Source organism: Adiantum capillus-veneris, chromosome 11 (assembly GCF_014529385.1).
Source record: "Adiantum capillus-veneris isolate H3 chromosome 11, ASM1452938v2, whole genome shotgun sequence".
Classification (NCBI taxonomy): Eukaryota; Viridiplantae; Streptophyta; class Polypodiopsida; order Polypodiales; family Pteridaceae; genus Adiantum; species Adiantum capillus-veneris.
The window spans coordinates 136,549,190-136,621,278 of record NC_140941.1 but is presented as its reverse complement, the minus strand read 5'-3'; the positions used below and the strand labels follow the sequence as shown (position 1 = coordinate 136,621,278).

At 39.4% G+C, this 72,089-nt stretch overlaps 2 pseudogenes; both read right to left on the bottom strand.

Annotated features, from left to right (window-relative positions):
• Positions 1-41,344: 41,344 nt before the first annotated feature.
• LOC147448078 (protein EMB-1 pseudogene) lies at positions 41,345-41,593 on the bottom strand (annotated as a pseudogene).
• A 241-nt stretch (positions 41,594-41,834) lies between these two features.
• On the bottom strand, positions 41,835-42,474 carry LOC147448077 (protein TIC 20-v, chloroplastic pseudogene; annotated as a pseudogene).
• Between the last annotated feature and the right edge of the window lie 29,615 nt (positions 42,475-72,089).

Genomic DNA, 72,089 nt, shown 5'->3' with positions numbered 1-72,089 from the left:
AACCCAAAAGTGCAAGATCAGGAAGATCAGTATTGGCAGACAAGGTAAATGAGCAGTTAGATGCACTTCTAAAAGCTTACGAAGCCAGACTAAAAAAGAACCAAACCCAAGAGCAAAGATGGATGACTTATCCATATGCTGAAATAGAAAAACAAAGGTGAAAATGTGTAGAAAGATGATTGAAACAGCTCAATCTTTGATAGAAAACCCGCTTGGTAAACCTGCAAATTGGCATGAAGTACCAGCTCCAACCACTATCAAACCAGCTTTGGAGGAACAAGTAGAAAGGAAGGAAAGACTCACGAATGCCTATGAGTCTAGGGGAGAGTCTATCATACTGCCAAATACAACAGATGAGGCAAGTGACGGGTTCCAGCCTAAAACATTGGTAGAAATGGGTAAGGATTGTAACGGTCTAGATGATCTGTGGAAGCAAATCCGTGAGGCCAGCGAAGCTAATAGGGTGATTTACCACAGGAAAAGCACGAGAAAAGAGAAAAATGAGATCTTACCTCCTATTGAAGAATTTGAGGCAAGATCACAAATGAACTTTGATATGCATTCACAAGGGGGAGACCAGGGATCAATTAGTTCGGGGCATAGCCAACCAGACTCGCTGAAAACTCTACCCTCTTACCTAGGAGAGTATGAAGCCAAGTCTGAGGTGAGAGAAATCCCATCTCAAAGACTTTCTTCTAACAAAGTGATGGATTCACAAGGGCTGATTGAGTTATTGTCCACCCCGGTGGCATAGACAATCACATTAGCCGAACTCCTAAGGTTACAATTAAACATGTGGACCACATTAGGAAAATGCCTAGAAAAATTTGGAGTAAAAGACCCCACCTCGAAGCTTCAGGAAGGGATCAGAGAATTGGATAGGCCTCAACTAAACACTAGGCGAGTACCTTTAAACAAAGTTGGAGAGTATTGCGAGGGAGAAGAATGAAACACCACTCTACCAGTCGAATTCCAAGGAGTAGTTTCCAAAGCTATTCTTGATAGTGGAGCAGAAGTTGCTATCGCCACAAAGGAAATCTGGGAAAAATGGGGAAAACCAGCTTTGAGAGCTACCAGAATGAAATTGCAATTAGCAGATGGGTTCATGGAGAAGCCTCTAGGACTCTTAGAAATAATGATTGTCACCTCATGCGGAATCAAGTATGAGCATACATTTGCAATAGTCGATTTCGATAAAAAGAACAATTACAAGATCATCTTGGAAATGGACAAGCTGAGGCCACAAATAAAACACTATGCACGGTTCTCACTAAAATTGTATCAAAGTCAAGAACAGATTGGATCAGCAGCTACACTCAACACTATGGGCATACAGGATAGCTTACAAAACATCTATAGGAACGACACCGTACAACATGGTGTTTGGCCTAAATGCTATATTACCCATAGAGTTTTTAATTCCAACTCTACGAGTAGCAAAATGCTTAGAATGGATAGGGCACGAGCTCTCTTCAAGAATAGATGATCTTGAAAAGCTAGACGAACTTCGCTTGAGAGCTGTAGCTTCCATCTATGCTAAAAAGAGAAGACAAAAAGAGTTTTTTGACAAGCATGTGCGTACAAAAGAGTTCAAAACAGGTGGTTATGTACTTGTTTATACCTTGAAGCAACATGCCAAGAAACTTAAAAAGCGAGGGATGGGACCCTTTGTGATTAGTGACCTATCACAAAGCGGAGCTGTCAAGCTTGATACATTAGGAGGTGAAGAAATGCCAAATTGGATTAGTGGGTGTCGATTAAAGAAATATCATTTACCACTAACACAGGATATGCTTCAACAAATCCATCAAGAAAAACAACAAATGAAAGAAAAACAAAGGGTACAAGAAGAAGCTCAAGCAGAAGCAAAAGAACGCATTGCAAAAAGAAGGCTTCTACGACGACAACAACAAGGTGGATCACCACTGCGAATAAATGCTATTTGACTAACGAATTTTGATGAAGACACAGTGGAGCCAATAATTGCAGTCAAAGTGGGTAGCAATCAAATTGAATCTACGGCATTGCTTGATTCTGGAGCTCAAGCAAATTTGATCTCTTACAGATTATACAAACAGCTCACGCACACAGGTCAATTTCATCCTACTCCACAAGTGCTGGAAAGTAGTACATCACATTCCCTGAAAACATTGGGCTTGGCTATATTGCATGTACAAGCACATCAATATATTTACCCACACAACTTTTATGTGGTTGAGGATGAAAGCACACAACACCCCATGTTGTTAGGACAACCTTGGCAAAAAGAGTATAATGTACAGATAGATCGGAATGCGAATGCAGTCAAGATTCAGCATGCACAAGAACACCAGGTGATATCCTTTGATCACCAACCCCGGGAGAATCAGCTACCAGCAATGCAATCTCACTGGATAAAGCGCCAAAAGGAAGGGTTCCACTAAAGAACAACACGATACCCATGGTAAACAAACAGGTACCTGCCAACATTGTTCACTACAGGTATAAATAGTCACCGACCGCAGTGAAGAGATCAGAGTTAGCAACATGAGAAAAACAAGTATGGGTGCGAAAGGATAGAAGTGACATGACAGACAAACCACAATACAACAGAAGAATTCAACAGAAATAGATAGTTCAACCAAAAACCAAGGGAATAAAACAGATATGGATACCAAAGAAAATGCTCAGCAACAACTCAAATGCGACTTGAATTTGGATACCGAAACCGAAGCAAAAGGAACTCCCTTGAATACAAGCAACATCGGAAGGTAGACAACTGCATATGACACCGGCAACACGATTTATGTGGGTGCCAATCAGCAACAAAACAATGGCAACCGAGGCAGTAGCAATAAACCTACAAAAACCGGCAGGGCAAAGCTACACATGGAAAGCAAAAGAGACAAGGTCTACGGCCAATTCCGCCACGAAAATTCTCTCCAAGGAGACGACTACGGCCATATAGACAATAGCGGCACAACAAGCGACTTTTGCAAGAAAGACAATCAAACAAAGAGCGGTAGAGTTACAACTTTTACTTGCAAAGAAACTCAGCCCACCAAATCAACAAAAAACAGGAAACCTCAACGGCGAATGCCAATAAGCATCTTGCTTATACCCTTCTCTTACACACCATTAATTTTTCCATGCATTGATCGAGTATGCATAAAATAGGACCACATTACACGGCCAAGCATTAGCACTATTTTTTCAAACCCGTGCACGGAACATACACCGAGGCGATACCTTGTCGTCCGGGAGGACTCCGGCTAGGAGGCGGAGGAGGCCTTCTCAAATGCCAATGGCAGAAAGAGCAAAAAAGGGTATGTTTTTCGACTATTTTTAAGGGTTGTTGTTTGATTGCAAAATTTTCTGGACTAGTCCAAGTACATATGTCCTTATACAGCATGAATCTACAAGTATGTGGGGCCAAACGCCAAATCAAGCCTCTAGGTGTGTGTATATAAGTAAAAATAGCCATTTTTCGGACAAAATATTGGTAAAACAGAGAAATCCGGCCATAAAAATTGCATGTGAGTGTATATAATGTTTTGTGGTGATGTTTTTGATTTATTATGATTTTTGGGGATTTTCTAGGTTTGATTTGCTAATTTTGCTAATTTTTGGCAGAAAAACTTCAAAATTACAAAAGGCAGGTGAAAAACCGTCGATCAGTGATCAGTGATGGGGATGATCAGTGACTATAGAACAACCTATGGTACATTGGGGGTGCAATTATGAGACTGGAGCGGAAAGCGTGTTTTGGCCAGATTTTGACCGAAACATCAAATTTCTTACAAATTGGGCAAATGGACTCCAAATCAAGAAATTTTTTAGGCTAAACCGCATTTCGCAAGAAGAAGTGATTCAGGGACCCCCATTATAAGAAATTTTCACTTCATTTTAAGCTCATTTCCACTATTGACCTATGAGAGAGAGCTCCTGCTACCTAGAGCAAACGGAACTTCCAGCAGCTTCCACGACGTGCACGACTATCCGACGGGCTTCAGACATGAGAGGTACGCTCACCACCTTGAGCTTGTCGTGCATGTTTGTCATTTTGTCGCGAAAACTAGCGTAGGGTTCACACAGAAAGCGGGCAGTAGAGACCTACAAGTAGAAGTGGCCACCTAACGGCTAACCCAAAAGCAACGAGACTTCATCGGCAGCTTACCCTAGCATAGGAGACCAGTCTTGGATGCCCAAAGGCGGTAGCAAACCATCGGGAAAAACCCTAATTCCTAGAGCCCCGCAAGAGGCCACCAAATGGAAAATCGGAGGAAAGGCGCCCAAATGCTACCAAAATTCATGGGTAGGAGCATCTCGACATGCTTGACAAGTCTATGTAGCCCACATGACCAAAAGGTGACCCAAAGCGACACTAAACTTCAGAAACGGCATCAGACACACAAAGCGCCAAATAGCTTTCGCGGCCAAACCGCATGTCCGTTTGCCACCAAACTTCACGAGCGGCTTTTCTAGACCATCGACAACCAAGTCCTATGGTGGTAGACCACCACAAGTCATCGAAGACATATAAACGCAACCACAGGTGCTTCTAGAGAGACAAATTGCCAAACAGAGCTCCGGTGAAGCCAAAGTCAACAAAAACCATACGGCAAGGATCCCCAAGGGATCGGGAAGCTATGTAGACCAACATCAAGAAATTTCATCACCAAAAAACACTCCAAAAGTTAGAAAACGACTCGGAGGCTCTGAAATACACACAGGGAGTTACTTTCTATCTATTTGACTTTTTTGTTGAAATAAGGCTTAAAAGGGACTCAATGGGACTAAGGGCAAGCACCAGCAGCACCTTCAGTAAAAATTTCATCAGGAGACATCCTACGTGTAGGATGTCTCAAGGCCATTTCTGGGCACAAAACCCAACATTTCTCATCACACACATTTTGTGAATAGCCTTTACATGCTAGCCACCAAGTTTCATCACATTTGGACCAAAATTGACCTCATATGCACCAAAAAACGCAAAGTTAGGGCATAGAGGCAATAATGGGCCATAGACCTATCAAAACTTGTCCAAATCACATGAAACTTGCACAATACAGACATAAGCACATTGCTAACCAATCTATGTGGTCACCAACAAAAAATGATGAAGTAGACATCCTACGGGTAGGATGTCTAAATGAAAATTTTGGCCCATAGATGATGTTTTTCCCTTCCAGATCTATTCATATCACCTTCAAGAGCTCATATATCAGTTTGAAGCCATTCTAATCATTTTTACCCCAACACCTCCAAGGTACATTTTTTTGAGCCCAAAAACACTACACATGGTCTTACCAACATCAATTCTTGTCCAAATCAAAATCCAAGAGCATAGCCATGTTCCACAGGCTAAGAACTACCCACATAACAAATCACAAGCTATTTTGATGAAATAGACATCCTACGTGTAGGATGTCTCTAGCATAATTTTGACCTTCTGTGCAAAAATTGACCTTATGGGAGCCATTACCATGGTGCAAGGAGCCCATATATCAATATTCAACCCATTTGGATATCATTTGCCACCTGTTGTGGACATCCTACCCAATTTGTGAGCCTAAAGCCTGAATCTGCCCAAAAATGCACTTTTTGATGCCCAAACCCAATTCCAATCACATAACCATGTTGCACAGGCCAAGGACCACCATCATGTCAAGTATCACCAAAAACTGATGAAAAAGACATCCTACGCGTAGGATGTCTAAATGATAAATTTTTGCCAGAATGAGACTGTGAGCACATGTAGAGTTTCCCAGGTTCCTTATTAGTTTTATTTCCAATTTTCAAGTCATTTGGATAATTAAAACTCAGTTTCTCAACTGCGATATGGAAAAAACGCTAACTTCGGACTACTGAGTGCAACAGGATCTATGGCAGCCGCAAAATCACCGGCAAAGAAGAGAGGATGAACATAAAAGACTATTTGAAAGAAGTGGAGCCATTTGTCATCCCAGAAGGAACTCTAAATCCAACTAGCACGTGGATTCATGAGGACTTGCTAGAGTCAAATGATCTGAAGATCTACCAAGGCGTGTTCAAAGACACTGAAGGAAATGTAATAGAGCTACCCATGCTACCACGGAAGCTCAATGAGTTCATCAGAAGCAAGATGGCAGAGTACGTGGAGAAGATAGATCTCCACAATTATTTTGAAGCTGTGCTAGCTGGAATTGACATAAAAAGAGTATGGGAGTTTGTGACTTACAATCAAAGAAGATGGAGTGGCCAGAGTTACAGATCTGCAAGGCAAGCCAGACACTGTGATTGAAATCACAGAGAAAGTAGTGGCAGCTGCACTAGACCTCTCCAACAAAGGGGATAGTGTAACCAAAAGAAGAGATGAAGTCAAGGTGTACATAGAAAAGAAGAACAACTACACCTTTGAAGACATTGCAAACCCCAAAGTGGCCATCATGAGTCAGCTGTACAACCAGTATTTCCACATGTGTACAAAGCGGCCACAAAAGTACATAATGCCACCTGGAGCAATTGCCACAACCTTCACATGGGCAATGCAGAAGAGCAGGCAGAAGGTGATCAACTATGCTGCTTATATACATGACAATATGGTGAAGATGGGCAACAAGAACCCCACCTACATTGTGCTGGGTGAGCTGATCATGAAAGTGGTATATGGGGCATTGCACGCCATGGGAAGATGGCTTGACCCTTCATCACAGAATGACTGGCTAAGGCTCAAGGAAGATAAGGAAGAGGAACAACCCAAAGCACCAAGAGTTGGCACAAGGTTGAAACGCCGGTTGGAAAACCGTGCAAGAGGAGCAGCCAGAGTTGAAGAAAGGAAAGAAGGAATCTGTCCAAGTGCTAGTCAAAGAGACAAAATCACAGAAGACGGCATGGCTAGAGCGGCTAATGGAAAGTTTCAGAGCCGAAAGAGCCCTCAAGGGAGATTTGAGCGAGCTATGGAAGCCGTCACTAGAAGCAATGTCGAGATCATCCTGAAGGGTGCACAGAGACAGATTTGAAGATTATATTAAGAATTTTGAGATTCTGGATGCCACGGAAGAAAATATCCCAAATGTACCATTTACAGAAGCAGAAGTGGAGGAAGTCCGACGGCAATTGCTAGAAGAGCAAGAAGGCCAAGAGAGAGAGAGAGAAAGACAAAGGCGGACAGGGACTTCAAGAAAAAACCGGCAACTCCACCTTCCAGCCTGGAGTCCAGTCCACCGCCATCACCACCTCCTCGTAGCCCTCCACAAACTCAACAGAAGGAGGAGCTAGACAAATCTGAAGATCAAGAAGATTCAAGGCAAGAACAGAGCCAAGAGCAAGAGCAAAAAGAAGAAGCTAAGCCCAAAAGTGAGCAGCCAGAGACAAATGAAGTAAGGTATAACACATTTCTAGATCTACTAGCTGTTGGATATTCAAAAGAAGAGGCAGCCACAGTCGCATTTGACTTGGCAAGCACAGGGCCCAAAGAGCAGATGCAGAGCATGCGGTTGGTGGAGCTAAAAGAGATGGCCACTGATACAGTGGACCTGCAGCCACCCACCAATGATTGGGATGTGGTGATGACCAAGCTAACCGGGCTCAGGGCACAATCACTGGCCACGGAAAGTGAGATGGCTAATCTCAAAGCCACTGAAGTGCAAATCAAGTTTGAAGTCGACACTCTACAAAAACAAATCCAAAGGCATATAGAGAGAGAAGCAGAGCTACAAGCCAGTTTGGCAAAGGCATTGCAAAGATTCCAGGAGGTGGAAAGAGAAAATCAGGCACCAGCTCAAAGACTGCAAGGAGCCGAAGACGAATACAAAAAACTCAGCAAGTCATTGATAGATGCAGAGAGGGAAAGGGCAACCTAACCCTACAACTTGCTGAAGAGTCCAAGGAAGTGGAAGCCATGCGGAATGCCAAAGAGAAGGTAGAGATAGAGCAGCAGGCTAGCCAGGATGAGGTCATTGAGCTCAAGGACCAGATTAAAGTTAAAAATCAAACCATCCAACGGCTATGGCCATCTCCTGCCAGAGTCAGTGCTACTATCTCGACTCACACCACTTCAGAGAGTCAGCTTTATGAGGAGCAAATGAAAGAGCTCCAGAAGGAGTTAACCTTAGAGAAAAAGAAAAGGCTGATGATGGCCGAGGGGTCAGTTGTCATGCAAACCCACATGGAAGAAGAGCACAAGGCAATGCAGAATGAGCTGGAAACCATCAAGAGAAAGCTCGAGGAGGCGGAGAAGATAAATTCCGATTTGAACGACCTCCTTGTGAATATGGGAGAGCAAGCTGAGGCAGAAAAGTAGACATTCCAAAAGCAAATAGAAGAGCTGAGAGGCCAGCAGACAACAGAGCAGTTCAGCACAGGGCCAGCAGCCATGGAAGGAATAGATTTAGAGAATGTGGCAGATCCTGTGGACACACCCATGCAAGAGGAAATTTTTGGGTACAGGGCAGTGTTCAGAGGGTTTGTCTAAGTTGAAAAAGAGAAGAGTGGTGCAAAAGGCCCGCAAATTCACATTGATAGGTGAAGATCTCATGAACTATGGGCGTGAGGGAGTGCTTATAAGAGTGTTGTACAAAGAAGAGATAGGAATGGTACTGGAGCAATGCCACAAAGAGAGCAGACACCAGGGAAAAGACCAGGTTCTATTTCGAGTGCTTAGAGCAGGCTTTTGGTGGCCTTCCATTGCAAAGGACGTGCATTACTAGTGCAAGATGTGCCACGAGTGTCAAACTATAGGTGAAAGAAGACTGGTAGCGGAGTCACAGGGCGCCATCATCGCACAAAGTGCTTTTGAGAAGTGGGGTTTGGATGCCATAGGCCCTCTCCCAAAGTCTACTAGTGGTAAGAAGTACGTGGTGGTAGCCATTGACTACCTTACAAGGTGGATCGAGGCCAAAGCAGTGAGGGAAGTAAATGCTAATGTGGTGGCTTAGTTTGTGTTTGATAACATTTGTTGCCGTTTTGGTGTTCCATGGGTGTTAGTTTCTGATAGGGGTTAGGGGTTTAGAAGCAAGCTTATGAGTGCATTAGTGGATAAGTTAACGATTCAGCATCGATTTTCCTCGCCCTATCATCCTGAATGCAATGGTCTAGTCAAGAGCACCAATGGGAAAATCGTCAAGATGTTAACAAAGTATGTGTATAAGCAGGAAGCCGAGTGGGAAGAAAATCTAGAAAAGTGCCTGTGGGCGTATAGAATGTCCTATAAAGTGGGTACAAACTTCACTCCATTCGAACTAGTCTATGGTAAGGAGGCCGTGTGCTAGTACATGCAAAGCTAGGTGCTTTGAAGGGTATGTGGCATCTCAATGCCACTCAACAAGGGGTTCTACAAGATCAGATAGCCAGTTTGGCGGCTTTGCAGATGGACAGAGAGGCAGCGGCAGACTACTATGTGAAGCAGAGGGAGAAGTGGGTTGCCAAGTTCAATCAAAACCTACCGGACAAGAAGATAGAGGAAGCAGACCTTGTCATGAAGTACGAAAGCTACCTGGATTTCAAATTCCAGAAGAAGTGGACGGGTCCGTATAAGGTGTGGAAGGCCCTTCTGAACGGGACCTATTAGCTGGTAAGAGCAAATGGCAAGCTTCTTAGGAACAGGGTGAATGGTGTGCCGCTCAAACTATATTTTGAGAGGGATTTAGTGCCTGAGATGCAGCAAATTGTAGTCATGGGGGGTGGGCAACCCACCTAGAGCATGCGGTGTGCGAGAGAAAGGAGATGAAACTTTTATATATAGCCTATACACACAGTTATGGTTTTGCGAATGCTTTTAATCATCAGTTTCGTGTGCCAGTTTCAAAGTTTTGTACATAAGCTTTTGGTCGAACATAAATGTTCGACAAAGGGGTTGGGCAATGATGGTACAACCAAAGTTGGTCGAAGCTAGGAGGTGGTCTATGCCAGGAAAAGGGTGAGGCAAGTGCAGTGCAGAAGGCTAGGGCAAGTGCCAAGGCCCTAGGCAGCCAAAGGGTAGCGGGAATGTATGCTTAAAGTGGCTTTTTAGACCAAAAGTGCTACGGGATGGTCCAGGTAAGATGGAAGATGAAGGTGTCCGAAATGCCAAGTCAATATCCTAAAATGTAGTATTCAGTGTGCTCTAGAAGCCGGTCCAAACGGCTCGTCAAACGGAGCCCCGGTGCTCAAGATATTGCAGTTTAAAGTTAGAAGGTGTAGCAGATCCTTGACAGACAGGGCAGTTGGGGACTGGTGGCCCAAGCTGATGTCAGTATATACATGTGTAGTGCTTGAGTTGTGAAGCATGACGGTCTTCTCGGATTGCAAATTGGAGCTCTGGTTAGCAAGTTATGGTCATCAGAGGTTTTCAAGGAGCCCCGGTCTGAGCCCATTTGACCGCATTGCCATCTGGCAATTTTTTAGGCCTCGATAAGGCTCAAGCACGTGGAGTATGTCGAGCGGAGTCAACAAGAAGTCATGGCACGTGATTCCGAGCTTCAAGCATCATGTTACAACCTAGGGGAACCTAGGCCTGTTGAAGATAAAGTGTTTGTAGATGATTTTTCAAATTTTTGGTCACCTTGGATCGCGGACCCGGAATAGTCGAAATTCGACAAGCATGAGGGGGGTTAAAGTTGAAGATAGAGACTGCCGGATGGAAATTCTACTCCGATCACTGGGGTACTGAACAGGATAAAGCATGTACTCAGAAGATGGTGGAAAAAATGGTGTCAAGTGAATTTTTGGGCTAAAGTGGGGACCCATGGGGGTGCAGTAAAATGAGGGGCTGCCATGTGCCAGGGAAAAGTCCCACATGGGCATTCGATGGGCACGAAGGGATGGGATATGAGCTGGGCCGTGAGCCCTCTATTGAACAAAAAGGGTAAGAGAGAGGGGAGCTCTCCCTCCCATTGGCTATGGCGAGCCCTTGCAGGCGCTGCATCGGCGGCCTATGGGCGCGAGCAGGCGGCGGGTTTTGGCCGGGTGGGGTGGCGCAGTAGCACGCACTCGCGTTAGAGGAGACCGGATGCAACAGTGGCCAATGTGGAATAATGATGTGGCATGCGGCTAGTCCCGCGGTCCTTGGGGCCCCAATATTTTGAGATGGAGATGGAGGGCAATAGCGACCTCGCTATTGCCTCCACCTTGCATGAAAGAGGGCGGTCCCGCGGCAGTGAAGTGAACCAAACAGGAGGCCCGAATGCAGCCGGGAAATTGGGTGCAAAGGGAGGGTCCCATGGTGTGGACAATGAGCAAAGAAGTGAGAGAGGAAAAGCTTGAAGGCAGCCCGACATACAAGGCAAAGTGGCCCACTCCAAGGCATGGCCAAGCCAAGCCAAATGAAAAATCAAAGAGGAAGGCCAAGGCCAAAAGGGAGCCAAGGAGGAGAGAGGAGAGAGAAAAAAAAGAAATAAATGGCAGGAGGAGTCGGATAGAGAGAGAAAGAGTCAAAGTTAGACAATAGAGCAGTGCCCACAAAGGGGTAAAAAAATGAAAGGTAAAAATAAAAAATGAAAAAAGCTAAGGGGCAATAGCGACATCGCTAATGCCCCCTCCCCCCCAAGAGCAAATAGAGCAAGGCGGTTCCCCTTTCCCAAAAATGCCAATTCAAGGTGCCAGGTGGACCAATCAAAGTGTAAATCTCCAAATTAAAGGCCCCTCCAATAAAAGTCAAAATTGGATCAAATTAAGGGCTTTTTTCCTGCCTTTTTGGATGCCGTTTGAAACCTGCAAAGTGGAGTTCTCTAGCAAGCTAGCCCCTCTGTAACTTTTTCTTGAAAATGGCCATGGTGATGGCAGTGCAAGCCGGTGTACATGTTTTTTGAAGTGCAATCAAGCCACCATTGCCTCCTCTTGCTGTTGTTTCCCCTTCCCCCCTTCTCTTTCTCTTGCTTTCATGTTTCCCCCCGGTGCCGGCTGTGTGGATGTGTGTGCCCCCCTGTCCCGACGGTGTTTTGTGTGAGAGAGTGAGATTGAGTGGCTGTGTGTGTGTGTAAGGGTGAAGACAGGCCGTGGTTGTAGGTGTCCGCTGTGTGGTGGATTTGTGGAGTGTGTGAGCAATGAAAACTGGGCAGGCAGTGGTCTGCTAGTGCAAAGTGTTTCTTTGAAGGTATTTTTTGAGAGGACAGGGGTGCTGTGGATACCCTGAGCTATAGAGAGGCCCTTCTGTTTGTGTCGGGAGTTTTTCTCTATTCCCCCTCTCCAGCGTCCAAGCCAAATTTCATCAAATTTGGATCACTTTTGGGCTTCTAAAGACCAAAAGATGCATCTAGAAAAGTGAATTCTTGTATTGGCCACATAACTTGCACAAAAAGTGTCAAAATTCAATTTTGAAACTTGTTGTGAGTTGCTAGTGTAGTGAGGAACCTCTGGAGTAAAACTCACTTCATTCTGATCAGTTAGACATCATACGTGTATAATGTCTAAAGGGCACTTTTAGAGACTAAAATTGAAATTTGAGCTTACCAAGGTGTTAAGCACCACAAGACAAGCTCACATACCAAATTTTGTCCAATTCTGAGCAGATAGACTTTATACGCATATAAAGTCTCAAGGCCAGATTTGAAATTCAAACTTCACTTTTGACCACATGGGAGGGCTGGAAAGGATGTTTTAAGCCTGTTTGCAAAATTTCATGTCATTCTTAGCGAAAAGACTTTATACGCATATAATGTCTCATAGGCCAGATTTGGATCAAAACAGAAATTTGAGTATTCCTCAGTGTCCTAGAGCATAAAAGAAGTCCCTAGCCAAAATTTCATTGAATTTGGAGCTCATTTGGGCTTGCAAAGAGCAAAAGATAGAAAACAAGAGATTCAGGCTTGTATTGGTCTTAACTTGCTCAAAAAATGTCCAAATTGAATTATGAAACTTGCTGAGAGTTGCTTGAGTGATAAGGATCAATGGAACAAAAGTCACCTCATTCTGCCACAAAAGACATTATACGCGTATAATGTCTCAAGTGTCAAAATAACGGTTAAATTCATAAACTGAAACTTGCAATGGGTAGAGGACATCAAGGAGAGCTCACATGCCAAATTTTGTCAAAATCTGAGCACATAGACTTTATACTTGTTGTCAAATGGTTGGCGGTCTTGCCAGGAAGGCGCTGGGCCTCTAGCTGTGAGGGTTTGTGGGGAGACTGTGAAGGCTTTCACTTAAGCAAGCTTAGTGTTTGTAGCAAATACATTGTGTGTAGCCATTGGAATCTTACACGCAGACACACACATATGCACACATGAAATCCTCAAAACAAAACAAAGATGAAAACATCAAGGCTTTGATCGTATCTAATCAAAGGTAAGATGAAAGGGTTCACTAACGCATTTATAGCAGCAAGTTGTTGTGCTCCAAATAGACTGCGAATGGTTCTTTGAAACTGTAACTTAATGCTTACAAAGATGTAGATGTTTTGCTTAGTGATAGGAGTGAGCCGTGTGTACAAGTCTTCTTGGTTCATAGTAAAATTAAGAAAGCAAGACTCAACCCCTAGAGGAGAATAAATATGTGCACATTGAAATAATTAGAGTAGTCTAGTAGTGGCAAAATAAGAGGACGTGGAGAAAGAAGAATTTCTTGCAGTCTTTCCGGCCCAAAGAGTAACACAATTCTCTGTTGGAAGTGGATTTTATGGCTAATACAAATGTTAATCTTAATATTTTGCACAAAGTGAAAGGGTTGAAAGGTTACACCATTGGGATTATTCATCTAAGAATTTAGTTTAGAAAGCAGTCAAACAATGGAGAAAAGAGATAAGAGAGACAACCAACACAAAGACCCACACAAGCTGAAGCCAAAGAAGTGAAGCACACCTCACGACTGTGTGGTCTTGTAGCCAATTTGATGAAGTAGAAGATGATTAGTAGTACCCAACACCGTTTGTGAGCCACCAACAATGCGTCTTTATTGATGAAAGAAGGTTACATAGAGTGTATGAGAATTACAAGTGAGGAGATAGAAGGCTTGAGGCGTGAAATAGCAAGCTCAAGATGTGTTGGGCAGAAATTGAGAGAAAGTTTCACTCAAGGAGATGGCTAGGAGGTTGGGTGATGGCTTGATAGAGTGGCTTGATTATGGGGATTTCTTGAGTGCTTGATTGCTTGATGGTTTGCTTCATGCCCAAGTGAGGGGGAAGAGGCTCTATTTATAGGTGAATTTGCCCCTTGAAGAAGATATTTTCTTAGAAATATCCAAGGGATTTGTGTGACAAGTGTCTATCTTTTCAAAAATCTTGAAATTATCTTCAAAGTTTCTAGATCTTTCTCTTCAAGAAATATCTAGAGGTTCTTCTAGATCTTTCTCCAAATATCTTCTCCTTGCCACCACATGTCAAGGGTTAAGCCTCCAAGAGTTGTTGAGCTATGGTGGGAACATGTGCATAAAGTAGCTTTATAAAAAATTTGAGAGAGAGCTTGACATACATCATGGATGACATCAAACAAACTCGTAACCCTTTTTCTAAGGGATTTTTCTAGGTCCATAATTACTCCAAAGTGCACCTACTATGTGTAGAATGACACCTCATGGGGTATACTATGACTAAGGCCATTTTTTACCATGCTACACATGTCATATGCCACCTAGGATGCCTAGTAGATAGGAGGTATGTTTTATAGGCTCATTTCATCATGGCTCCAAGAAGAGGTTCACAAAGAAGCTCGGGATCATAGGACGAAGCCCATTCCCAACAAGAGTGACACATCAAACTTCGACTAGCTTTTTGCATGCTAAATAGAAAATGCATATACTTATACACACTTAAGGCATACACAAAAAATCCATAATATTGTAGGGCTTAGCTTCCGTTCCCACTATGCACGTGCCACGGCACGACAGCGTATGATGTCTCAAGTGCCAAATTAGAGGTCAAAAGTTACATTTGAGCTCACAGAAGTGTTTGCCAGCATAAAGTAAGCCTAGTGACCAAGTTTCAACAAATTTGGATCACATTTGGTCAAGATACAAGAAAATATTCTTGGTCCTGAAACTGTTTTGAGTGTTGTTTCAAGTGGACTTCACCAAAACTGCTCTAATTTTTGATAGACAACTCCAAATTGAGTCAGGTATAGCCAGGAGAAAAGCTTGCGGGCAATAGGACACACTTTTAGAGCTAAATTTTCCAAAGTTCCCTAAATCCAAACTTTTAGGGTACCTAAAACTAGTTTCCAGAGACCAAAAGAGTCACAAATTCTTGACTTTTGAGAGACCTGATCTAGGGCAAAAAGGGCCAAAGGTGCTTATTAAGGACTATCTTGAGAGTATTGAGTGGACCTTACAATAAGAAAGCTAAGATCATCAGGATGAAAAGCCAATCTACCAATCCTTTGGTAGATATGACTAGAGGTATGACAAGCCAAGCTAGAAGTGCTAAAATGCCAATCTATCTACATCTTGACAAAAGCCCAACTACATTGCCACCATGGATGTACCTAGATACAACCATATAACATGACTTTTATAGAGTTAGATATTTGGTCAATGAAGGACCACATATACCTCCACCAAGCACGAGAATTCCTATGAGAATTCCAAAAAGGGAGCCACCTGGATTACCTTCTAGAGTGATAACGAGAGATGAAATGATCACAGAGATGGAAGACATGCCTCCTTAAGTGAATCTGCCTAATGGACCATGGCTGTACCCAGATGCAACCATAAAACATGAATTTTATAGAGGTGGAACTACGGACACAACAGGGCTATATGTATCATCAACACCCCCTATAACTTACTCCTATCTAAATCAGAGCAAAACCTTGAGAAGACATGAGATTGAGAGTGAGAGTGACACATCTTCTCAGAGGCCCTGATTCCCAAGAATCCAACCCACATTAAAGCCAGAGATATCTAGTGAGAAAATGAATCTTATAGAAGGATTAGCTCAGAGACTTGCTCCTGTAGTCAAATCTGACCACCAAGAACCTCTATGGTGTGAAATTGAGAGAAAATGGACAAACCATATGAGAGAAGATTGTTACTATGGCACGGAATATGCTAGAGAGAGGTATGTACAACATGTTCCAGTAGCACCTACTCCACCTAGATATGCTATGGGGAATGAGCCAGGACTAGTAGGAGTTGCAAGGCCACAGCTTGTGTCTTAGGACAACAACCTCCACTACCAGGTGCTAGAATGCTTGTAGACATGAGATATACGCAGATGCTAGAACAATCGAATAAACAAGCACTAGTACCCACTACAATGTATTATAACAACCAAAGTGGGTACTGCCCTTCATGTAAGGTTTCCAGTTTCTGAAACCTTAAAGATTGTATAAAGCTTAATCAAACTGATATGATTATTGAAAAAGCAATGTAGAATTGTCCGACCATGGAAAATATTGGTATTTTTGGAATCTTAAGCACATCAAACCTCGGGGAAAAAATTTTCAGATTTAAATTCAGACAAAAACTGACTCCGCTAGTCCTTCCGGAAGATTCAATGTAAATTAAATTATTAAGAAAAATTGAAGGGTTGCAGTAATCATTTAAGCATAGAATTTAATAAAGGCCTCCCAGATATTTACAGGATATTTACCAATTAAGCAAAAATAGGTCAAATTATAGAAGAATTGACATTTTAAAAGCTGGCAGGTAATGGGAGGGTCATCACTGACCTGCCAGGGACTCATTTAGCAGCAGGGGGCGTTTTTTGACTTGCTAGGGACTGCTTGAGCTGCAAGCAACTGCCTTTTACAGCCTGTGAGAGCTTGTGAGTGCAAGAAAACTATAAATAGGTCCCCTTGCTTCACAAATTGGACAGACTCGGAGCCTTGATACTCTCTCTCTCTCTCTCATCTAGAGAGAACACTACGCAAAAATCATTAGAGATTAATCTATAGTTGATTAACCTAAACGATAATTAGTCTAATCCTTCTTAATTAGCAAGGTTAGATTAAGCTATTTTGTTAATAAATCAAAGATTAGGCCTATGTATACTCATAAACCCTCTCTTAATTAATTATTCTCTGTTGATTGTTGTAATTAAGCTTGGTAATGTTAAGCTAATTAATTATCCTATCATATTAGGACTGAAATTAGCCAAATTAACCATGAATTAGTGGGAAATATATTAATTAAGCTTAGATTAAGTTGAGGTAATTATCAGAGCTGAATTAGATAGTCATTAAGCTAAAAACGTTATCCTATAATTTTTTGAGTAATTTTCCTAATTAATTCGGCAGAATTACACTATTTTTTAGAGAAAATTAAAGGGAAAAATAATCAAATTGATCCCAAATGTTTTGAGTTATTTATGAGTGGCTAATTAGGTGTTAAGGAACCTGTGATCATTAGGAGAATCTTAGATAATTAATCTAGCTAGTTACTTTAGCAGAAATACTTTGTTTTTAGGACTAATTGAATAGGGGAAATTAGTAAACTGATTTCAAATGCTGTGAGTTATTTCAGTGGTTAATTAGGTGTTAAGAAACCCGTGATAATTAGGAGAAATTTAGATAATTAATTTAGCTAATTACTTTTGTAGAAATACTCTGTTTTTAGGACTAATTAAATAGGGGAAATTAGTAAACTGATTTCAAATGCTTTGAGTTATTTATCAAAGGTTAATTAGGTGTTAAAAAACTCATGATAATTAGGAGAAGCTCAGATAATTAATCTAGATAATTACCTTAGCAGAAATACTCTGTTTTTAGGACTAATTAAATAGGGGAAATTAGTAAACTGATTTCAAATGCTTTGAGTTATTTATTAGTGGTTAATTAGGTGTTAAGAAGCCAATGATAATTAGGAGAAGCTCAGATAATTAATTTAGATAATTACTTTAGCAGAAATACTCTATTTTTTGGACAATTTAAATAGGGAAAATTAGCAAATAGATTCAAATTGAATGGAGTTATTTATCAGAGGTCAATTAGATACTAGGAGACTTGTGATAATTAAGGAAAGCTCAAATAAGTAATCTAGGTAATTATTTTAGTAAAAATACTCTGTTTTCTTAACAATATAAATAGGGGAAATTAGCAAATAGATTCAAATTGAATTGAATTATTTATCAGAGATTAATTAGATATTAGGAAATCCGTGAAAATTAGGATAATCTTAAATGAGTAATCTAGCTAATTACTTTAGTAGAAATACTCTATTTTTGGACAATTTAAATAGGGAAAATTAGCAAATAGATTCAAATTGAACTCACTTAAACCCGTGATAATTAGGACAAGCTCAAAGGAGTAATCTACCTAATTAATTTAGCTGAATTACCATGTTTTTAAGACAAATTAAATAGGGAAAATTACCAAATAGATTCAAATTAAATTGAACTATTTATCAAAGGTTAGTTAGACTTTGGGGAAATCGTGATAATTATGTTACCATCAGAAAATTAGTTTAACTAAATATCCCAATAAGATTACATTAATTTTAGGAGAAAATAAAAGGGAAAATATAGTAAATTAACCCAAAAACCTTTGATATCAATATCAGAGGAAGAACACACCTTGAGGAATACATGATAAATATCCCAACCTTAGATAAATAGTTTAGGTATGTATCTTCAACAAAAATAACCAATGCTTGTATAAAATGGACAAGGGAAATTGGGAAATGAATTTATCTAATTGCCAAATAAATACCCGAGGTCTAAAACCATTATTGAAGAGTGGGAAAAATTACTTATAGCACAAATAAGTTATAGAAGGAATATCTCATCAAATCGACTATTAAAGATACCTATTTATTCCAAAAATCCTTATTTTTGGGTAAACAAGGAAAAAGAAGACTATTCAATTAAGCTTCTAATGGATTAAGTCTTTTTATAAGGATGCCGACATGGCTCCCAAGATAACCAGGGGAAATTCTCTTACTGAGGAAGAGGATGTTAGCAACAAGCGAAACAAAGCCACAAATGACCATGAGGCTGGGCCTAGCCATAGGCCAACAGAGGAGAGTCTACGGGCACCCGCCGCACAACACATGGACGAGCAATCCCAGGTGGGTTTCGCATTATTCAATTAAGTTTTTTTAGTTTAAGTTTATTTTTAAGTTAGCATTGCATACGTAAAGTTAGGAAGGATAAACTGGCTGAAAATGGAAGGTAACTTCCAACGTACATTTGTTTATAATGTAGGTCAGAATTGTTTGGGTTAAAACTGGTTGAAATAGGAAAGATATGATCAATCATCCTTAAGACAGCTTGTCTCAAGACACCTCCAACTCCTTAGTATAAATTGATGATAATGATTGGCTTTCTAGCCACAGATAAGTCGGTTATCCCCATGAACGATGAGTTTCTACTCCGTGTCATGTCTTGATGTTTCTACATAAGTTAGGATACCGTTTTTTATCCTAGGGGAGCTGCCCGGTTGTATGGGCAACTGGTTTGGTGTATGGGCACCCGGAACCTTGGGTGGGGGTTTATCCACTCCGGATTTGAATAAGGAATGGGTGCCATTTTTCACCCTTAGGTGGTCTTGAGACAAGAAGAGTACTGGTCATGGTTATTATGGACAATGTTTTGATTGACAGTACCCTGTCTTAAGTTTAAAGATGTCTTTTTTCTAAAAGACTGCTTTCAATGCTGTCTTCAAGGAATTACTGTGATGGAACGTTAAAAGAAACCATTATTTTAAATGTTAACACAATGTGATAATAAGATAAATGAATCTTGTGTGAGTGTGGGGTGGCAAGTGGGGATTGACTAAGGTTGTCAATCAAGGATTGGGGGGCCTGATTAGTCAGGTAACTATCCATCCCTGCGCACTAAAATGTTTAGAAAACTTCTTTACTTGGAAGAGGAGTCCACCAGCGGGGTTGTGCCCTCACATATGTTAGGGGGAAAAAAGCGTTGGTTGAGGATACCTTAGCCCAAATTGTGGCAGTTATAGGGCCGAAATAGTTTTTTGAACTTTTAATACATTGTCCCGTTTCCGCTGCGAGACAGGACTAGGTCTTCTTCTAAGGCTATAGACCCAAGCCATTGTCAATGGTAAAGGTCTATTCCTTGGATTTTTCTTGTTTAGAGACTCTGATTTTTATCAGACCTAGAGACCTGTCAAGGATCCCATCCTGATCTTGGTGTCGACGGGTTGGGGACCTTACACTTCAAAGCGACAGAAGATGAGAGAAACACATGGAGTGATGAGGCGTGCGTTTCGACCTGAAGAAACAAGATACAAGATGGATGAAAGGACATTGTGGTTCATTGCTAATAGAGGCTTAGCTAGATCGGATCCTGTTTACAGCCAAGAGGAATTGGATGAACAAGCTCCTCAACTAGAGGCAGATTGTCACAAAAGTCGTGACGACCACTTGGTCAAACAATGTCCTCAGACAGAGATCCCTCAAGTGAATGCCTATTGTCTTGAATGTGGGATCATTCACTTGCTCCCCAATTGTCCAAAGAATCCAAACCGAGTCATCAAGATGGCAACAAATGTCTTAGGATTGTTCAGCTACCAACTCAAGTAGTTACGAGAGAGCAAGCTCAAAAGGAAGTTGAGAACCTAGAGACAAATAAAACAAAAATTTACACGAGTCAAGATATGGGTGAGCCAAAGACCGATGCACCTAGTAAAAAAACCAAGAGCAAACGGAATAGCTGGAGAGCTAGAAAGGCTAGGATGAAAGCACAAAGGGAACGAGAGCAAAAATCCGTGGATGAGAAGCTTACTCAAGTTGAAGCGAAGATAAGACAACATGAAGAAATGGTTGCACCTTCTCTTACGCAAATGTCTCAACCTTCAGAAGAACCATCCACAACTGAGAAACCAAGAAGTGCTAGTTCAGGAGGATTGGTATTGGTAGAGAAGGTTAACGCGCATTTAGACGCCCTCCTAAAAGCCTATGAAACACGGCTTGAAAAAAACCAAACCCAAGAGTAGAGGTGGATGATATATCCATATGTAAAACTAGAAAAGGATAGGTTTGAAATGTGCAAGAAAATGATTCAAACATCCCAAGCTTTACTAGAACCACAAGTTAAACCTAAGGGTGTGATCATTGTCCCACCTACACCAGTAATCCAACCAAACCGGGAAATAAAAGAGCTAGATTCCAGTCCACGGGCACGAACAAAAGCTCAAGGACCCCGGATTAGAACCAAGGATAACGTTGAATACCACAAATAACTCTTCCGAGGGATTTTGCATAGCTATACCTAACAGCTGTAAAGAAATAGATGGTCTTGACGAATTGCGAAAACAAGTAAAAGAGGCCAGTGGAGCAAGTGAGATAAGCAGACGAGTAAACCAGACGACACTAGTAAATCTTTCTTCGCTCCCAAATTCAAGGTAGCCTAGCTTGGCCAAGCGATGGATCTTACTTCTCTCCGTGATTCAAAGAGGCAAAGATGTGATAGATGGTGGATCTTTGCTTCTATCCATGTTCCTAGATCAAGGGAGTCTAGATTGGCCAAGTGATGGATCTTGCTTCTCTCTGTGCTTCAAAGAAGCATAAATGGGATAGATGGTGGATATTTTCTTTTATACATGTTCCTATGGAGCTACCTTGGACACTCCTAGAACTTCAACAAAAACCCCTATGGACAACATATCATGCATTATGAAGGTGGTGACAAGAAAAGCATTCAAGATATAGGCTAATAGGTTGGACAAGTGGTGAGCCTTGCACCTAGATACTAGGATAGACAAGTAGTGAACCTTCAAAATTTACCCATTCCCATATTGGATAAGCTATTACCTTGTATCTTTAAGGCTGGGCACATTGTGGACTTCTAAACTAAATCGTCTACTATCTATGAAGTGTAGCTGGAACAACTAGTGGACCTTGAAACCAAAAACTAAATGTACAACATAGCATGGGTTATCCATGTTTTAATGAGCCTAGTTTGGAATTATGGTAAATCTTGCTTCTATCCTAGTCTCATTGACCATAGCTTGGCCAAGTATTGGAGCTTGTCTCTCTCCATGTTTCAAAGAACCATAGAGGGGCTAGACGATGGAGGTTTGCTTCTATTAGTGTTCCAACAGAGCTAGCTCAGACATGTGGTGGCCCTTCAAACAAAATCTATCATGGATATCATATCTTGGATTATCAAGGTAGTAAAAGAAAACTCATTCAAGGTGTAGTCTTATAGGTTAGACAAGTGATGAACCTTCTATTGTTTCCCCAAGCCCATATTAGACAAGCAATATACCTTTCATTTTTAAGGCTAGGCAAGTTGTGGACTACTAGACTAAACCAACCATTATCTATGAAGTGTAGCTTGGACAAGCGGTGGACCTTGAAAAAAAGAAACCCAATGTACAACATAGCATAGGTTTCCATGTTTTAGTAGATCCTAGTTTGGACATATGGTAAATCTTGTGCCCATCCCAATGTGAATGGATCCTAGCTTGGCCAAGTGGTAGAGCTTGCTTCTCTCGATGTCTTAAAGAAGCACAAGTGACAAATGGAATAGGAGGTGGAGCTTTGTTTATTTACTTGCTCCAATGAAGTTAGTTTGGAATATGGTGGACCTTTCAAGCGAAATCCCTCGTGGACAATATATCATGGGTTATCCAAGTGGTGAAAAAAGAATTATTCAACATATAGGCTTATAGGTTTGAAAATTTTTGGTGGACTTGCACATAGATAGAAGGATGGACAAGTGGTGGACTTTGCAAGATATAGCCTTACAAACTGGACAAGTAGGGCACCTTCCACATAGATGCAAGGATGAAAAAGTGGTGGAGCTCCTATTCTTTTTCCATGCCCATTTTAGACCAAAATTAAACCTTGCATCTCTAAGATTGGGCAAGTTGTGGGCTGTTAGAATAAATATTTTATTGTCTATAAGGTGTAGCTTGGACAAGAGATGGATCTCAAAAAAAGAAACTCAATGTACAACATAGCATTGGTTTTTTATGTTTTAGTGGAGCCTAGTTTGAGTGTATTGTAAAACTTGCTTCTCTTCCAGTTTCAATGGAGCCTAGCTTGGCCAAGTGGTTGACCTTGCTTCTCTTGATGCTTCAAAGAATCTTAGATGGGATAGATGGTGGGGCTTTGCTTCTATCCATGTTCCAATAGAGCTAGCTTGGACAAGTGGTGGACCTTCAAAAAAAATCCCTCATGGACAATATTTCATGGGAGGTGAAAAAGAAAAACCATTCAAGATATATCCTTGAAGGTTGGACCTTGCACCTACATACTAGGATGGACAAGTGGTGGACCTTCTATTACTATCCATGAACATCTTAAACAAGTGGTACACCTTGCATCTCTAAGACTAGGCATGGGTGGACTATTAGAATAAACCATCTACTATCTATGAACTGCTACTTGGACATGTGGTGGACCTTAAAATAAGAAACCCAATGTACAACAAAGCATGGGTTCTCATGTTTTATTGGATTTTGGTTTGGGAATATGGTAAAGCCTGCTTTTGTCTCAGTTTTAGTGGAGCCTAGCTTGGCCACGTGGTGGAGCTATGCTCAATCAAGCTCCAAAATATGCTACACATTTTCTATATGACTCTTGTCTCAAGTGAAGAAGTTCTAGACTAGAGGTGGACATTGCTTCAATTTCATGCACAAGTTGGTTCTAATCCTCAATGGGTCGTATCTTGGACAAGTGGTGGACCTTGGAAAAAAAATTTAGGTACTCACTTTGACCTTGGCGTGGACAAGTGTTTGGCCTTCAATCAAAGCTCTCCATGTTAAGCTAGATTGTAGGTAGGACAAATAGAGCATAGACAATGACAGGGATGCATTGTACGAGTCTTCAAATGGTGCAATTGGCTAAAACCATGGAATTTCATGTCCAATGTTGCTCTCAATGTGTACTAAGAATTGATGTTTTGGACAAGATCTCGTTACTACAAACATGACATATTAAAAGTTGTCCAACTTGGGAATTGAGATTTTCCCACTTTACCTAATATGGTCTTTTATTTGAAATTTCTTCAATAGACCCAATTGATATCTGTGATCAAACTAATATAAACACACACACACACACACACACACACACACACACACACACACATATATATATATATATATATATAGAGAGAGAGAGAGAGAGAGAGAGAGGATGTTAGAGAGAGAAACAATAAATAGAGAGAGAGAGAGTGAGAAAACAAATTGATAAATGAAATAAAATGTTTTTTTAAACGTCTTCAAAAGACCCAAATGACCTATGAGATCAAATTGATACAGTGCCTGGTTATAAAATAACTTGTGTGCAACCCGTTCTACGGATGGGTCTAAGAGTGAACTGAGGGGGGGGGGGGGGGGGGGGGGTGGGAAATTAGAGGGTTGGATGGTGTCATAGGTTAGTGATCATCCTTCCCCCTCCATTGACATAGGAATGCTCAAAACAAACCTAGGTAAACTTAGTGCTGTAAGATTTAAAATTCACCTCAAAGTTTTAAATTTGAAGGGGAGATAACCGTCCAAATTTCTATAGAAGCAATTCACCCTTGAAATTTTCCATGTCCATCGTACATGTTCCCTCTTATGCTCGACCATGGTCTCGTTGTACCAATATAATTTTGTGGCACCTCATTAACAATAAAATGCCAGATATCTTTGGATGTAAGCATGGCTTAGAGTCATTCTAGAGAAGCCCTCACTTTGCATTTTGTGAAAGAAACCTAGAGATCCTTTTCCATGCCCATGTTGTTGATGTATCCTACCATAAGTGCATCCATAAGATGGGCATCTAGGACATTGAGAGTTTCAACATGTTGTCCTCTTGAATATTGACCCTACAAGGATATGGTTTTAGAGAGAGGCCCTCACTTTGTATCCTTGCCCTTACAATCTCTTCATGAATTTCAGGGGGGATTCACTAGTAGTAATAGGGGGACGCCACCTGCGTGCAACAAAATTTCCTTTTTAACCCCTATATACGGGACCCTCCTATGTAAAATCTATTCATTTGGCCTTAGAAAACCCCCCTATTGTACACTCACCCGATACCATACAGTAACCCTTAGTGAATACCCCGTGCATGAATTTGTTAAGCATAGGTGATTGCAGATCAAGTACTTCTTGGACCCACTCTTGTTTGGGCATAACCTGAGAACATTTCATTCCAATTTAGAAAACATCCCCAATGAGCTCAACAAAATTTTCTTGTGATTTCAAAGCAATAGATTGACATTAAACATGTGGACCAAAGAGCTTGACTAATAATATTAACATGGATACGTGTACCCAAGATTCCAACATAAGAGAGGCTCCCTCACTCTATGTCAAGCTATAGATTCTTGCCCTTGCTCTTGTTGGTGGGACATGGCCTACAATAAGTGCAACCCAAGAAATACTTCCTAGACTCAAAGCTAACACGGACCGAAAGTAGCCAAGATACATGGACATTTTGACACTCTTAAAAAAAGTTGGGAGGATCGCAAAATTCATTTGATCTTCTTTAATCCCTCACCATTTTTGGCATCACTCACCATATTCTAGATGAATGATAAAACTCTATATACATTTACACTATGGTAGCCACACATCTTTTAATTTATGCAAAAAAGACCTTTGCCAATGTTGGCTCCAAAAAATAACTAAGACCCTATGTAGTGACAATTTTCTTCACCTTCACACCCTATCTATAATTCAATATCTATCTTTCTCTCTACCTCCCATGAGGGGATCAACTACTTCCCATGATGTAGTCAACTCTTTCTAACAAATCTAGCAGCACATGGATATGTAGATGTAAAGCATTCATTAGCTCTTGCATTATAAGTTTGTCCCCTTTTCCATGTATCATTCTCGCATGTACAAAACACACACACAGAAGACTACATCTTATATCCCTCATGAGTTCAATAATTAGGAAGAGAATGGGGTTTAGGAGGGCCTCTTTATTTGACATTTTAAGGAAGTCAAACCTTTAGTATTAAGAAAGTAATCAAAGGACATCTTTTGAATGAAAACAAGACAAACGGCTAGTTTATTTGACTTCAAAGTTTCCCCCCGAAATGGAATTCAAAATCTAGCGTTTAAAACCATATCATGTAGCATATCTATGGAAAGAGCTCGATGCATAAATTGCAGATCTATGGTCTCATCAAATTGGAGATCATATGTGGGACTTATGGGAGACCAAAAATAATAAAATTTTCCACCTTCTTTTTTGGGGGAAAAGTGCATCCTTTGACCACTCTTACACACCCACCATTCTTTCACACATGTGGCGTATACATATTTGTCAAAATTTTAATCACCTCCATAAGGTCATGGCAAATAAAGAGGCCCTCCTACACCCCATTCTCTTCCTAATGAAGTGCCGATTGTATGCCCCTCACATCATGACATGTCTACACACACACACACACCTTTACAAGCATGTGAAAGGCATACAAGGGGAACTACCTTTGGCATTTTAAAATCATTGAAGAACCCTTTGAGCATCCCAAAATCTATTGCTAGCAGCTTTGGGATCTCTAAAGTTCTTAAAGAAATCTAGCAATATCTATGGAGACAAGCTTCGTGTGCCATTCGTAAGAATTATAAAGGTTTGATTTTAGGCACGATATTTTATTTCCACAACTCATATTCTAAGGGTTACCTTATCTATTTATTAGAATTTTGTTGCATCCATTTGCATTTTATAGTATTGATCATGTTTTCTTTTCAATGCAGACACCCTGTTTGTAGCACTCGGAGCATGAAGGTGGTGATCCCCATAGTAGCAAGAGCCCGGCCCTAGCAGCCGGATCCCTCACAATAGCCACAACCATGCTAAGGTACCTCCCTTTCCCAAATCCTCTCTACCGCAAATACACACTTTGGTGCATGAGTTGTTTTGTGGTGCAGAGCGTCTTCATAGTCTTTCGTCCTGCCCAAAGTCTTGTTAGAATTAGGGTTGCAGAATGCTTAGAGAAGATGAAGGAAGCTCAAGGCACAAAATAGAGAGGGGATTACTTAGTGTGCAATGCAAAGATTAGTTAGCCTAGAGTGATGGGCGTATATACAATTGTTGGATGGATACGCTACGACGGACGTCAGCACAGCGAGAACTCACCTAACAAGATTTGTCAGCTAAGGACGAAGCTCGACCCGCAGGCGCATGGAAGCAAGCATAGGGTGTCAACCTACACTCAACCGACTCCTAACTAATTCCTACAGAGGTCTCTACCCAATGTCTAAGTCACACCCTTAAGGAGTGCATAAGAGGAAACTTCCTACAACGCTTTCTAGAGCCGAACACCCATCAAACAATCTCGAAACACCACAGAACTTGAAGAGACCCTAAATACCAAGTCATAACAAACCCCCCTCCCCACCTAAATACAATTTTCAGGATTCAAAACAAGACTACAATGTGTTCTCTATGCACATGAGATAGCACTCAATGAGAGACTCATAAGGTCCTCAAAAATTGGTGGAGACTTAGCTTGATCAAATTCTGTAGAATAACATTAATACAAGATTTAGAAATGGAGTATATTCTTTTTTAGGTTCTTTCTTAGGACATTCCTTCTTCATGTGACCCTTATGATGACAATTGAAACACCTATGTTCCTTGGAATATTAAGCAATTTCTTCCCTAGTCAAAAAGCCACCAGAAATGCCTTGGGTCGCCTTTTCATTGGGAGTCATCCGCAACCTTGGACTTTCCCTTAGCTTGTTGGTTATTTAACTTCCCTTCATTGGAAGATGAAGAGGGCTACAAAGACGTGTTCTTACATGAGTCTCACCTATGTGAATGCCCTTACCGACAAATGTGGAACTTCTAGCTTCAAAGTAATCTTAGGCTTTCCTTTGAGTTATTGCTTCTAATGTGGAAGGAGAGTCAACCTTAACATCATCCTTAATATACTCATCCAACCAAGGACAAATGCCTCAAGGTGATTGTCATCTGACGACTTACAAAGTTGAATACCAACCGAAAAAATCTGATTGGAAAAAAGACATATGTTGGCATTGTTTGCTTGCAGGTAATGATATAGACATGGTGCTATTAAATCTCACACACATTTTTTAGTTTTCTTTTTAGGCTATTTTCAAATTCTCAATGCTTGGTAATAAAAATAGTGTTGCTTTGTAGTAAAAATAGTGCTTGCATCAAAGGGCTTTGCCAATAGTAGCAACGTAGGGAGTCTCTCTCTCTCTCTCTCTCTCTCTCTCTCTCTCTCCTCTCTCTCTCTCTCTCTCTCTCTCTCTCTCTCTCTCTCTCTCTCTCGCAGATGTTTTTTTGACCTAGTAGACAACAACTCACTCTTTTGATCATAACTTCTTCATTCAGACTCTGATTTGGTGATCTATAGCCTCAATCAAAGAGCACGATGTCCTCTACACATTGTTGTAAAGAAAAAAAATTTCAGAGTTATGGAAGGCATTTATATAGTAGAATTCTGAAGTGAACAGGTTTAGAAAAGTTGACTCTCATCTATTAGTTTACACACAATGTCTTCTGGCGCTCGCAAGGGTTCTTCTTCTTCAAGTACAAGGTCTACAATCATTGTAGAAAATGATCCAAAATCTCCTAAGTGGGAGATATCAACACAACCACTTAACCAACACTATCAAAAACCATGATCATGGAATACTTGGTATCGTTGCAAGAGACCGTAAACAAACAAGGTGAAGACTTACGGGCACTTGCAATGGATAATGGAACGCTAAGGGTCCTTGTGGTTGAGAATGAGAATCTCAAGAGGACATTTGAGATGCAAAAAAAAATGTTTAATGCAACTTCAAGGAATGTAAATGCTCTCTTGTGGACTTGAATTCTTTGAAGGAGTGCATGGGCAATGTAGAGCATACCCATATATTGAAAGAGGAGAAATTTGACACCATGAGCCGTGCTGTATGCGACATGAAAAATGTATGCACAAACAAGTCTTGGGTTGATGTATGTGGTAGCAATGTGGTTCCTAATTCCTCTCTCATGCAAGGCTGAAACAAAGAATGTTGAGAATGTGAAGGAGTTGAAAGGAACAGGAGTGACGTTCCAAGAACATTGTTATTCGAGGAATTCTCGAAGAGAAGTTAGAGATGCCACCTTCTCTTGTCATTATTTTCAAAGATTTCTTTAAAACCCACTTTGGCATGTCCGGAGTTATGGTCTATGGAGCAGATAGAGTGAGTAAGCAAGGAGCTCCTCACTCGAGAGAACGGCCAATTGTATGCACCGTGTCAGATGAGACCAAACGAAGATTATCCTTGATAATAGTTGGATCTATTTGAGGGATACAATTCTTTTTTAATGTGAAGCTCACACTATTAAGAAACAAAATATGCGTTGCTAGGCATATGAGAAAAGGAATAAGAAAAACAAGGAGATCTCTCACAGGAAGAAAGTGTACCCAAGGAGGAGGCTAGTCCCTTGAGCAAATAGGAATGAGGGACCTATGAGGCCGAGTTACAATTGAAAATATGCTTTTAAAATTACAATGGATACCCATGGAATGCGGGGGCTGGCATTGATGAACTAACGAGAAAAGGAGATGTTGTACTTCTTGTTGAAACTTGGGAGCATGATACACAAAGGATTAATGGCTTGGAGGATTACAATGTACATTCATTGATGTGGTCAAAGAATCTCAAGCAACAAAGAGGGCAAGGAGGGATAGAATGTATGCTTAAGAAAGGGTTGTAAGATTTTGTATCAATTATGAAGATGACAAATACAAAAATTACGTATGACTGAAAATTATGACACCAAAACAAGCACCCATTTTTATAGCCGGTTGCTACATTCCTCATCATGATTCTCCCTTTTATGCTTGCATGGATAGAGATCATCCATTTTTTGATTTAGAAGAGGAAATTTCTTATTTCAAAGGCAAAGGTGATGTTATTGTCTTTGGGGATATGATCCTTGCACAAAAACATTGCAACATGATACTCAACAATTTTATATGCACCATACATTTCAAGAAATGAGTGCATTTAAACTAAAAGAGGTCCTTTGCAAATGATTTTGTACAGTCAATGGCAAAAGAAAAACTTGCATGGAAGTGGTGGAGAGAGTTACGTGATCTTACATCCCCTTGCAAGGAAAGTACTAGCGCAATGTGCAACAAACTCAAGATCGGAGAGAGAAACTGGAGTATGTGAAAGTATGTTCATAGAACTATCGAAACAAATTATTGGCAGATAGAGCAGAAAGATTAAGTGCCAACAAAAAGATATTGCATCACATCGAGAGTGCTGGCTAGGAGGAGGAAATGAAAGTCCGGGTGTATGATTGTCTCTTAACTTCATCCAACTATCCACTTTTATCTAAATATCCCTCATGGCATCTTGATCAGGGTGGTAAAATACTTCTTCTTGAAAATAGACTTTCTTACCTGCACTCCAAAAGTCTAATAACATGTCGAATAGAAAACCTAATGCATAAATGTTGTTTGTTTTTTAGTATGCATCTATGCAATGTGGATCATATGTTTTTGGAGCAATCCACGGCCGCTTTGGAGCTCTTGTTCCCCTACTTTGTTTGCCTCCAAAATTGCAAAGTCTTATTGAGCTACATGATTCAAAAATTTGTTTGATATGCACTTGGCTAGTGTTATGAAAATCATAGCCAATCAATAATATCAATGTAGGTTTTATTTGTGTGAGTAAATTATAGCATTATGTTGTAGGGATGTCAGTCGTTGTGCACTTTACCAACTGAGTGAGTAACCGCATTACCATCAAGAAGAGGGTGTAGATTGCTAGCATCTGCTCAATCACTTCTTTGACACATATAGTCTCTATCTTTTGTAAGTGCTAATTTTCTAGTGGCAATTCCTCGAACTATATTGTAGCATGTGCACGAAACGTCTGAACGCTCCTTGGAGAAATGGAAGGCGGCACATCATGTATCCTAGGTACCCCCATTTTAGTATGGGAAGATTGTGATCCAAGGGGCCTCAGTGGTAAAGCCACTGCATCTTACAAAAATGGAGGGGTGAAGTGTTTGCATTCCTTGCTCTATCTAAAAGCTATCAAACTTTGTCTCATTTTCTCCCTTGTAGCATTTTCCTAAATATGTAATGTGCTCTAGAAAGAAAAATATTCTTTTAATGGTGTATAATGTGCATACACCAAAAGAGCCTACTTTAATCCTTGCACCTTCCACCAGGGCTTCGTGCAGAATTCCAATCAGATGTGTGCACTTGGCATTCAATGTTGTGCGCATGATTGTGTCGATGATGTTGGCATGTGATCGACCACCTTCGGTCGCTTGCGCCTCTTGGGCCATCTTTAATTGCTTGGGTAAGAAGGCTTGGTCTTGAGCTTTCACCTGCTTCATCTTTACTTTTTGCTCCTCTTATTGTTTATCCCATACCTCTATTTTTTCCATATCGCAAGTGGGAGGGAGATCTTCTTTCAAGACACTTTCATATTGCCTAGCACTATCCTAATCTTGTGGTGGGGGTTGAATTCTCTTATCCTTGTACGAATCAACAACTCATACTGGCCTTCTGCTCGCAATCTGTACTCTGTGTTCTGCCAGATAGTGCTAGCAAGATCTTTAATGAAGATGTCATGCAACCATCTACACATGATGATATTGCCAATGTACAATCTTTTTGAATGTCACGCATAATAATTTCCTTTTTCTCTAACTTCATTTTACATTGGACAAAAGAAAAACATATCAAATACAGTCTTATGGGTACGCCGGTACGTCCACACTACTTAAGAAAACCATAACCGTGACTTGAAGACTTCAAAAAATTATGCAAGAACATATTAATACAGATTGATAACCAATTTCACTTTAAAATGCTATGTTTAATCGTGAAAATACATTAAAAACAAGTAACCCTTAAGAAAACCACAGAACAATATAAATTAAAATCCCAAAACATTTCAAAATATTGTGATAGACCATAAGACATGTGTTCATTTTCACGTTGCACTTCCACACTAGCAGACAAATCATAACCTTGACTTAAAGACTTCAAAAATTGTGCAAGATTGTATTCATACGTATTGATAACCATTTTCACTTTACAATGCTATGTTTAATTGTGCAAAATGCATTAAAAACAAGTAACTCTTAAAAAAACCATCCAAATCAAACGGTACAGATTAAAAATCTAAAATATTCAAAATATTGTGATATCACTTCAAAAACAAATGGTACAATAAAAGACACGTGCATCGTAATGTACATATTGCTAACTCATTTTACCTCATTTTAAAATATTGATAGTGTATAATTTTGTGAAAAAACATTGAAAATGTGGTGCAATTTTAGCAAACCACTCATAAATTGGATAAAATGTCTTGCACTTTAAAAAATATTAAATAGAATGTCTTACATTCAAAATGTGTGAATATACTTTTTTAAGTTGAAAGTATATTACTTATTTGTGGACATAGAGAAATAGCATAGTGTGAGTTTTAGTGAAACTATAGCATTGGGCTTTGTAAGGATGTTATTCATTAGTGTAGACATTGTTCAGGTTGTGTAAAAGTGATATCATATTATATGTTATAATATTTATGACTTCTATAAATGTAGCATTAAAAATAGCAACGGTGATTGATGAATACAACTTTCTTTTGAATATGATTATAAAGTATATATATTCACAAAAACACTTAAAAACAACAATTATAGATATTTGTATATGAAATACTCTTCATGATCGCATTGTCGACCAAGTATTTCATATAGTTAATACTAAAAATAAATGAGTTGCACATGCACATACAAAGTATATGGCGTTCATATGTCCGAGTTAATGACTTGAATGCCACATTTATGCAAAAACAAATGCTTCTAACAAACAACACTCTATATCCGCATTACCAATCGAACGTCATCCGAATCTAAAGATCAATAATGGTTTTCATACGAGCATCATATGGCCGAGTTAGCGACCGATGCCCATATTTTTATTTGGCAAGGGGAAGCGAAGTTGACTCACCAGAAGGATACTAATATCGTTGCGTTACCAATGTAGTATCCCAACAGTGATCCAATACTTACCACGAGAACACCATATTTCCCACATAACCAAAGTGATGCCCTCGTGGTAAGCACTGTTCCGTAGAACATCTTATGCACACACTCGCTTTGTGTGATAAGGTACCTTATGACTGTCGTGCAATGCGATAAAGGAACGCTACCACACAACGTGCGCGCACACACACACACCCGGGTCGTGTGGTTAGGTACTCTGTTGTTTCCACTCACACTGCGACATAGAGAATGCTCCCACATGGCTCCCTCTCTCCTCTTGACATACTTGCAAAGGAGGTCGTCTCTCTCTCTCTCTCTCTCTCTCTCTCTCTCTCAATGGCTCAAAAAATAACACCCAGTGGGCCCGATGGAGGCCTTGTATATATTTACTTGCGGCCCCATTTGGCTTTAGGGTCTCCCCGACAAACCCGTACGTAAAACATTAAACCCTTCCTAGCCCACATGGATAAGAGCCCGATGGGCTTTTTGCGGGTTTCTAGGTTGCTCTCAACCGGCTTATTTGTGATCATGTTAAGTGTGATGATGTAAATATGTTAATAAAACCTTGTGATCACACAAATTTTTATTTATTTACATAAATATTAAATCCTTGCTAGCTAAGGGAAAGGAACCCTAGCCAGGATGGAGGGTTGGCAGTCCCGTTTTCCCTCTCCACACTTAGCTAGGTGTACGGTGCCTCCCAAGCAAAAACTAAAAACTCTCGAAAAGAATCTCGTTTCCCCTTATGCAAAATTGTCTTAAAATTCTTATGCTAGATTTTTCTCACGATAGGCTTTCTTGATTATGCTCACACCATGTCCAGGTGTCTGCTAGGTTTTAAATGTGTAAATCAAAACGAGCTTGAAAGCGATTGAGCTAAGAATAACAAAGAAAGTACCTTCATGCGAAACTACTCTTCTTTTGAAAGCAATTGCACAAAACATGTAAATGCCTAATGATGAAAAAAACAATTCTTTTGTGCATGCAATTTCAATTGAAACTAAATGGGTCACCACATTAATGCCAAGTACTTTTGATCCTTGGCAATGAGCTTGTACACTCATTTCTGCACTACTTACATAGAAACACAATTTATATCTACTCTTTAATTGTCTCTTGAGGCCAATTTCGTGCCATAAAAAGATTTTGGTGCGTGCCTCCCCATGGTCCTTACATACTTACATGATAGACATATACATATAGCTCAAATCATGATTCACATCTCTTACATTTTTTTACATGCATTTTTTAACAAGCCAAGGTGTACTTGTCCGCTAGCCAATCTAGAAAATGATTTGTAAGATAGATGTGGGTTTTGCCTCTCTCTCTCTCTCTCTCTCTCTCTCTCTCTCTCTCTCACACACACACACACACACACAAAACACATAAACATATACAAACACCACACGATAGAAAATTGATAGGACAGACGCATACATCTTATGATAGAAAATTGACAAGGCATAGATACATACATCACCACAAGACAAAAAAAAATTTGTGTGTGTGTGTGTGTGTGTGTGTGAGAGAGAGAGAGAGAGAGAGAGAGAGAGAGTCTAGAGAGATGCCAAAAACAAGGCTTTTACATAATTTCACATGAAATCTGGATTAGAGCTTCGCTAAGCAAAGGTTGGAACTCTAAAGATACTCAAAAACTTGGCCTATTGCATGGGAAGAGGCTGCATTATGATCCAAATCTTACCTAAGCATGGCATCATTGTTGCATACAAATTTATTTTACGGTCATTCATCGAGTATGAGGAGAAATAGCTCCACAATTTCCTTAAAACTTATAGCATTAAAGTAGAACATCAAACGCAATGAGCATGTAGGATATAAATTAGGCACTGCTGGGACTGACATCGCTATCATACGTGAGGAACCACAAATTGATTGGTCCCATCTTCAATGCATGCGTATATACTAAATTTCTTACGTGCATCTAATTTCCGGAGGTGAGACTCTTAGAGATGCCAAAAACTTGACCCTCTGCATGCAAGGTGAGACTGCATTTTGATCCAAAGCTTGCTTAGGCACCATCTATTTGCTACATATAAAGTCGTTTTACGATCTTTTATGAGGAGAAATAGCTCCGCAATATCATTGAGACTTACAATGTTTAGTGTATAACTTTAACACGAGTTTGGTACCAAAAAGGACACTTAGTGTCCTTTTTTCACGAATTTAAATAAAATGGTACATGAAATCTAGAACACATCTCAAGAAATGGTTTTGCAGACTTTTAAAATGTTATTCAAAGTACTCATAGAAATTATAATCCCTCACTTTTGATCATAACCTCAATAGTAGCTACACTCATGAAAAGAACCTATGCAAAACAACATTCAATGTTTCATTAAGACTCGTACTCTAGCTCAAGAAAAAAAAGGAGTAGGGTGCATGCAATAATCCGCGGTAACTACTTATATATGTGTTTGATATTTTTGCGGCTGTCATGTGAGAAAAAAATCCTTTGTGACTAGAATTAAATATAAAAAGTTCTGTGGGTCAAATATGCAACGTTCACAAATTCAATTAGCGATCACAAAAAATATTTAGTTCATCTAAATTTTCAATTTCTTATGATGCATATATACTAGATCTATGAGTCCATTACATAAGGTGATAATTTTTAATGGTTATGCAAGTCATATTTGATGATTTATGGCATATCCAAAACATTGCACATGTTGTAATTATGATTTTTTATTTATCAAAGATAACCCTTAAAATAAAGTCCACTTTTGAATTTTTCTGTTCATCTCACTTATTTGTATACAAATGCCTCATATGGACACAATTGGGGAGATTTATATACACACTTTCATTAGTTTTTCATAGCAATGTTTTTTTTTGCAAGAAATTACACACTACAATTTTTTTAATGATGTTAAATTAGAGGATGCCTATGAGTTTGAACCCTTGAAAAATGCTTAGTTGATGGGTATTGACCCATAGATACATTATACACCTTAGGTTTTTTCCCATAACCTCATCATGTTAATGAAGAGACCTTGAAAGACCAAAATCTTCCTCCATGTCAGCATTTTCAAGATTTTGGTCTTTTGATTATAACAAAATCTAGTCCCATAACTAGGTATGAAGCTCAATTTCTTGCTAATAATAAGTCTTTTACTATCCATACACCTTGAAATCTATGCGAAATCTTATTTTGATGAGAAGTTATATTCAATTTCTGAAAATTGTTAAAAACTGCACTAATTTTCTATGATTTTCATCTTAAAACTTATCGTTTAATCTTAATTTGCATTAATGTTGGCTCTTCATCTCATAGATGACCTAAGATATGAACGTGATCTATGATTTTTTTTTCTAGATTCACCAAATAATTATGACAAGTTGCTAGAAAAACAGGACACTTTAGTGTCTCATGACATTTGAGTGTCTAATTACAGAACTAGTGTTAAACAAAATGAGCTTGCAAGAATGCAAATTAGGTGCAATTGGGACTGGTAACGCATTGCCTGTTGTTGACATCTGCCTCTCAACGTGTATCCTATCATAATGATCCTATCGTTTCTTAGATGGAGCACTATATTATTTGTATAATCATTAACGTATTGGTGGTTGATTATACTAATATATCTATTAAACTAGTGTAGTTATGTCATAGAGACAAGGAAACCCAAACTCAGTCTCGACTCTCATACATATGGCATAGACCACAAGTTCTTTTGTGCATGTTGTTGGAGCCCGTGGTAGTCTTAGGATTTTAGTTATAGTGACGACCCCAGCTGCATAAACTCAACAAACCTGGAGTATGATACTAGTATCCCTTTATCCATTATTAACACTTGATTGCAACAAAATGGCGGTAGTAGTTGTTGTGTCATTATGCATAGAGATGTGTGGCTAAAAGCAATTCCCATGGGTCTTCATTCTATAAATGTTAACTGCATACGTGAACCGTCTAGATCCTTATTACCTTATTACATGACATACTACGGGTGCAATTGCTAAATTGTTTCACTTTCATATTCATGTATGGCAGGTTTTGCACCATTATTGACGTGTGGCAAGATCTCCATCTCTTGCATAATTTTCAAATGTCTCATTCCTATTGAGATTCTTTTTGCTACCACTATAATAATTTTTCCCATTTGTTCTAACAAAAAACACCTCAAAATTTAAAGTTATTTCAAAAGAACATTCATGAATAATCTTATGATAAAATCTTTCTTTACATAGACCATTCTCTTACCTACGTTTTTTGCAGTTCTAATTAACAAGCAATACTGGAATGTGAAAAGGAGTAACCATAGAGAAATTATGTGTCATAAAAGCATGCATTTTTACAATAGAATATGTACTGAGCATCGATTGGTCTTTACATAGACCATTCTCTTACCTACGTTTTTTGCAGTTCTAATTAACAAGCAATACTGGAATGTGAAAAGGAGTAACCATAGAGAAATTATGTGTCATAAAAGCATGCATTTTTACAATAGAATATGTACTGAGCATCGATTGGTCAATAGATATACGTTGAATCTATTGATAATGTATGCAAATTTATGGTGAGTCCGTCTAAATGTGTGTGTGTGTGTGTGTGTATGTACGTACGAGAAAGAGAAAGAGAGAGGCCAAATAAATCATTTCCAAACCTATATAGGTATGAAATCCTAAGAGAAGTACTCGAATTGGATAATTTCAAGCAAGAGTGTATGTCAAGTAATAGATTTGACTAAAGTCACTTCTTACCACATTCAGATTGTGCAATAAAATCAAAATTATTGTTTTTTGGCTTTTTAAAAGAAACCTTAGTCATTGCATGATGGAGACTCACCTTTCATTTCACATCTTGTCTTTAAATAATAGAATGCTAAAGTGAAGTTTCACCTTACAATAATTTTAGTAAATTTTACACACACATATGTTTTTTTTGCATTCTATTGTTTTAGAATATTAAAGTGAATTTTCACCTTGCATAATTCTAATAAATTTTACACACACATATGTAAATCAATTCTTTTTATTTCATCTTTCATTTCACAGCTTCACATGACATGGCTTTACATTTCTTGCCTTTTATAGCTTGCTTCCAATTAGTGTTAACATTCAAAAAAGTCTCTTTTATTAAGCGGTTGTTGATAGAGTTTCCTCCTCACAAAGACAAAAACAAAAATACTAGCAAAAATTTTAAAATTTGTAAAATGTTTGGACGACTTTCTCACATATTTCATCCGTTTTTCTTTCGTTTACCATGGTTTGTAGCTAGCTAATTTAGATTTTCAATTGGCTCAAGACTAAACTGATGCAATCCTTTCCCAAACACTGATACAATTTAAACAATTTTATCACTTTTTTTATTGTTTTGAAAGCCGTCGTGACCCTTTCACTCGTTTCTCAAGTACATTGTACAAGAGATTTTACTAGTTTTTAACTTTAGTTTTTCATGTCTTTTATAGTTGCTTTTTAAAGAGTGGAAATAAGATAGGACATAAATTCATTAAAATAAAAAAGAACACTTGTGTCACTAAAGTCAATGAAGAAAGTGATAAATATAATCTGATAAGAAATTTATTTTTAATGTGTGTGTGAGGGGGGAAAGAGAGAGAGAGAGAGAGAAAGAGAGAGGAAATGATCGAAAAACAATTCAACATCTTCAAGTTCCCACAAAGTTTTATTATTGTAGGAAACAAGAATTGATCTCTTTTAAAATAAAGATGGTGTCATCACCAATACTTTTTAGGCAGTACTCAAAGTTCAAACGTTATCCAGTTGTCAAAGTTGGAAAAATTATTGCACTTGATCAAATCACCTTCTCTTCACAAAAATCAACTTCTTCAACTTTGGCAATTCGATAACGTTTGAGCTTTGAGCAATGTGCAAAAAGTGCTACGATCATCAAAGTCCAGGGGAGGGGGGTTGCACATCTAAACCGTACACTTATTGGCGATTAAACTCCATAATTTTTTGTCTCAACCGTTGGATAATCGACACATCAACAGGTGTAACATATTTTTTGAAAGCTAATGATTGGCATGCACACCAATCCCCGTAATCTCCGATGTCACTTTCACTGCGCGTAATTTTTCAGCACGTCGCTTTCAGTGTGCGAAATACGTTCGCACATCACTGTCTAGTCTCCCTCGCCGTGGACCTTTGACGGCCGGGAATGATCCCCTGTTGACCATTCTCTGTTTTCAACGCTCTCGCCAATGGCTCCCGACATCCACCGATTGCCATGTGGTCTGAAAATGTGAAGATGTACTTGAATTTTCTCTTGATCGGTCTCTTTCTCTCACATAAGATGAATTGCTTACCTAAAATATACTTATTACTTCCTCAATGTGACCTTAGTAATAAAAAGTGTTTCTTCTTTGTTTTCCTTGTGAATTTTTGTTATCTGTTACATGCACGCTTTTAAAGAAGTTATAAAAGAATAAAGAAATAAACACTTTAAAAACTGGTAAAATCTCTTGTTCAAAATGATATTAAAAAAAAGGATATAGACTATCATGATTCATCTTGATTTCATTACTTCTCACAAGGTTCTGTAACTTGACATCTTTGGATTGTCAATATTCTTTTCTTTGTTTCGAAAACATTTGGTGTCTTGTAAGAGTGCACCCTTGCTTTTGTGCGTCTATAAGCATTAAAATTATCCACTTTTGCCTTAAAATCAGTTTTAAAGTGATAAGAAAAGTGATTTCAATCAAATTTACTACTTAACATGTACTTTTGCTTGACATTATTCAATTTGAGTACATTTATTGACCCAGTGATGCCTAGTGTGTATTGCATTGTAAACATATTTACTTTTGCTCATCCTTTTTACATTTCAATGTTGCTTGTTAGAACTACATAAAAGCTAAGTAAGAGAATGATCTCTTTAGAAGAATATTTTATCATGCGATTATTAAAGATGTTTTTTCAAATAAACTTTCAGTTTTGAAGATTTTTTACTAGGTTTCTAATCTTATTGGCTGAAATCTTCTAAGATTCCTTTTGCCATGACAATTGATCTCGTTATTATTACTAAGCACCTAAGACTACCATACACTTCAGCAAGGAGAAGTTATAAGAAGGAGAAAATACATACACAAAAGAGCTTTATGGTCTATGCATGCATGGGAGTTTAGGGTTGAATTGGGTGTGTCTAACCTATGATAGAAGTTAACAAACATTAAATTAATTAATTAATTTACCATTAAATTAATTTGTTCACGACAATACAAACAATATAGTGCTCACTCTAAGATATGATAGCTACACATTAGTCAAGCTCTACATGGAGACATACTAGAGGCGGATCTTGACAGTAGGCAATACGATGTAAGTCCCAGCTACACGTAATTTACATGCTACAAGCTCATCCCTTTTGGTGTTCTACTCTAAACCTTGCAAATCTTAATAATAGGGTGGAGCTATTTATCCTCATGGAGGACCATAAAACAACTTTGTATGTAGCAATAATGTGATGCCTAAATAAGCTTTGGATCAAAATGCAAACTTATCCCTCCATGCAAAAGGTCTCATTCTTGAGCATCTCTAAGAGTCTCACCTCTTGAAAGTACATGCACGAACGAAATGGAAGTCTACATACATTGGAGCCGACACCAAATAGCACGAGATCCCTCACCTATGATATAACTTTCGTTAATTCAACTGACGTAATGACTATGATGAACTATGAGTGGATCCGCACATGATTGTAATTTCCATCACCAAGGATTTCATTGACCAGATCACAATCGTGTAATAACGCAAGTAATCACACATAAGAAGGACATGATCACGTTAATTGTTAACGTGATCTTGATGGTGACATGAAAGAACCAATAGAGCTTATAAGCCCACTCAATTTTTGTATTTTTCCCACGGGCCTATGTGTTTTGTATTTTTCCGCGAGCTTGTCGGGTTTTTATTTTTCCCTGTGGGCTTGCGGGGTTTTTTCATTTTTCCCGATGGTCCTACAAGAAAATTAAAAAAACAAGGGCTTAATTATATATAGTAAAACTCCTAACTTTGGCATTTGACGAGAAAAAAATCCTAGGGAGTGTATTCGAGCGCCAGGTACAATTATCTCCTTGTGAATTGACTCATTTAATTTGGTTTTTTCTGACGAGCTAGATGCTTCAAGTCCTGGGGACGACTAGAGTGATCTGTAGAGATGTGTGTCAGAGAGAGAGAGAGAGAGAGAGAGAGAGAGAGAGAGAGGAGAGAGAGAGAGAGAGAGAGAGAGAGAGAGAGAGAGAGAGAGAGAGAGAGAGAGATGTCAAAAAAAGAACGATGGAGACTGACTTAGCTCTTTCTCTTTTTTTTTTTTGGAAAGCAAACTAAAAGACTTGCAAAGCTAAATAGCAGATGGTAGTTTTAATTACAAAAGCAAGAGCTTTAGGTTTACAGAAGCTAATCCACAGCCAAAAAACTAGTGCTAGTAGAAGACTAAGATCGCAATTCCTACCGAGCACAACAAAAAGATATAATATGTGCACTAATTAAGCTAATCTGCAGCTGAAAAACTACTGCTAGTAGTAGACTAAGATCGTAATTCCCATCGAGCACAGCAAAAAGATACAATATGCACTGATGACGTAACTGGGGACATTTTTTCTACTGAGTCCAATATTTTTTACTCATCGAATGGCACTGCTTTCTCCTCATCTACCTCACCGCCAGACTGCTCCAGGTTGGAGAGCCCACCCTTCTTTCCCATTTTGTGGTATCCTTCTGTCCCCATTTTCTCTTTTCGTGTCTGCCCTCCCTTGCTGCTCCCTTCCGCAAGGCGCTCCTGCGCTTCTAAGGTCTTGCCTCCAGTGCCTCCACGAATGACCATCTCTCTAGCGCGGGCCTTCTGGTCAAGCTTCTCGCGAGATGCCATTGGCTTCGACGGTGTGGTTTCTCTTGAAAAAAACACAGCACAAAATGGTGAGCAGTTTGCTAGCAAAGATTATAACGCTAACTGCCTCAAGCAAGTAGTATTGGCTTATCTCTCTCTCTCTCTCTCTTTCTTTGAAAGAAACTGGATATACTACACTTGCAAATACTATATTTTCTAGTTTAAGCTGTTACATAATGTGTTACACAATTTCTTGTAAGCTTACATGAAAGAATGGTGCACCTCACATGACCTGAGCATCTGCAACAAGAGGAAGCCGTGGAGTCTTTCATGACCCACTTCCAAGAAGGAAGCAGGAAACCAAATAAAAGAAAACAGTATTGTAAAACACCACCAGAATCTCCAAGCCAACACCGCTCTGTGGATGATAAATGCCTTCTATAAGGCTCGGGAGAATGAGAAGTATATCCAACATGATAGCTTGCATGGTGTTGTAGCGTACATAGCAATTGAAGTTTGGATTCCAGACGACCAGGAAATAGAGGCCAAAGAAAACTGCAACACTTGCAAAAGGGGTGCTGGAGTAAACACGCAGGAGCGGGGCGAGAGGTCTAAAGGCTACTTGGGCTTGGGGGAACAGTGTGAGAAAATACCATCCATATTATACACCATCCAGGAAAGGGAGAAGGTACGCAGAAGCAGAAACAATCCTTTCTGTTGTAGTTATGCCATCCCCACACCGCCCTTCTGCATGCACTATCAGACGCAAAGGCCTGCTCTTGCTACCCCCTATGAGAAGCGGAGCTTAATTTCCTTCTTGACTGCTGTGAGAAAGTTGAATGGAGTGAAGGTAGAAAGGGAGCGATGGACGAGGATGCTGAGGATGCCCTCACCATGCCCTCACACTGCACAATGTACGCCATCACTTGTCTCTCTCTCTTTCTCTCTCTCTCTCTCTCTCTCTCTCTCTCTCTCTCTCTCTCTCTCTCTCTCTCTCTCTCTCTCTCTCTCTCTCTCTCTCTCTCTCTCTCTCTCTCTCTCTCTCTCTCTCTCTCTCCCTCCCTCCCTCTCTCTCTCTCTCTCTCTCTCCCTCTCCCTCTCCCTCTCTCACAATTTTTTTAAAAAACTGAGAGAGGTTGGGTTCAAAGGAGGTGGAGGTAGGGTGAGGGGACGAGGCGTGTGTCCTCTTTCTGTGGTAGACACCCATTGGGCAAAAGAAAACGTACGATCTCTAGACTTACCAGAGTTTGAGCAAGGCCCCCCTTCCCTTGGCCTTCTCTCTAGAATTACCACATGCGGGACTCACCTCAGATTTCCCCATGTTTTTCGTCAGGCGATGTGTGCGTGTATCTTCTTGACGTAGGACTCCCTCTATATCCTATTATCCGGAGGATTTTAAGGCAGGTGGCATACGCCGAATCATCTCCAAAGTTGAAACCGCCCTTCTCTTTGGCTATTGTAGTTGCTTTCAGAGGCGGTGGGCGATGGCTCCATAGGCTTTTAAGCCACAAATCTCTCTCTCTCTCTCTCTATCTATCTCTCTCTCTCTCTCTCTCTCTCTCTCTCTCTCTCTCTCTCTCTCTCTCTCTCTCTCTCTCTCTCTCTCTCTCTCTCTCTCTCTCTCTCTCTCTCTCTCTCTCTCTCTCTCTCTCTCTCTCTCTCTCTCTCTCTCTCTCTCTCTCTCTCTCTCTCTCTCTCTCTCTCTCTCTCTCTCTCTTTGCTTGACTGCGTCAACTTCTGGACAAGGTAGGTCGCGAAATAGTCCCCCAACCAAAAACTTAGCAAGTTGGACTGGAACTCCTGCTGCTTCACACGCGCATCTTCCAATCAACTGCGCTAACAACATAGGAGGCTTCATAGTGCTGCATGGCATAGTGCAGCGCATTAATAAAAAAATATAGCCAAGGCCCCCCAAAACCTGCCTGGCTACGCTGTTGTTAATGACTGTGTGTCATTGACCCCATGCTATTGCTCGTGCCAGCGTGCTATAGTAGATGACTCTATGCCCTTCCTTTTGTCAGTCTTGTCCTTTGTCTTTGCAGCAGGCATCTCTAGGGATTTGTGTAATACTTTTTTTTTCCAAAATTTGTTGGGACATACTGGCATTTTCTAAATTGAAAAGGGTATGATATAAAGCTGAGACACATTTTTCCCAAGCACCTAAGAATCAATGGAAAAAATGAGAGCATTGAAAATCTCCAAATAAAATTTAGGATTTTTTGAGGGTTTAACACTTTAATATGCCAAATCTAGCCGGTTTCCTTCAAGGAGACCCTCAAAACTAACCGAGAATTTTTATTTTTTGTGCTTTAAAAATACACTAAAGACCAGTTTTTTATGGCATTTTGTTGAAAATCGATCGCTAATTAAAGTGCCCATGATAGTGATATTGTTTCTCATTTTTGCGCGAGAGAGAGAGAGAGAGAGAGAGAGAGAGAGAGAGAGAGAGAGAGAGAGAGAGAGAGAGAGAGAGAGAGAGAGAGAGAGATCTTGGTTAAGTGGGTTTTCCCATCCGATGAATCTATATAGTGGTTCTCCAAGGAGCCTGGAGTCAAAAAAAATTGGTAGTGCAGTGGGCAGCAAGCTGTTTTTGGACCATATCTCTTAGCTCGTGTGTGATTTTCACATGACACCTCAGAGAGAAAATGTTCTAAATGATGTTTTTAATATCTCATATAAAGGGTTCATGCTGATTCATAACGGTTTGTGAGTTATGACCAAAGCAATGTTCCTACCGCTTCTATGACATGAAATGAAAAGCGCTTTTTATGCAGGCATGTGATCATAAACACATCATGTGCATAAATCAATGTATGAAACACGATGAAGTAATCATGGGACAAATTCATACATACTTGATTAATCCATGCATGCACTTGTATTGTTAGGGGCTAACCACCCTAATAGTATTTCAATACAGGTACAGAGTAATACTACATACTATATTAATCTACTATATACGAGAGTATTGAATAACATCATGAAAACAAAGAGAAGATAATGTATTACTACATAATCCTCATCCACACAACCACTTACAATCAGTACCGAGAACAATTTGACTACATAAGAGAAAAAACTAATTACCCAATGGCAAGACAACGTCAAGAACTAAACTGCTTGCCTAAAACTAACCCACTTGAACAATCAACCATCGGTGTAAAAACACCCTTATGGTTCAAAGGTTCCATCCTTAGTTACAAAGAAAAGTAAATAGACTGACACTGATAGATCAGGCACTAACACTTGGCACATCTAGTGGGCAATGTTTTCAAAACATTGTATGAACCCACAAAACCCTTGACAGAAACTTGAAAACCAAAATGAAGTCTTGCTTGAAGTTACTACTCCTGAACACCTGTATCTTGAGTTTGAGTTGTTTCTCCTAACTGTGCATCCAAATCATCTCCAACTTCCATCAGTGTAGCCTCAGTAAGTGGATCTTCTAACATTGCCTCATCAATTTTCATCAATGGGTCTTCAAGCTGCTGCTGATCACTTGTGTCATTAGTGTGTGTAACTAAAACTGAAACTACTCCCTGAACTTCATCCTGAACTGTATTATGAACTTCAACTTCAACTGTAGTCTGAACTGCATCACCTATTGCAGTATCCATTTGCACATCCATTTGTACCTGTTTTGCTACAACTGTGCATACTGCTCCTTTAACTCAGCATACTGTCTCTGCAAGATCATAATTTCCTCCTTTTTCTCATCCTTTGTAAAACCTTGATAAGGTTTACTCACACCATCATACATTTTGATCTTGATCTGTTCCCACACCCCTTTCATATATTCCATGACTCCATTTTTCATTTTGTCTATATCCCCTGAGCTGACATACTAGCCATCTACATCTAGCTCTTCATCAGACATGTCTCTAATCTTTTCTTCAACTTTCGTGCAAGCTGCAACCCTGCTTAACAACACCCTATTGATACTTTACAAGGTAGCATTGCCAATATACATTTTAGCTAACTGTGATTGCAGTACCTGAAACCACTCCTCCCTCCATTGAGAAATTTGGACTGAAGACTTTTCCCTAAATGACACCACATGTTTATAAGAGTCCAACTTTTGTTGCATGAGTTCCTAAATCCTAGACAATTCTTGAACCTTCTTGTCCAAAAGTTCTATTTCAACCTGTGCCTTTTTGTACTTTTTAAAGCTCCTTCTTTAATTTGTTTCAGTTCAATATGCAGACCATCATTCTCTCTACTAAAGAATGTAAGGTCCACAGATTACAGCTCAGCATATTCCTTATCCAACTTTAGTGCAGTTTGCACTTCATCCAATGACAAAGTAGAAAACTAAGCCTTAGAAATTGTAGGCCTCTCCAAAATAGGATCCCCAAACACTATTACAGCTTCCTCCCCTAAAACCTGTTTTAGTAGTTGTAGACTTAACATGTTTTTCAATCAAATCCACTGTAATGTCCGTAAACAAGTGCTCAAACTCTTTATCCATTTTATCATTCACTATACCTAATTACTACTATTTTGAATAATCTGCAGATAAAAGATCTTGAATATCTATAGTCATTTGCATAGACCTGTGATCAAATTGCAGTTTTTGTCTTTTCTCCCTTCTCATTGTAAATCTTGCATCCTTAGTCATCTGTGCTAGAATTTGGGACTGTCTCCCCTGTAAAATGCTTTTGTTATTGACATACTGAAAGATAGCAACTCAATAAGGCCCAACTTTAGTAGTCCTGTCCTTTCTTCTCTGCTTTGTATAGATCTCAAACTTGATTCTATCAATAAGAGATCTTAAACTTGATTCTATCAAATAAGATATTGGCCCATTAGCTGCCAACAAGATGCCATAGTTTTCCCTACTGATGTATTTTGCTTTCACCAGCAAAAAGACTCTCTCTATAAACCACCTCACCTGTTATAAGTTGACTGAATTCTTCATGCCTGACAATTGATAATAATTCCTTTCCCCTTGAGACTGACCAAAGGCCTTGGTCATATCCTTTTTATTTGCCTTACTGACTTCATTGTCATTTGCAGTATATATAAAGATCAAACACCTTGGCAACTAACTCTTCAATCAAGTACTCTTATTCGAAAACCTGTCCATCATTTGTCTGCAGGTGCTCTAGGTAAACTATGGCCATCTGGTTATTTCTCCAACTTACCCAAGGCAATCTTGAAAAATAGAGCAAGCCAATCCTTCTAAGCCATGTAGTATTTGCTTCGATATGCTCTAAATCATACATGAAATCAAGAAAAGTATAATTAGAAAATAGTTGCTCCCTTGCAGGTTGTACCATGTGGGTAGGAGTAACGAGTTCCGGCTTGTCATTCGAACTCGGGTCTGGCATTATTGGACCTTGATAGAAAATTTTCCTTGCAGAATGCATTAGTGCAGGTGTAACTTCATCCTCTTCTCTTGTATCCGGACCAGCACTCGTAGATGAATTATGGACTATTGACATGTTCACCCCCGTCGTAAAATGCAAAGGTTGGCTGTACACAAGGTGGTGATTACGCGTTGCCCCTTCTCATGCATAACTAGTCGACTCATCCTTAATGGGATGTCCCCCTTGATTCCCAACGATTTGTCCAAGAAGTGGTTTGAGTCGGAATCCATTAATAGGTTTCTCCATTATTTTACCTTCCTGATCAGAGAGTATGAAAGTATTTGGTCCCACTGGCCTGACTATTTGAAATTGGCCCCACATACCTGAGTTTGAGTTTGCTTGACCTCAGTCCCAATTTGTTGTTATAGACTAACACTCAATCACCTAAAGAAAAAATTTTGAACTTGATATTTTTGATGATCCAAGATTTTCTTCTTTGTTGGATAATATCTGCAATATACTGGCTATGGATTATGATCTCTTCCAACCTCAGTAAAGCCTCCTTCTTGTAGCTGACTGACCCTTCAGGGGATAATTTTTCTTGAACTGCAACCCTAAGGCTTGGCACTATAAATTCCATGGCTACCACTGCTTCTAACCCATACACTAGCTTAAATGGTGTCATGCCAGTAGTCACTTTATATGCTGTTCTGAAAGCCCATAGTGCTGAGTCCAATTTCTCATCCCAGTTTGTTCTTTTTTTATTGACCAGCTTCCTGGTAATCCTGACCAAATTCTTATTTGTACTTTCTGCTAGTCCATTGGCTTGGATATAGTACACTATTGACTTATTATGCAATATCATATGCAGTTCAGTCAGTTTATTGATCACCTTATTAATAAAATGGCCTCCCTGATAAAAAAATAGCTCAATGTGACAACCAAACCTGGTCATAATGTTTCTGTACAAAAGCTTGGCTACAATTTTTGCTTTATTATCTCTTAAAGCCACTGCTTCTACCCACTTTGTACAGTAGTCAGTTGCAACCAATATATACATGTCTATATAAATCTTGCAGGTGGTTTGGTTGGACCAACAAAATCCAATCACCACTTCTGGAATGGTTCTAACAGTGGAGAAAAAGGTTGAAATGGCATTCTATCCACATTCAGTGTCCTGCCATCTCTTTGGCACAACAAACAGTTCTTATTGAACTCCTACGCATCTTTAATTACTGTTGGCCACCAAAGTCCTGCTTGGAATACTTTCGTTGCAGTTACCTCACCCAAAAAATGTCCTCCTGCATTACCTCCATGAGCTTCTGCCAGTAATGTTTTTTGCTCAAACTGAGAGACACATCTCCTTATCACCTGATCAATTCCTTTCTTATATAAGAGTCCTGCAATAATTGTAAATGGTTTATTCTTCAATGCCATTCTCTTCCTATGATTTTTGGTCATTGTTTCAGGTAACACCTCTTCAGTCAAAAATTGAAACATGTCATTATACCAATCCCCTGATTGGTCAGTCACCTGAACTAAAAACAACTCTGCATTAGGTAATTAATCAAGTATTCCTGAGGAATCAACCTCACCTTTCCAATCTACTGAGATAGTCAGCCAAGACATGAAGTCTCCTAGGAGTATGTATTACCACATATTCAAATTCCTACAAGAGCAATATCCATCTGGCCAACCTTCCTGATAGATGTGGTTTGTTCACCAAATAGATAAGAGCCTCATGATCTACATGGAAGATTACCCTATTGGCTAAAAGGTAATGTCTAAATTTTTGCAATGCATAGATCATTCCCAAGCATTCTCTCCCAGTCACTGTAGAATTCATCTTTGCAGGTGTCAGAACCCTGCTTGCATATTAAATTGGTCTAACCCAACCTCTTTTGGTTTCTTGCATCGATGTTGCACCCACTACCACATGAGATGCATCCACAAAAATATGGAATGGTAATTTTCAATCAGGAACAATTAAAATTGGTGCTATAGTCAATATCTTCTTCAAAATCGTGAATGCTCTACCCTGCTCTTCTCCCCATTCAAATACTACATCTTTCTTTGTAAGCTTTGTTACTTGGGTATAGACATGTGCTAAATTTCTCAAAAATTGGTTATGCCACTTCACTTGACCCAAAGATCTACCCAATTTCTTAATTGTCCTTAGTTCTGGTGCTTTAAGTACTCCTTCTTTAGAAATTACATATCCCAAGAGATTCCCTCTCTTAACTGCAATTTCACACTTGGCTGGGTTCAGTGACAATCTGGATTTCGTGCATCTCTGAAAACACAACCTCAAGTGCTCAGGATGATCCTGCTTCTTTCCAAAAACACTAAAATTATCCAAAAAAACCCTCATAAATGTTGTAAGGAATTCAGCAAACACATGTTGTACCAGCTTTTGAAATGTTGGTGGAGCATTCTTTAAGCCAAATGTCATCACATTGCTAGTATAAACTCCTCACTCAGTGACAAAAGCTATTTTCTCCCTATCTTCAAGTGCCATTGAGATCTGGTTGTATCCACTAAAACCATCCACGAAACTATAAAGCTCATGTCTAGCTATTTCATCCAATAGTCTATCACAAAAAGGTAATAAAAATGGATCAGTTATTGTAGCAGTATTCAGTTTCCTGTAATCTACACACACCCTGATCTTTCCATTCTTCTTGGGAACAACAACAATTGGTGACAACCAAGTTACCTCATCCAGTGGATAAATGAAACCCACAACCAACAATTTATCAATCTCCTCTTTAACTTGTTTAGCATAGTTACGATTCATCATGTACCTATGTTGTACAATTGGATCTTCATCTGCTTTCAAGTTAATTTTGTATTGAAAAAAGCTAGCATCTACCCCCTTCATATTTTTATATTTCCAGGAAAAAACATCTTTGAATTCTAGCAGCAACTCCTTCAGTTTTTGCCTAAACTCCTCATCCAATTCAACTGACACCTTCACTGTTTGTGGTTCCTCCTGAGTGTTCAGGTTCACTTCCTGCATTTCATCTTGAGTGACCCTAGCAGTTCTTTCCATCTGATGTTCAAAAGCTCTTTCTGCCTACTTTTCTGCTTCAATAGCTTCCAATTCTTCTTTTCTTCCAATCTGCAAATTTTTCAACAACTCATTACCTAATTTGGTAGTTGACTTCTTGTTTGAGCAATCAATGCTTTCTGGGTCAAAGACTTCAACCCATCATCGTGATGCTGCAAAACATACCTAGTTGCTATCTTTTGTACATCCACTTTAAAAAATAGGTACCATTGATGAATTGGTTCTCAAAAATTCTTCTTCTACATCCTCTCCAATTTCTTCTACCATGTTCAGTCCTTCTGCATGCAGTGCCCTAAAACCTGGTGGTATTACCTTTCTGACATCCATTTCCATTCTAACTTTCTTCTTTCCTCTTTTGATCACAATGGAGTCTACTCCCCATGATTTCTTTACTCTTGCTTCTCTTAACCATGGTCTTCCCAACATTATTGTATAAGAATGAACAGATTCTTCCAATATGAGTACTACAAAGTTGGCTACAAACTAGAGTCCCCAAACTAAGATCTACAAATTCCTCGAAATTTCCAAAGGTTGAACCCGCCTCTGCTCTACCATTTTCACCTGAAAAGGAGTTGGATCCCACTTCAAGAGATTCATGTATTTGCAGGTTGACTCCGAGAGGATATTAACTCATGACCCCCCATAAAAGAGTACATCGGGGAAAAACACCTTTCCAATGGAAGCCCCAACTACTGGTACCTTGTAATCAACATCCAAAGGTTGAACTTCACAAGCTTCCCCACAAATAGTTTCCGAAGTATACATTCTTGTTTCCTAATTCTTTCCTGCTACTTCTTTAGTAAGTCTCTTTAACACTTGTTGTGAAAATGTAGGTACCAGCAAAGCTTCATAAAATTCATCACCACCAACTTGTTCTTGCAGTACAGTTGAACTGTGGTATGAAGTTCTTCTTCCCTGGTCATCCAATGATCTTATAACAAAATTCCAATCTTCAGGTGGTACACCCCCTCTTTGGGAATCTTGCACTTCCTTGAGTGCCCATATCCTTACCGCAAGCCTGAAATGGTTCTATACCCAGCCTAAACTTAATATGCATCAACAAAGATGGATGGCGTTGTTATGCAAATATGATTTTGGAATCAAATATAAACTTAGGAAGAAAAATCTTGTGGCAATTCCTTAAGCAGGAAGAGTACTGTAGCAGCTGTCACAACCTCTACTACTTATTCGAGAAGGTATGATGCAGGACCCGTACTACATAAAAATTGAGTACTTGATGAACTTAAATAATCGTATAGATAAGCAAGAGAGGCAAATCAAAGGCTTCCACGTCAAAGGCAATGACCTTTACCTCAGTAATCGTCTTTGCATTCCAAATCAAGGTGGAATTAAACTTCAGATTCTATAGGAAGCTCATGTTTTATCTATAGCAGGACATCCAGGATACATTAAGATTAACTCTACTATAAAAAAGAGTTTCTTTTGGCCAGGACTAAAGCGTGATGTCTTGAAATATATTACAAGATGCTTAACATGTCAACGTACGGTAAGCTTCAACCTATCGATGCTCCACAAATGAAATGGAATGCATAACCATGGATTTTATCATAGGACTTCCTACATCTCTGGGTTATGAATCTATTTTTGTGGTTGTTGATATGCTTAAAAAAATGACCCATTTATTTCTAATCAAGACAACATTTACGGCTAAGGATATAGCTCAAGTCTTCATGAAAGGTTTTTCATGTATCACAGTTTACCTCGATGGATAATTTTGGATCGTGATGCAAAGTACACCTCAAATTTTTGGAAAGCCTTATCTTCAACTACAGGAACCCAATTGGCCTTTAGTACTGCTTATCATCCTCAGACTAATGGGCAGAGAGAAAGAACAAATCAAATCATCAAAAACATGTTAGGAGCTTATTATATGCACGAGGAGAGTAAGTGGACTAGGTAATTGTATTTGGTTGAATTTTCATATAATTCCTCATACTAACACTCAATTGAAATTTCTCATTTTCAAGCATTGTATGGACAAGAGTGTCTTACTCCACTCAAATGGACAAACCCTCTCCCATGAGTTCAAGCATCCAAAGAAATGTTGGATAACATGCAACTACAAACCGATCTTATAGGACAGGATATTAAAACTTCTTAGATAGACAGAAGAGTTATGCTAACCCAAAACGATCTGCCAGACTTTTTGAAGAGGGCGATATAGTATTCTGAGAGTAAAACCCAAACATAGCTCTTTATCGATCGGTAAGTGTAAGAAGCTAAGTGTCAGGACCTTTTGTAATCACAGTAAGGATTAATGATCAAGCTTACAGACTCTTGCTACCACCACACATAATGGTATATGATGTTTTTCACGTCAACGTACTCAAGAGATATGTACCTGATCCGTAACATATTCTTGATGATTCTCTATTATCTACCTCTATTGATGATGAAACTTTTGAAGTATATCCCAAAGTGATACTTTAGAGAAGAACTAACCCTCTACTTATTTGGACCATTATTGAACACCTTGTTAAATGGTCAACGTATCCTCAGGAAGATGCCATGTGAGGTCCCCAACCCCGAGAAGATTGGGACGACTTGATAGATGGTCTTCCTTTATTATCCTTTTCCATTGACAACACCCTACTCCGTTTCCACAAAGTAGAGATACAAGCAACATAAGAGAGGAAGTTCTCTATCCATCATATTTGTGGTTATAAGGGTCATACACACAAGCCAGGTCGATAAATCTAGTATTCAAATGAAAGCTATTTCTTAACATAAAGATGAAATCCCATTGGCATATTTAGAATCCATAAACAATGCCTTTTTTCCCACATTTAAGAGGCACGAAAACCATCCATAAACCATAAATATGATACGGGACTTAGTCTAAACTAACTAGAAATCTTGTAAAAGGTACCCGGCTAATTGCATCCATAGCTTTTAAGAGCACATAGATTTAGGATATCTCGACTCTTAGCACAATGAGTCTCTAATTTCTCTTCTCTTAATAAGAGGGAGTGGAGAGTTTCTCGTCTAATCGAGACCACCCGTCCTTGACTAGCAACCTGAGCCAACCCCCACTTTCCACCCCACACTCACACCTTTTTTAGCTTGTTTTCTAATTACTAGCACACTTTATTACATATACAAACATTGTTCCTTAATTAATTATAGACACAAATTCTTTTATACAACCCTTCAAACAATACCAAAACAATTCAAACAAGGCCTAATAAAGACAATCCTATATTTCAACAAAAATAACTTTTCCACTTCCTTATAAGTTTGCCCCTACTCGGGGACTTTCTTTGTCTAACCAACAGAGCCTTTGCAAAGGATTTATTCGCTAACCACGAATTGCACAACCTTCCCATCTCGCTAACCGCAAGGCATCCCGCCAACCGCGAGGCATCTTGTTGACCGCCACTAGGCATCCCGCTACCCACGAGGCATCCCGCTAACCGCGAGGCACGTTGTTCTTGGCTCTATAAAAAAGTAATTTTTAAATTTATTTTTTTTGGTCATGAAGCATTTCGATACGTGATTTCGGTTCTCCAATTTTAGAAGAAGCCTGGCTTCCAAGACAAGAACTCTAAATTTGACTCCCTCCTCTTTCTTTCGTAAAAATACTCTTCCTTTCCTAAATGGTCAACTCTTATCTTTAGATACAGTCTTGAGGCTTAAGTTTCCCATCAAACCATTGTTTTTCAAGTGAATAAGGGTCATAATTAGTAGTTCTAGAGTGCGATGCTCGATCCAATTGTTCCGTTTGAAAGATTTAAAACTTAACAAAATACGAACCTTTAATATTTACAAAGTAAATGAAATACTTTTATTGAAAAATATGGGGTACATTACATGTCACTTGGGAACGTGATGATGTAATGAGACTAAATTATCCAGATTTCATGTCGAGGTAAGGACACCTAGATTTTTTCAAGTGTGGGAGGATGTAAAATCCCCAAGTTTTGGGTCTCTTTTAAAAATAAGAAAAATAGCTTTCAGTATCTATTTTGTCAAATTTTGATTTAAGATGCTTGATTGACAGTATTGGAAGGTTCTAAAGTAAAAAGCAAGGCCATTTCCATGTTCCAATAGGTTAGAAAGACGTTTGGCTTAGTTTTGGAAAAATCCACTATTTTTAGCTTTTTCATGCTTTTATGTGCTTTTTTGCAAAAAGCAAGGTGGGATCCTTGATCTACGTGTTCCAGGGAAGCTATGGTTCAATTTTGTAAAAATCTGCTTTTCAAGTGCTTTTCATGCTATTTTTTAGCTTTTCATGAATTTTAGTGCTTTGTAGTGGAAAACGAGTCTGCTTTCTTATTCTAGTGGGACGAGGGAAACCCATGGTTCAATTTTAGAAAATTTTACTTTTTCTTTTGCTTTTTGCGCTATTTTTAGCGTTTCGTGCTTTTCAGCCAAAAGCAAAGGCATGTTTTTAGCAAAGTTCCCAAAAGCTTGCAGCTATTCTTGGCTCAAAAACTAGCACTAGTTTTCTGCTTCGAACTCACTCCAGCCTGCTGCACTTGCCTATAAATTGCCAACTAGTGTGCTGAGTTTTTCAGTGCCGTCTGTTGCGTCTACTACCGCAAGGCTATATGTATCTATTATACGGAGTGGTGCAAGCTCTTCATCACCATCTCCATAAGCTCTTCTCTCTTGGGAAGAAGAAGAAGAAGAAGAAGAAGAAGAACGATATTCTCTCTCTATTTGCTTACTATCTCCTTAATCGTTTCACCGTATACGCACTCTCCGGAAGCTTTCGTGGCAGATACCTCTACATAGCTCTCATCACCGCTCTCTTACGGCAAAGAAAGAAGCCTTTCAATAGTCCCTAATTGTTTCTAAAGCACGGTGAGAAGCTCTAAACTCCATAGCCATCATCATCTCTCTCTCTCTCTCTCTATGTCGTTTTTCTGAGTAGTCACCCTCCAAGTGATTGTTTTTCCATATACATGTTACTGCCCTGATACATCAGTGTCAGTCTATTTACTTTTGAACCTTAAGGGTATTTTTACACCAATGGTTGATGTTTTAAGTGGGTTAGTTTTAGGCGAGCAGTTTAGTTCTTGACGGTGTCTTGAAGTTGGGCAGTTAGTTTTTTCTCTTATGTAGTCGTACCGTTCTCGGTACTGCTTGTAAGTGGCCATGTGGATGATTATGCAATAATACAGTACCTTCTCTTTGTTTCCATGATGTTATTCAATACTCTTGTATGCAGTACATTAATGTAGTATACAATATTATTGTGTACCTGTATTGAAATACTGCTAGGGTGGTTATCCCCTAACATTTTGGCGATCCTGCAATCGGTTCGAATTCAACCTGAACCATATGGAAGTCAGAAATAAAGTAGGGAACTGACATGCAAGTGGACATAGACCACATGAGGGAATTGTCCAATTGGATAACCCCACAGGAAGAGTCTGAGGAATATGCAACCAAATTCTTGGAGCAGTTCTTCCCAAATCTACTAGGGGAAATCAAAAGTCCAATTGCTGATGACCAGGTAGTTACTTCATTTTTACCTTTTTTGGGGCATGCAATTTATCTTCATGTTACAGTCTGTATGAAAGGAAGGTGTCGGTACAATATTTAAGACAGAAAAGAAGAAACAATGTATGAGTGGGTCAGTGAAAGGGTCCAATTTACCACAACACTCATATGGCACAAGGTTTAGACTCAGGAGAGAGTTTGTTGCAAGGGAAAGATAGGAAGAGGAGTTGGGTAGTGATGACCAAGAAGAACCTGTAAGGGGGCTTGTTGCAGAAGAATAAATTGTAGGAGTGGAGACTGTACTGCAAAAACCTAAACACAGGCTGTAGGAGACTCCACCTACAAACTTAGGAAGCCAGCAAAAAATTCCTCCCACAGCAGACCCACGTTTGGAACAATTGGTTAATGTACTGCTCACTCAAAAATCTTAAGGGAAAGAAGAGAATTGCAGTTTGAACCATTAGGGATATGTAATTTACCTTTCTATCCACTCCCAGTAAGATTACTCAAAACACTTCCGATACCTCCAATGACTGCACCAAATCCCAAAGTGGGTGCGGCAAAGTTCAGCGGGAAAAAGTCCCAAGATGCTGACAGCCACGTTGGTTAGCCATATTGGTCAGTTTCAAACAAGGTGTTCTGCAAGTGGTTATGAGGAACTACATCCAGATGTAGTGAAGAAAGAGCATTTTGCAGTAACACTGTAGGGTAAGGCCATGGATTGGTTTTTGCAATATGGCATGGCAGCTTTTGTTGATTATAATGATTTGAGACATATATTTTTATTAAGGTTCAGGGAGGATAAAACACCTGAAGACATTTTGAAGAAGTTGAGAAAATTGAAGCAGAAAGATTTGTTGGTTGAAGATTATGCACAGAAGTTCAGAAACTTGAATAATAGGTTGGAAGCAGCACAACAACCTTCTATGGAGCAATTGGCAGACTATTTTTGTAAGAGACTCAAAAAGGATTTCAGAAGTGCAGTGGCTGGGAGACCCCCGTTAGCAAATGCACATGATTCTACTGATTTGGTGAAAGCAGCTACAAGAGCTGAAAGAAGATATGGAGATAAGGCAGAACTAAAGGAGAAAAAGAAGAAGAAAGTTGAGGGTTCAAACTCAGAGTCAGAAGAGTCAAAGTCAGAAGATGAAGGAAGATTGGTTAGAAAAGAAGAAGAAGCATGAAAAGAAGCAGGAAAAGAAAGCAGTAATTGCAGATGCAGTCAACAAAATCATTCAGGACAAATTGCAGACAATTAGAATGAATCAGTTTGGAATGTCAAGAAAACCATATTGTTAGATTTGTCAAAGATTTGGTCATGAATATGAAAACTTTTACTATAATCCAGATTTCAGGGGAAGAAGACCTGAGTATATTACTCAAAAAATGAGGGAGGCAGCTATAAATGTGGTATCTCCTCAGGGTGCTAATAGGCGATATAAAGGATCTGCACCTCCAAGAAGGTTCCAAAATCCCAATAACTGGGGATATCAAAATAGGAGTCAAAACAATATGCAACAGTCACCATGCAATTATTGTGAGGTCATGGGACACAGGCAAGGACCTAATTTTGAACTCTAGTGTAGACATCGGAATGATAGGGAAATCCCTATTATCAGGCACAACAATAACAATAATAATTGACTTCCAGAATAGAATCAGCCACTTCCACCACAACAACAGAAAAGAACTCCTGGTCAGGCTAATCTAGTGATTTTTGGAAGAATAGACTGAAGAAGCATGGACTGAGGAAAAATAAATCGAGAAAAAGACAGAGTTTCCCAAAGAGAAACAAAAAACTGATCAACAGGGTGCAAGAGAGCAATCTTGCTCAAGAAACAACTAGGCATTATAATTGAGACTGCTCAGCTTGTATTCTAATTAAGGATATTCCAGAACCCACTGGATGTACTGATGCCAAGGTGGTCACTAGGATAAATGCCAAGGTTGGAAAATCTGGCCTTGGAAGAAGTGGACAACCCGGACAATTTGAACTAGAAAGATCAAAAGGATCTCCTTCCAAGAAGATAATGTCTCCGTACTTTAAGAGCATGCACAACGGCCAATAATTCCAAGTCATGTGTAGGATAATTTAACTCATGTATAGGTAACTTACGAGATTCATAAGCTAGTGGCTTTCCTTCTTGAGATAGAATGCCACCGATTGCTTGTCCACTTGAATCAGTGAGCATAGTGAATGTCTTTGAGAATTCTCGAAGCTGTAGTATCGGAGTATTCACCAAATCTTCTTTGAGTTTCTCAAAACTAGCTTGAGCACGTTCAATCCAAGTAAACACTTTAGCCTTTTCAAGTGTATTAGTCAACAGAGATGAAATCTTAGTGTAGCCTTGAATAAATGTACGATAACATCATGTTAAACCAAGAAAGCCACGTACTTCTCGTATTGATTTCCGTGTAGGCCAAGCTATAATAGCTTCGATCTTACTTGGGTTAGTAGAAACACCATCCTTGGATACAATAAATCCCGGATATTCTACCTTATCAGTGAAGAAGGTGCATTTGCTATGTTTGGCATAAAGTTGATTTTGATGGAGAAGTTCAAGTACTTGCCACACATGTTATTCGTGTTCATCTCTATTTCTTGAGTAAACCAAGATATCATCAAAGAAGAAAAAAAAAAAACATCAACATACTCTCGAAACACGTTGGTCATGAGATGATTAAAAGTTACAAAATCATTAGTAAGTCCAAAAGGCATAACTGTAAATTCATAATGTCCAAAAAGAGTATTAAATCCTATCTTTGGTATGTCCTCCTCCTTGATTCAGATTTGGTAATACCTTGACTTAAGATAATTTTTTGTGAAGATAGAAGCTCCATGTAATCGATCAAGTAGTTCATCAATCCTTGGTATTGCATACTTATTCTTGATTGTTACCTGGTTCAATCCATGATAATCAATACAAAGACGTAGAGTGCCATCCTTCTTTTAATGGAAGAGAATAGAAGTACTCAATGGAGAGACGCTGGGTCAAATGAAGTCCTATTCAAGAAGTTGAGTTAATTTCTCCTTTAGTTCTGCAGATTTAGGTACTGACGTTTTTTATGGTCTACAGGCAACTGGTTGATCTCCAGGAGTAGCCTCTATTGCATGATCAACATCACGCTTGGGTGGTAATTATGAAAGTTCTTTGGGAAATACATCATCAAATTCTGTTATCCATTCGGGTTCAGGTGAATCTATTTTCTTCTCCTTAGGGTTAAGCTTTACTGTGTAAATCCTTTCATTTTTCCTATGACTCTTCATAAGCTTGGTAAGTTCACTAGTCTGAGCTTAGGCTTTCCCCGCTTCCCAGTAACTGTTACCCTAGATTTTTGTTCATTTTGGAAAGTAAATGAAGCATCTTTACAATGTATGTGAGAATCATTGGCTTTAAGACAATCCATTCCTAAGATTCCATCGTAGATTCCTATGGGTACGCCTCTAAGGTTTGTAGAAGTATTATGACCATCCAAAACAAAATTCAAGCTACCCACTGAAGTAGAAGATCTAACCTTTCTATCGGTAGCTAATTCTACTATAAGGTCTTTATTAGGGTGTTCAAGAAAAATGAGGTTTCTAATGCACTTAGGAGATATGAAAGAATGTGTACTCCCTAAATCAATCAATAAGGTAAAATGCCTACCTTGATACTCCGATGGAGTCTGAATTATTCAAAGTTGTTCATTCACTCCCTGATGTTCAATTGCAGTATGAACATATGTGTTTGCCTGATTTCCTTCACCTCTAGCCCCTTGAGCTCTGTTAGCTTGAGGCCCTTCCTTGAGGTCTTTGATTTCCTCTTGCTCCCGGACGAGGTTGATGGTTAATATTTCCATTTTTATTATTGTTGGCAACCAGTCCATTCCGAACAAAAGGTGAGTGCCTAGTCTAAAATTCCCCTGGTTTTGAGATTGCCTTTGGTTTTGGTTAAAGTTTTACTGATTGAAGTTCCTCTGGATTGCCGATGGTCTGGGTCTAAAAATTCCGAGATTCCGATTCGGATTGAAGTTTCCATGTTCATAATTGTCCACCAATCCTGTGAAGCTTCAATTGTTAAATGGACAATCCCTAGATTGATGACCACAAGTGTAGCACAAATGATCCTGTTTGGCCTTCATACGTAATAAGCTCTCTCTTCTTTGTTGTGGATTTCTAGACCATTGTTCCTTCTCGGGACAAGGCCTTTTGATTTCACGAATAAGAACAGGTTCTGGTTTCCTCTTTTTGGTATTAGATAACTCTATTTCAATGGGTTTTTTGGAATCAAGGACATCTGTAAAATTGGTAAGACAAAGACTCTGGAGTCTAGTCTACATAGGATTATGTAACCCTGACACGAATTGAGATACCTTGACCTCTTGAGCCATCCCTGTAGGAGCATACTTGACAAGGATTAAGAAATGTTGATAGTATGATTCCAGATATGTGGCTCCTTGAGTACAATCAAGAAACTCATTCATACAGTCTGAATGATAGACTTTGTTCTAATCGTTCTTCTTTAGTTGGGTTTTGAGATAATCCCAAGTTGCAGTATTAGGATCTACATTGTTTTTTGTGCAATGGTCTCTCCACCAATGCTTGACTTTTTTCTCTAGTTTGAACTTAGCAACAATGATAGCTTTGTTCACTGCTGAAGAATGAGCCAAATCAATGTAGTCATCCATGTGCTCAATCCAATCTTCAAGAAATTTTCCTACATCTTTGCCTTCCCCTCCAAAATCCTAGGTTGAGACTTGAAGCATAGCATTGATGTCTCCATAAATGATGGTGTGTTGAGAAGCAATAGGTGCATTTGCATTGGTAGTAGGCACATTTCCTCTAGGAGGCATGGTAACTTACTGCACCATTTCAACTAAGGTCACACTTAGTAGAATATTCTAATCCACTCGAAGTTCTTAAATCAAATAGAATAAACAGTTGAAGATATGAGAGAGAAATAGGAGAAAGAATAACAAATAAATTAATCCAATTTCTATATCACAAAACTTTGGGTTTTCAAAAAGTCTAAAAAGTGTCTTGAAAGTTTGTAATAAATCGTAATGTCTCTGATATAATGCACTCAGTAATGTCCATTGTGACATCCTTCCACCAATGGAGCATAGCTATCCCATTCCTTGAGTATACCAGATGGGTGATCCCAATAATCCTTTTTAATCTTTGGTTGGAACATTTCTTCATTGGCGTGTGAGTCATACCATTGTTGAGTAAGGCATTTGTTTGTTACAGGTACCCCCATTTTGGTGTGAACAATCACCTTATTGTACTTGAAGTAGTCATCCAAGTAAGCAGATTCTTTTGGAAACACATCCGGTGTGTCCCATCTAACTGAGCTATGTATATTTTCACAATTTCCAAGGCACTGAGGTCTATTGTAGGCATTGTATAAAACCTTTCCATGATGACAAGGATTGTGGATTAGTGACTTTCCAAATACGTCAAAGAATAACTTCCAAGGTACCGGGCTAAAGGGATGTCAATCGTTGTATTCGTTTGCTAGTGGATAGAGGACTAGTCTATCTGGTGCTTGAGAGCGTTGTATGTTGCAAGCATGTCTACACATTAGTCCGTATCAATCTTCCATAGTAGAGTGACAAGCTCTACTTGGTATTTGGGAGACGTCATCTCCACAAACATGATCCTAAGCATGCATACTCATTGACATTTGTATACAATAAAGAAAAAGAGAGTCGTATAAGACAAAAAAAAAATTCATTTAAACATATTTACATTTGCTTACTCTAGGGAATCATTGTAAGCATTGACAAGGTTTAAGTTATCCTTTAATTGTATGCCTTGCATTCATCTAGCATCTTCAAACTTGATCAGATATCATCGGATAGTCTTACCACCTCATAGTACCTGGTCTTTGTGTCGGAGAATGGACTCGGGCTGCATCACCTCTTCTTGGTCCTCGATCTCCGGTGGGTCTTCAACAATTGCTTCTTGAAGTGGCTCTCCTTTGTAAGGCTTTAGTAGGCTCACATGGAAAGCATTGTGTATGAGCCAATGGTTGGGCAACTTAAGTTTATAGGTCATCTCATTGATTGGCCTAAGAATTTGAAAGGGACCATAGTACCTTTTTGCTAGCTTAGCATAGTACTTTTGGTGTCTTGTAGGATTCTTTCCCATTGTGTACCTTAATCGAGCTTTGGGAAAATTAAGCAAGACCCAATCATTTTGTTTAAAGGTTAGGGATCTTTTGTGCTTATTAGCAGGAGCCTTTTTCCTTTGCTAAGATATGGATATAGCATGCTTAATCTTTTGGAAAGATTCTTGCAAGTCTCAGCTATATTCATATGTAGGGAAGATTTTCCCATGTACCTTGAGTAGCAGGAGACTTTTTTATCTTCCCTCTATCACCTCAAAAGGTGCTTTTCCCGTGGAAGTATGTACACTGTTATTGTAAGCATACTCCACCAAGGTAAGTACTTCTCCCATTGGGACTTTTGATCTATTTCTATGACATAAGCTTTTAGTAGATCAAGAATTGTTAGGTTAGCAATTTCACTTTGGCCATCCATTTGGGGATAATAGGCCAAAGAGAAGTTTATCCTTGTACCTAAATTCTCAAAGAGACCCTTCCAGAAGTTACTGGTCATTCTAGGATCTCTATCTGACACTATAGACATTAGCAAGCCATGGTATTTGAAGATTTGTGATATAAAGAGGGTTGCAATTTGAAGGGCCTTGATAGTCTTTTTGACACGTATGAAATGTGCTTGTTTGCTAAACTAGTCTACTATTATCCATACTCCCATATTCGCATGGATAGACTTGGGCAATCCAAAGAAAAAATCCATAGATATACTCTCCCATGGTGAGTTAGGAATTGGCAATGGTTGAAGCAATCCAGGTTTCTTCCCTCTATCAAGTTTTGTCTTTTGGCATACCACACATTTTGAAACATAATCTTGTATGTTTGCTTTCATGGTAGGCAAATAGAAATATGTTTGTATCCCTTTTAGGGTAGATTGAATCCCTCTATGCCCCGCATAAGGAAGAGCATGAGATTCATACATTACTTTCTCACGTAGTGAGTTAGTAACACATAGTCTATTTCCATAGAGAAATAACCATCTTGTAGGGTAAATGGTTCTTCCTTCTTCCATAGTGCAAGGGCTATAATCACATCTTTAAAATCGGGATCGATAGTGTACTTATCTATCATAGAAGATAGATCATTGTAAGTTGCTATGGATACCGCATTCGCTCTCGGTCGTCCTGAAAGTACATCGGCCACTTGATTATGCTTGCCAGCAACGTGAGCAATATGAAAATGAAATTGAGAAAGGAAAATTTCCCACCTCATTCTTTTGTTGGAGAGCTTGGTCTGCAGCATGAAGTACTTAAAGATGCTACAGACGGGAGTGCAGAAGGCCTGCAAAATACGTAAAATAACACACTACAGACAATAAAGCGATATATCTGCATACCTGACGCATCCACGAGCACATAATCGACGATATACGCGGATATAGAGAGATAGAGAGCGGGAGAGAGTGAAAGAACGTGTGTAGGCGCACCTCCTAGAGCGGAGTGCTACGCCGACACGGCGAGAGAGGAGGGAGGAGAGAAGATAAGAAGACACAAGCACTGGGTGCAATATCCCCCCGTGCAAGAGTGACCATTTCCCTCTTGCACGTATTTGTTATATAGATTTCTTGAATGGTCAAATTGGTTACAGACTGGCCGACCGGACATAATTGGCCAAAGCTCATAAAGAGAACTTGAATAATCTAATATAACTTAAAGTAATATCCTTCTGCATAATCCATTATCTGTTGATGCTTTTTCCACCTGTCAGATGCAATAGATAATAAAATATCAATTCTATAACAAAAGCTTTGGTGATCCGTTTGCAGAATGAAAGGAGTTGCCAATAAATAGTGCTTCCACAAGTCTAGAGCATGTAGAACTGCTAAGCGTTCCTTCTCATATATGCCTAGAGCTTGATCAACATGGTTGAGCCTTTGACTTTCATAGGCTATGGAGTGCCCTTCTTGGAGCAAAACAACTCCAAGGCAATCACCACAAGCGTCACATTGGACCTCAAATGACTTTGAGAGATCCGGTAGTGTAAGCACAGGTTGAGAGATAAGCTTTTCTTTAAGATTTTGTTTTAAGATTTTGGAAAGCATTGTTCTCCTTGTTGGACCATATATACCTAGATTTTTTCTTTGTTAGGTCATGTAATGGTTTCGCGATTTGTGAGAAATTTTCCATGAAGCGTCTTAGTATGCACACATACCTATAAAGCTTCTTAATTCATGCAGATTCCTTGGATTAGGCCATTCTTTTATTACCTCTAACTTTGATGGATCCATTTGGATGCCATCTTGAGAGATAATGTGACCTAAATACTGAATCTCTTGTAAGAAAAATTCACTTTTCTTTCAATTTATATAAAACTTTACTCTTGTAAAACTTGAAATATTACCTGGAGGTGTTGTTTATGTTTGTCTAATGAATTAGATTCGAATAGATGATTATATCATCAACTAGTAAAGCTTTGGTGAGGCCTGAATAGCTTCTCCATCAGACGGTTAAATGTGGCTCGTGCATTGGTCAAGACAAAAGGCATGACAATGTACTCGTAAAGACTAAACATAGCCCAAAATGCGGTCTGTACAATGTCTTTATCAACTATCCTTATTTGATGGTAGCCACTTTTTAGGTGAATCCTACTGAAGTAGGTTGACCCATGTAGCTTATCAAATAGGTCTTCTACCCGTGGAATGGGAAACCTATTCTTGATAGTGATCCTATTTAGTGCTCTATAGTCGACACACATACGACATGTGCAATCTTTCTTTTGCACTAATAACACTAGTGAGAAAAATGGAGATGAGCTAGGCCTAACCCTGCCTTTTTCAACTAGCTCATGCACTTGCCACATAATCTCCTCTTGTTCATCTTGAGAAACTCTATAAGGAGGTTTATTAGGCGGTGAGCTTCCTAGAAGAAGCTCAATGGAATGGTCGTCATCCCCTCGTTTGGGAGGTAGATCACAAGGGATGTCATGAATTCTTGTATAACTCTAATTCCTTTTGGTAGGTTATATCTTCTTTCGCTAAAACATTAGGTTGATTTTGAGAATCTTTAACAAAAATCATGTACACTAAAATAGAGCTCTTTATTGACTTATTGAAAGATTTCTTATGTACAATAGGTATGGTACTACCCAACTCCTCAGCATCTATGTGCATATCTTTTTCCCTGAACTTAAAGTAGATTTGTCTTTTAGGGAATTTAACATTGGTAGCCATGTGATCAAACCATGGTGCCCCTAGGATTACATTCTCATGATTGAGAGGAGAGACGAAGAAATCCTCCTTGTCCACATAGCTTTGGACAGGGAGCCTCAATTTCCCAATTAAGGGAGTGATTGAGGCTTCTTACCCCTTGAAAGCACCATCGGCAGGTAGGACATCTTTGATCTCATAGGCTACGTCGCCTAGCTTGGTGGCCAACTCTATGGATATGAAATTGTGAGTAGAACCAAGGTTAGAGAGAATGAAAGCATTATGTTCTCTTACCTTTCCCCAAGCATGGCCTAGAGGAGATCCTTTGTGATGAGCATCCTCTTCTTGAATTTTGACCAAGGTAGCTCTAGGAGGCTCTTTATGTGTATTCTTGTGGGGACAAGCACGATAGGCATGCCTTTGCTCCCCGCACTTGAAACAATGGTTATCTTTTTGATAATGCTTTAGCTCTTCAGGAGAGAGTTTTTTTTTTACTTTATAAACTCCCTTCTCCTTAGCTTTTTTGTTGTTGGAGTTGCCTTTAGGAGACTTTTGAACGTTTTCCTTCCCCTTAGGCTTGTTACGGTCCTTGTTTTCCATCGGCTTAAGATTTCTCCTAGCCCCTTGTTAGAAATTTATTCTTGAAGCCACAATGGTATGGTGTATGACCACAGATATGGTGTGTGGCCTTTGGGAGTTATCATACTCCACAATATCCTCAGTTAAACCTGCACAAATTTTTTGTTTTTGCTCTCCAAAATCCATTCTTTTTTAAGACAACGGCTTTGAGTTGTAAATCCCAAAACTTGTCTACATATATGTGAATAGATTTGTAGGGAGGAGCTTCAAGCTTTGCCATTCAGTGAGTACTTTTTCTTTGGCATCCGTAGCCAAAAAATGCTTCATGATGGGATATCTTAAAGCTTTTCATGTTCGTGGAGCTTCACTGTTTGCTCGTAGGCTAGACCACCATTGCCTGGCGGAATTTGGAAAATGCATAGCTACATGGCGTAGCTGAGAGGACTCCGTGAAGCCTTCATCTCCAAACGCCGCATCAAATTGTTGGATAAAGGCCAAGATTTTGTCCGTAGTACCAAAAGTGCCATCGTAGGTAAGGAAAGAGATGTTATTTCCCCCCTCTTTGAACTTTTTGAGCTTGGACGACCTCTTTCAGGTAGAATAGGATTTCCTATGGCCTCTTCTTTTAGGTGGTTCGAGAGCTGCACCATCATTTTCTTGAGAAAAGGAAGAGTATGAGGAGGATGGAGAAGAGGGTGAGCTGTTTCTTGCCTTTTTCTTCCCTTGTTCCTCCTTGTCTGCAGCATCACTTTCTTCAGAAGAGGAAGAGGATGAAGAAGAGGGTGACCTCTTTCTTGCCTTTTTCTTCTTTTCTTTTCTCTCTTCCCTCTTTGAATTATGGTGTAGACAAGTATGCGATGATCTTCTTTGTTTAGGGGGTTGTAATAGGTATTGGCTGCCTATTACGAGACTGTGCTCACAGAAATGCAAGAGAGAGAAGCACAACACAACATTAGAGAGAGAGAGAATAAGAATACATTAGATGCCATAGCCTTTGATTATGAGAAAGCCCGATACAGTGTACAAAGGAAACCCTTCCTTATGTAGAAATAATGAGCACCCTTTCATATCCCCGTAGCCCTTCCTGATTATGCCTCTTGAGATCCCCTCCTTCTAAGGGCTTATTCCCACATCAAGGTACACGAAGACATGCCGAAAACTCCCAATGTGGATAATGCGGTCATGTGCAGTTGGGGCTCATACACTTGGCATGCACAGTGGACTGTGCGAGCCCACAAGTGCATCCCTTGATAGGTTTTTGTGAAATTCGAGAAGTGTGATGCAAGAATGATTGCCGAGGCCGCTTCCTGGCTCTTTGGCTCTTTGCTCCTGGACCAAACATCTTCATCTATGCCACAACCCGAACTCAAACCAAAAATCTCAACCGCAAACTTGGACTCACAAACTTGATGCCCATATTTCCGCATCAATGCACAGATTGCCATCGACATGCGCACATGTTTTATTTCCGAAGCAAAATTCTTATTTAATTGCCGCATCTAGAACTGTGTGAATTCCTGCTTAATAGTTAATTGTTTGTTGTAAAAAGGTAAAGATGGATTATTTTGACAATTTTTCTAGCTGATCTACGTGGGCAACCACCACAATCTGTAAGAGCCGCATCACCGCACACGGGATCAAGGTTCGAACACAGCAAGGTCTGGACTCTGTAGCACCCGCATGCCAGAACACACACAGATACCGCATACACCGCATTTAGAGTGTGCCGCAAAGCTGCGCAACTGAACCCATATTGCATTCGAAGCTTTGCTAATGAATTGGCTGTCTACTGTCCTTTGTTGTACAGGAACCGCATAGCCGGCTACGCATTGCGTACGGTATTGCTCTTCAAAAGAAAACACCCAAATTCTCTAAAAAGTTGAATACCATCGCAAGTTTCCTTCTGTGCAGATCGCACCAGCCAGAGCACATTATTATTGTTTCTTGACTCCACCGCCTGTGCATTCGTGCCCAAGTCCCCGGCTTTGCAAATTTTGGCATTTTTTCCTGCACCGTGTCGTTTGCTGCCGTAGGTTTGAACTTTGTGGTTTCCATCCGCTTTGTTGCCGCCTAGGCCTGTACTGGTTGAAATTCTGCCATAGCCCGCAATTCCAAAACCCAGGCGCTTATGCGCCAGTGGATGAACTTCCTGAAGTTCGGGCCATCTACTTTCGTAAGCATGATCCATCGTGAATTGCAGTTTGGCAGCGCTGTCCCCTCACATGTGATTGACGTGGACTTCTCCGGATCTGCAGAATCAGCCACCACAAGGTCGTCATGACTATTGAACAGTAGTCCCTTGCTGTGCGTCCTCGGCTGCCAGCCATCATCAGGCGCAGAACTCCGGTTGTGCTGCCATGACTGAGAACAGTTCCCGTGTCGAGTTGTTGCCCACCATCATTTGCGCTCTCCAAGAACTGCTTCCTACAGAAGGTTAATTCCATGGTCGTCTCCCGTGAATTCGAAACCCGTGGTCGCCAAAGTGTAATAGGTATTGGCTTCCTATTACGAGACTGTGCTCACAGAAATGCAAGAGAGAGAAGCATAGCACAACATGAGAGAGAGAGAGAGAATAAGAATACATCAGATGCCATAGCCTTTGATTATGAGAAAGCCCGATACAGTGCACAAAGGAAACCCTTCCTTATGTAGAAATAATGAGCACCCTTTCATATCCCCGTAGCCCTTCCTGATTATGCCTCTTGAGATCCCCTCCTTCTAAGGGCTTATTCCCACATAAAGGTACACGAAGACATGCCGGACACTCCCAATGTGATTAATGCGGTCATGTGCGGTCCGGGCTCATACAGGGGTGTTGGAGAGTGATTTTCCCGCCGTCTTCATGTAGTTATCTCTGCTGAGGTGGCAGGAGACTCACTTCTTTCTCGTTCTTTTGGTGGGGGCTCTATCGTTCAAACTTGGGTTCTCCTTTGGGAGGGAGATGCCTCATCAAGTAGTAAATTTTTGAGCCCTTCGTATGGATCCTCCTATTCTTCTTTTACCGGAGAGAGTCCTCTTTTGGAAGTCTCACAAGGAGGCTTACCAGATACTCTCTCTTCTTGGTGGGGAGTTTGGCGAATACCATGGGTGCGCAATTGTTGTAGCATTTCACCTTGGAGGGATGGATTGCCTAGGGCTTGTTGAAGACTAGAAACAAGATAATTTACAAGCATAGGGGCATCATTAGTTGCTCTTTCATTAGAAAAATCAAAGCCCTCGGAAAAATCCCTGATAAAGCGGAGATTTTATTTCAATTTCTTTTCCCTTGTCAGCCATACTAGCAAATTTTAGGTGTAAATTTTTACTTGTACTTTGGCACTTCAAGCCCTAGTTGCTACTCCTCTTTAACTTCAAAGATAAGCACTCAAGCAACTATACCTGTGGCTCGAATATTATTAATTGCAAGGAATAGAAGAGGGGGTTAACAGAGCCAAGAGAGCACTGGTTCTTGTCAAGATTCTAATAGCTCAATAATGGTTAAGCCATAGACAAGCCCCGTAGGACTTCATTATTAAGACCATAGCTCTCGACGGTATCCCCGTTAACTGCATAAACCATGCATTCTTCAAGGATGAAAAATCCCTATTCTACTTATTCTTTTGCAAATAATAACACCAACCATTTGTAGCAAGCTTGAGGACTCTCTTCTTGAGCAAGAAAAGAGAAACCAAAAGCTCTAATACCAATGTAACATTTAATGCACTAGTAGCTTGTGTATAGCGGAAATTGATAACATAGTGAGCATTTCATTAAGAAAAATTTCCTAATGAGCATAGAGAGAGTACTTAATTTAAGAAAGCAATTTAGCAATTTACACCTAGCTAATTTGACATTGACAATACTTGAAAAGAGAGAGAAATAGAACAATTGACAACAGTTGAGGACCCGATTTACATGGAGCCGGTCCCCCCTCATAAAGGCTTTGTATTATAGCTTCTCCATCAAAGGAGACTTTTGTGAAATACAATTCTTGTGTTCCTCGACAAAAATCATTGGTGCAATGAAGATTGAAGCTTCATGCACCAAATTATTCTTGAAAAACTCACCTAGTGTCCCTAGCCTCAGTCCCAAGACCTCACACACCTTCAAAAGTGGTTAGAGCTAGCAGGGAATGAGGATAGATTGAGAGGAAGAAGAGGTTTCTTATGAGAAAGAAATATTCTCCTCACATAATCACTCTAATAGCATATCTTAGCTTAGCTTAGTAATTATCATGGTAGAGGAGATGAGCATGCCATTCAAGCTTGGATCTTGGTTGGATTTGCATTCCATAGCCAAGAGTTGTTGGTGTAGGCCTCTACTTCTCAATGCTTGGAGAAGGAGATGGAGTTCTTGCTCAGCACATAACTTGTGTGTATGTGTGTGTGTGTAAAAAAGTGTGTAAGACTAAAAATGCCAAGATTTCTCTCTCTTGGGTGATCCCTCTTGCTTTTTGATCTTGCTGGTCTCTCATTGGCTCCTGCAAAGCTTAGCCAATCACAAATTAGAAGCATAATTGATAGCCTTGTGACATGTGTCCCCCTTTCCCCTTTGGTGAGAGCTTTAGGTGATTAAGTAATTCATATAAACTCTCATTGGACCTTTTTGTCTTCTGGCTAATAGGAATCAAGCAAGCCATTGGGCTCCTGGATGCTCATTGGACCCCTTGCTAGACTTTCCAATAGTTATCTAGGGAGCTTAATTTCTATTGGTTCTTTTATCAAGCATTTTTAAATTCATTAGACTAATTTACTCTAGCCTAATTCTTATTGGTCCACCTCTATGGCCATCCAATAATATTTGAGGGGAGATTGGGAGTAACTGGGCTAGGAGCCTGGCATGTGTCCAGTATTCCCTTTGTGTAAAGGGGGAGCTTTGGAGTGTGTGTGGGTGTGTTTCTCTCTCATCCCTGTAAGGTTTCCAATTTTTGAAACCTTAGAAATTGTACAAAGTATGATCAAACTATGGCTGCTAAGAAAACACTGTAGAATGATCCAACTATAGCAAATAGTGGTATTTTTGGAACCGTAACCAGAGCTTTACTAGGGTTAGAATTTTTCAGAACCGAATTCTGATAAAATCTGGAAAAGTTACAGGCTCTGAAAGGTTACACTATGAATTTAATTAGTTAAGTAAAATTGAATGGTTTTAGTAATTATTACTGCTAAAGACTTTTATCCTAAGGTTTTAGAAATTGCAGATATTTCCATGTTTAATCATTAGAAGTCAGGAAAAATAGCAGAAATTGATTCTGGAAGCTAGGGGGGGGCTATGTAGAGCTATGTGGAACCTGCCAGGGACTCAATTAGCAGCAAGGGGCGCCCTCTTAAGCCTGGGGGCTGCTTGAGCTGCAAGCAATTGCCTATGAGGCTTGTGAGTGCCAGAAACCTATAAATAGGACCCTTTGCTTCACAATTTCAGACAGACTCGGAGCCTTGGTTCATTCTGTCTCATCTAGAGAGATCTCTACGCGGAGATCACTAGAGAGCAAAGCTCTAGTTGGTTAATCAACGGTAATTATCACTAACCTTTTTTAATTAGTAAAACTAGATTAACCTATTTACAATTTTCTTAATTAATTGAAGATTAAACCTATGTATACTCTAAAATTCTCTCCTAATTCAAAACTCTGTGGTAATTATTGTGATTAAGCTTAAGGATACTAAGCTAATTAATTATTATACTATATTAGGATTGAAATTACTCATTTTACCATAAATTAATGATAATTATACTAATTAAATTTAGATTAAGATGAGATAATTATCAAAGCTGTATTAGACTGTCATTATGCTAGGAAAATTATCTTGTATTTTTTTGAGTAAATTCTTTAATTATTTAAGTAGAATTATACTATTTTTAAGAGAAAAGTAAAGGGGGAAATGATCAAATTAATCCAAAATGCTTTGAGATAATTATCAGAGGTAAATTGCATCATATGAAACCCGTGATAATTATCTTGACCTCGGATAATTAGTTTAAACTATTTATCTCAGCAAAATTGCACTGTTTTCAAGGGAAAATAGCAAACTAATCCAAAATGCTTTAAGATAATTATCAGATGTAAATTACATGTTATGAAACCCGTGATAATTATCTTAATCTAAGATAATTAGTTTCACTAATTATCTCAATAAAATTACACTGTTTTGAAGGGAAAATAAAAGAGGTAAAATATCAAACTAATCCAAAATTCTTTGAGATAATTATCAAAGGTAAAACACATTTTAATAAATGATAATTATTGCAACCTCAGATAATTAGTTTAGTTAATTATCACAGTAGAAAAAAACTATTTCTAAGGGAACATTAATGAGGGAAAATAGAAAATTAAACTAAAAAGCTTTTAGATAATTATCAAAGGTAAATCACATCTTAGAAAACCCGTGATAATTATCTGATCACAGATAAGTATTTTAGCTAATTATCCTAGTAGAAAAACCTTATTTGTGAGGATAAATTAAAGGAGAAAATTAGTAAATCATGTGATATGATCACATTCTATTTTTCAGAGTTAAATTACATGATAATGAGGCCAGGTACAAAACCCTGGACACGTTGAAATGCCAACTCATTGGCCCTTCCTAGAGCCCTCTTAGCCTAAAAAACCACATTGGGGATACATTTCCGTTGCCACTGTCTTACCTAGGTCTCTCACATTGGCTTTGGCCCTTTAGATTGCACCTGCGAGCATCTTTGGCATTGCATAGCACCACTTCTAGCATCAACCAACTTTGGTTGCACCAATGCTACACAATCGCCCCATTTTTTTCCCATTTGGCTCCGTAAGGTCCCAGTGGCAATAAATTGGCATTTGTGCCATCCCTGAGCATTGAGATGTTCAACAATGGCCATGAAAATTTGCAAGGGTAGGAATTAGTATGCT